Source organism: Miscanthus floridulus, chromosome 14 (genome assembly GCF_019320115.1).
Source record: "Miscanthus floridulus cultivar M001 chromosome 14, ASM1932011v1, whole genome shotgun sequence".
Lineage (NCBI taxonomy): Eukaryota > Viridiplantae > Streptophyta > Magnoliopsida > Poales > Poaceae > Miscanthus > Miscanthus floridulus.
The window spans coordinates 13,637,503-13,709,591 of record NC_089593.1 but is presented as its reverse complement, the minus strand read 5'-3'; the positions used below and the strand labels follow the sequence as shown (position 1 = coordinate 13,709,591).

The 72,089-nt window shown below is 43.9% G+C and overlaps 2 protein-coding genes across 2 annotated transcripts; one reads left to right on the top strand and one right to left on the bottom strand.

Moving 5' to 3' along the window:
* Positions 1 to 31,160: 31,160 nt before the first annotated feature.
* LOC136505132 (non-specific lipid-transfer protein 1-like) lies at positions 31,161 to 32,088 on the top strand. The gene is made up of 2 exons (XM_066500233.1): positions 31,161 to 31,621; positions 31,729 to 32,088. Exons 1-2 carry the CDS (start codon positions 31,257 to 31,259, stop codon positions 31,736 to 31,738), a joined length of 375 nt encoding a protein of 124 aa, XP_066356330.1. The 5' UTR covers positions 31,161 to 31,256; the 3' UTR covers positions 31,739 to 32,088.
* A 23,551-nt stretch (positions 32,089 to 55,639) lies between these two features.
* Positions 55,640 to 56,629, bottom strand: LOC136503072 (BURP domain-containing protein 13-like). The gene has a single exon (XM_066498268.1). It carries the CDS (start codon positions 56,627 to 56,629, stop codon positions 55,700 to 55,702), a length of 930 nt encoding a protein of 309 aa, XP_066354365.1. The 3' UTR covers positions 55,640 to 55,699.
* Between the last annotated feature and the right edge of the window lie 15,460 nt (positions 56,630 to 72,089).

Genomic DNA, 72,089 nt, shown 5'->3' with positions numbered 1-72,089 from the left:
TCAATGAAGCAAATATAGTTCTGCTCCCCAAACAGGAAGCACAAACAATGTCTGAGTATAGACCGATTAGCCTCATTAACAGTCTCGTCAACATCATCACGAAAATCCTTGCAAATAGACTAGCTCCATATATGAATGAGTTGGTTTCACATGCTCAGAATGCATTCATCAAGAAAAGGTGTATACACAACAATTTCCTTTATGTACAAAGAGTGATTCAACTTCTGCAAAAAAAGTAGCCAACTCTCTTTATACATCTCCAAAGCTTTCAACTCCATAGGATGGCCATACCTTCTGGAAGTTCTAACTGTGTTTGGTTTTAGCACAAAATGGTGTAATTGGATATCAACAATCCTGAGGTCCTCATCCAAAATTCTCATAAATGGAAGACCAAGTCAAAACATCAAAATATGCAAGATGACTGAGGCAAGACGATCGGCTTTCACCCCTACTTTTTGTCGTAGCAGTAAACCTGCTACAACGAATCATTGAACGAGCGACACAATACGGTATCCTACAACCGGTTCTACCGAAAGCAGCAAACTTGCGGTGCTCTCTCTACGCAGATGATGCGGCTTTGTTTGCAAACCCATCTTTAGAGGAGCTAAGCAGCTTACAAAAAAAATCCCACCTTTCTTTGGAAATTGTTCAGGGCTATGCAGAATTAACATGTCCAAGACCGATTTTTTTTCCAATATGGCTCCAACCTAACATGGTCCCTTCACTCATCCACAACTTCCCAGGGAAAATAGTGTAGGAAAACGAGTACGCTACGCGCCAGCACATCTACCACGTCCACGTAGGATAACATGTGAGTAGAGGATCATAGATCGTTACTACTAGATGCGCAGCGCAGCGAAAGAGGAGCACGTCGATGTAGTGGTAGTCATACACGTTCGTCATGCACCTTACGTTCATTGCCGATCAACATGGCAGCAGTGGCGGCAGTCCGATGGTGCCACCGACGCCCTATACAGAAAAGACAGGGTTTCACATAATGCACCGAACACTGGTCACATAGTGATCGGACGCTGGGGTCCTGCGTCCGGTCAGTAGCAGCAGTGAGAGCGCTGTCTCGGTCCTGTGACCAAACGCTAGCGCGAGAATTGACCGGACACTCAGGGCCTGAGTCTGGTCAGTATGACATATGATGACATATGCGACGCACAGGAGGGATGTTGAGTGACCGAACGTTGGGTGACTCCGGTCGGGCATGACCGAACTCGTCCGATCGTGATTTTTCGCTTCTGAATGCTTACTGGAAATGACCAGACGCTAGGATCCTGCGTTCGGTCACTTCAAAGCAGCGCGTTCGGTCACAACTTAAATGTGCTGATGACCACTGAGATCGAGCGATCAGCGTTTGAAGCAAGGGACACGTGGCACACATCGCGCGACCGGACGCTAGGGTCCTGTTTTTCAGTGGACTGAGGAGCCAACGGCTCTATTTCGTGGGGGCTTCTATTTAAGCCCCATGGCCGACTCAAGCTCACTCTCTTGGCCATTTGCATTGACATAGCAACCTTGTGAGCTTAGCTAAAGCCCTCCCACTCATCTCCATCATTGATCCATCATCATTGTAAGATTGGGATAGAATCCAAGTGCATTGCTTGAGTGATTGCATCTAGAGGCACTTGGTATTCGTATTTCGCTGCGGGATTCACTTGTTTCTCTTGGTGGTTGCCGCCACCTAGACGGCTTGGAGCAGCGAGGATCATTGAGTGGAGGTTGGTGATTATCTCTGGCTCCGATCGTGGTGATTGTGAGGGGTCTTGTGCCTTCCCCAGCGGAGCGCCGAAAGGTAACTCTAGTGGATTGCTCGTGTCATTGAGTTACCTTACTTGTGGATAGGTTCTTGTGGTGTCCAATTGTGTGGACGAGGTTCGTGCAACACCTCTTAGCCGCCAAACCACCAAGTGTTGGTCGACACAACGGGGACTAGCGTATCGGCAAGCACGTGAACCTCGGGAGAAAAATTGGTTCTCTTGCCCTTTGGTATTCTCTCGGTGATTGATTTAGTATTCATCTTGTGATTGGTTCACTCCTCTACACGGCGGTATAATCACCCCACTCACTCATTTATATTCTTGCAAACTAGTTGTAGCAAGCTATTTAGTGTAATTAGAATTGAGAGCTTGCTTTATTGTTTTAAGTTCATGTAGTGGAGCTGTTTAGTGTAGCAAGTGTGAGAGCTCTTAGTGAGTAGTGACATAGAAAATTGTGTGTCTAGAGATCATAGCAACTAGAATTGTTGGATAAGTGGCTTGCAACCCTTGTAGAGCTAGAGCAAGTTTGCATTTTGCTTTTTGTTATACTAATCAAATTGCTCTAGTTGATTTGTAGATTTTTTAAATAGGCTATTCACCCCTCTCTAGCCATATTAGGACCTTTCAAGTGGTATCGGAGCCGTGGTCACCGTTTAATTGAAGGCTTAACAACCTTAGTGTCAAATTATGGCTCAAGTTGTGTTCAACCATGTGGGGGACAAACCACCGTTCTTTGATGGCACATGATATGATTATTAGAAGAGAAGGATAAAGATGTATCTTGGTTCAATCAATGATCAAGTATGGGATGTGACCGAGAATGACTATGCTATCATTGATCCTGACAATCCCACCAATCTATACAAGACCAACAAGCAATGCAATACAGTGGCTCTCAACACCATATACAATGCCATTGATTCTAAGGTGTTTGAGCAAATCAAAAATTGTGAAAGAGCTAATGAGGTGTGGAGGAGATTGGAGGAATCATATGAGGGCACATCAGCGGTGAAGAGTGCCAAGTTATACATCCTCAAGGATAAGTTGACAAGCTTCAAGATGAAGGATGATGAGAGTATTCTAGAGATGTTCCATCGATTGCAAGTGATTATCAATGATTTGAAGGCATTGGGAGAGAAGATCAAGGATGATGATATCTCTCATCGGTTCTTGATGTGCCTACCTCCAAGATTTGAGATGTTGAGATTGCTTATCAAAAGAGGAGGATTGAAGGAGATTACCCTTAACCAAGTACTAGGTGATGTCATGACATAAGAGACATACCGTGTGGAAATAGATGGGGTTGACAAGGATCACAAGAAGGAAGACGAAGACAAGAAGAAGAAAAGTGTAGCATTCAAGGCTAGCTCATCATCCAAGAACAAGGGAAAGTCCAAGAAAGAATCAAGTGATGATGAGGATCTTAGTGACATTGATGATGAAGCCATGGCTCTATTTGTGCGCAAGATGGGCAAATTCATGAAGAAGAAGGGGTATGGTGCAAGAAAGAGAAAAGATCACACCAAAAGCAAAGAATATGTGAGAAGATGCTACAATCACAAGAGCCCCGATCATGTTGTAGCGGATTGTCCCTACAATAGTGACAATGATGAGGATAAGAAGAAGAAGCACAAGAAGGACAAGAAAGAAAAGAAGGAGAAGGAGAAGAAGATGACCTTCCAAAAGAAGAAGGGTGGAGGCTATGTGGTCACTTGGGATAGTGATGGCTCTTTGGATAGTGATGACTCTAGAGATGATGGTAAGAAATCTATCAAGAAAGCACTAGTAAGCCCTCCATCTTCGACACTCCATCTATATGCCTCATGGCAAAGACTACCAAGGTAAAATATGATGTGAGTAATAATGATGAATGTAAAAGTGATGCTTGTAGGAGCGATGATGATGAGGAGGAGGAGGAGTACACCAAGGAGGATCTCTTGGACATGTGTGAGCAAGTGCACACTTGCGTTGAGATGAAGAGAAAGGAGTGCAAAGAATTACGCAAGAAAGTCAAATTTCTTGAGCAATCCTTTGATGAGCTCAATGCCACTCATGAGAGGCTAATAGAAGCCCATGAGAAGCTTGGCAAAGCTCACTCTAAGCTTGAAAAAGCTCACTCCTCTCTCATTGAGCAAGTCAAGAAGGAGGAAGCCAAGAAGGAGCAATTGATTGTGTCTTGTGATGTAAGACTAACATGTAATATTATTGATGAATCTTTTTATAAGCCCATTGTAGTTGCTCTCACTAACACTTCTTGTAGCACTACTACTCCTACTTCACCTTTGAGTGATGGTCTCACTTGTGATGCCTCACTAATGGTGGAAAATGAGATCCTCAAGAGGAGGTGAATGAGCTCACTGGTGCCTTAGGCAATGCCTATGGTAGAGATGCCCGCTTGCTAAAGTGCTTGGGTAGCTAAAGATTTTCTCTCAACAAAGAGGAATTAGGCTATACCCCTAAGAAAGTGAAGGGTTGAGATGGCGACTAGAGGGGAGGTGAATAGTCTTTTCTAAAACTTAATCGCGTCGGCTAACCGATACAAATGCGGAATTAAAACTAACGGTCTAGCCAAGACTACACCCCACTATATATGTTCACTAGCACCTTGTAAAGATAACAATTATGCAACAAAGGTGCCGGGCTAGCTAGAGCTCTCCTAAACAATTCTAGGAGCAAGGTTACACAAACATATGCCACTAGTACTTAAGCAACAAGGGAGCTCCTACACATGCTAGTAAGCAAAAGCACAAAGATAACTAAGCTCACTAGCAATGCTCAATAACAAGGCAACCAATGCCTAATTAGAGAGCGCAAATACTTAGCTACACAAACTAAGCAATGTGACTAACAAGGTTACTAAAACCAAATTAGCCACGCAAGGGAGCTACTTCTATGCTACACAAGCAAGAAGGTAATTAGCAAGCTACACAAGCTATCTAATTACAAGAGCAACTACACAAGCTTAATATGTATAAAAGTAATGGCAAGCTTGTGTAATGGGGATGCAAACCAATGGGAAGAACAAGGTTGACACGATGATTTTTCTCCCGAGGTTCACGTGTTTGCCAACACGCTAGTCCCCGTTGTGTCGACCGCTCACTTGGTGGTTCGGCGGCTAATTAGCATCACCCGCTAAGCCCACACGTCGGGCACCGCAAGAACCCACCCCGATAGTGAGGGTAGCTCAATGACATGCTTTACTAAAGTTGCTCTTCATGACTCCCGCGGGGCGAGCACAAGTACCCCTCACAAGCACTTCTCTAGAGCGCCGCACAAGCTTCTTGCGGGCTTCCACAGAGACCACCACCAAGCCGTCTAGGAGGTGGCAACCTCCAAGAGTAACAAGCACCACCGGCTTGCAACTCGATCACCTAGTGCCACTCGATGCAACCTCTCAATGCAATCGCACTAGAATCGCTCACTCACACAATCGAATGATCGCTATCAAGTATGTGTGAGATGGAGGGCTCCTAAGCACTCTCAAGCATGGACACAAAGTCCCCCAAGGTGCTCAGCTGCAGCCATGGCCGAAGGCCACTTCTATTTATAGCCCCAAGGGCTAAACTAGCCATTACCCCTTCACTGGGCAACGGTCGGGCCGACCGGACGCTCCGGTCGTGTTAACCGGACGCTGGACCTCAGCGTCCGGTCGCTCGCAGACGACCACGTGTCCCAATTCTAACGGTCACTTGACTTGACCAGATGCAGCAGCTTCAACTGACCGGACGCTGAACCCCCAGCGTCCGGTCATTTCCAGTAAGCTCCCGAGCATGACCGGACGCGTCCAGTCAAACGCGATCGAACGCAGCCAGCGTCCGGTCACACTCCAGCTACTGCGTCATCGTACGTCAGCCTGACCGGACGCAGCCTTCCAGCGTTTGGTGCATTCAGATCCAGCGTCCGGTCACTTCTAACTTCTTCACCCTTGCACCAATGTGCTAACCACCAAGAATTTGCATCCGGCGCAATAGAAAATAGACATTCCATTTTCCCGAAAGCGCCGAATCCCGCCGAGCAAGCTCGGCGGGAGGGAGAGAGGGACCCAAACCCATCTCACCCCTGCAAACACCACCTCCTTTGTAAATGTGCCAACACCACCAAGTGTACACCACCATATGTATGTGTGTTAGCATTTTCATAATCATTTCCCAAAGGATGTTAGCCACTCAACTTGCCACGCCACTCGATCCTAGCGACAATGCAAAGTTAGATCACTCGAGTAGCACTAGATGATCGATATGCAAACAAGTTTGCCCCTCTTGATAGTAAGGCCATCTATCCTAAACCCGGTCATAAACTTCTCTACACACCTATGACCGGTGAAATGAAATGCCCTAGGTTATACCTTTGCCTTGCGCATTCCATTCCATCTCCTTCAACGTCGATGCAACACATGCACCAACATGATCAACAATGATATGATCCACTTCATATCATCACATGATCATATTGGTTCATCGATCTTGACTCTACTTGCTCTTCACCGTTGCCATCGTCCATCGGCGCCAAGTCTTGCTCAAGCTTCACCGCCACGCGGTCCATCACTCCAAAGCCTTTGACTTGCCCTTCATGCTTGCAACCGGTCCATCAAGCCAAGTCTTGTCTTGATCTTCTCCACCTTGATCACATGACTCAATGTCATGTCTCATGTGAATAAGCTCCTTCATCATCACATGTGTGAGCTTTGCAACATCTCCAAGCCATTTTCACCTTCATGGCATATGTTGCTCACACACATGTACCTGTGGACTAATCACCTGTGTATCTCACATAAACACAATTAGTCCACCTAAGTTGTCATTCAATTACCAAAACCAAACAAGGACCTTTCAGAAAGGCAAGACGGCCTTTGTCACTCCCAAAGTTAGCTTTGTGAAGGGCAATGGTCAATTTTGCAATAGATGCAAGCAAGTTTGACATATAGAGAAATATTACAAGATTAACAAGAACAAGTTATCTAATGTATCCTCTATTAAATTTGATTCTTGTTACATGCTTGTTAATGTGCCAATGGTGTGAAGGCTAAGTTCATTGGTACACCAATTGTGGGCCCAAAGAAGAAGGCCATTTGGGCACCAAAGACCTTGGTAACTAACCTATAAGGACCCAAGCAAGTTTGGGTACCTAAAAGAAATTGATCTTCTTTTGTAGGTCAATTATAAAGCCAGAGGAAGGCATTGGGTGCTTGATAGTGGGTGCACACAACATATGACCGGTGATCCAATAATGTTCAATTCAATCAATGAAAATAAGAGAAATGGGATTGATAGTATCACATTTGGTGATAATGGCAAAGGCAAGGTCAAAGGGCTTGGTAAGATTACAATATCCAATGACTTGAGCATTTCCAATATGCTACTAGTAGAGAGCTTGAACTTCAATCTATTGTCGGTAGCTCAATTGTGTGATCTTGGTTTCAAGTGCATATTTGGTGTGGATGATGTAGAGATCATAAGTGTAGATGGCTCTAACTTAATATTCAAAGGATTTAGATATGAGAATCTATACTTGGTTGATTTCAATGCTAGAGAAGCTCAATTGTCAACATGTTTGATCACTAAGTCTAGCATGGGTTGGTTATGGCATAGAAGGCTTGGTCATGTTGGAATAAAACAATTAAACAAGTTGATCAAGCATGACTTAGTTAGAGGCTTGAAAGATATCACATTTAAAAAGGATAAGCTATGTAGTGCATGTCAAGCTGGAAAGCAAGTTGGTAACACACAACCTAAGAAGAGCATGATGAGCATATCTAAGGCATTTGAGTTAATGCACATGGACTTGTTTGGACCAACCACATACACTAGCATTAGTGGAAACAAATATGGATTTGTGATTGTGGATGATTTCACTAGATACACATGGGTGTTCTTTCTTGTTGACAAGAGTAATGTGTTTGCAACATTTAAATCATTTGTCAAGGGCATTCATAATGAGTTTGAAACAACTATCAAGAAAGTGAGAAGTGACAATGGAAGTGAGTTCAAGAACACAAGAATTGATGAGTTGTGTGATGAATTTAGAATTAGACATCAATTCTCGGCCAAGTACACTCCACAATCAAATGACTTAGTTGAAATAAAGAATAGAACTTTGATTGATATAACAAGATCAATGTTGAGTGAGTACAATGTGAGTCATTCATTTTGGGCCAAAGCAATTAACATGGCTTGCTATTATAGCAACTGACTCTATTATCATCCCATGATGGAGAAGACACCTTATGAGCTATTGAATGGAAGAAAGCCCAACATAGCATACTTTTAGGTTTTTGGTTGTAAATGCTACATATTAAAGAAAGGCACTAGATTAAGCAAGTTTAAAAAGAAATGTGATGAATGCTTCTTGCTTGTTTACTCCACTACTAGCAAGGCATATAGAGTTTGGAATTTGGCTAGTGGTACTCTTGAGGAGGTTCATGATGTGGAATTTGATGAAACAAATGGTTCCCAAGAGGAAGATGCGAATCTAGATGATGTAAGAGGCACTCAATTGGTGAATGCAATGAAGAACATGGACATTGGTGATATAAGGCCTAGAGAGGTGATTGATGTTGAAGATGACAAGAATCAAGTGCTCTCAAACTCAAATGTGCAAGCTAGTGGTTCTCATGATCAAGTTCAAGCAAGTACTAGTCATGACAAAGTGCAAGATCAACAATAAGTGGCTAGTTCATCATCTCAACCAAGTGATCAATCAAATGCAAGCAATCAAGTGCAAGTGCTTCAACCAACCAATATTGCAAGAGATCATCATTGGATACTATAATTGGTGATATTTTAAGAGGTGTGCAAACTAGATCAAGATTGGCTTCTTTTTGTGACCATTTCTCATTTGTGTCATCCATTGAACCTAAGAAGATAGATGAAGCTTTGAAGGATGTTGATTGGGTCAATTGTATGCATGAAGAACTAAACAACTTTACAAGAAATCAAGTATGGAAGTTAGTTGAGAGGCCTAAGGATCATAATGTGATTGGAACCAAGTGGGTCATTCGGAACAAGCAAGATCAAGATGGGATAGTAATAAGGAACAAAGCAAGATTAGTGGATCAAGGATATAGTCAAGTTGAAGGTCTTAGACTTTAGAGAAACATATGCCCTGATTGCAAGATTGGAAGCAATTAGGATCTTGTTAGCCTATACTTGTGCCTACAACATCAAGTTGTACCAAATGGATGTGAAGAGTGCATTTCTCAATGGGTACATCAATGAACTTGTGTATGTTGAACAACCTCCCGATTTTGGAGATGAAAAGAAATCCAACCATGTTTATAAGTTGAGAAAGGCTTTGTATGGATTAAAACAAGCACCTAACATGGTGTGAGAGATTGAGGGATTTCCTACTCTCTAAGGGATTCAAGATGGGAAAGGTTGGCATCACTCTCTTCACCAAGAAGCTTGAAAATGACTTGTTTCTAATGCAAATCTATGTTGATGATATCATATTTGGGTCAACAAATCAAGATTTTTGTGAGGAGTTTGGCAAGATAATAGCAAGTGAGTTTGAGATGTCCATGATTAGAGAGCTTAGTTACTTCCTTGGTCTTCAAATCAAGCAAATAAAGAATGGCACATTTGTGAGTCAAGGCAAGTATATCAAGGACATGCTTAAGAAGTTTGGAATAGATGATGATAAAGCTATTAGTACACCAATGGAGACAAGTGGAAGCTTTGATAGTGATGCTAGTGTCAACATGGTGGATCAAAAGATATATCGGTCTATGATTGGAAGCCTACTCTATGTGACCGCATCAAGACCGGATGTGATGTTTAGTGTATGCATGTGTGCTAGATTTCAAGTCTCACCAAGAGAAAGTCATTTGAAAGCAACAAAGAGAATATTGAGGTACTTGAAGCATACACAAAATATTGGATTGTGATATCCCAAAGGAGCAAGATTTGAGTTGATCAAATATTCAGACTCTGATTATGCGGGATGCAAAGTTGAGAGAAAGAGCACATCGGGCATATGTCAACTATTGGGAAGATCACTTGTGTCTTGATCATCAAAGAAGCAAAATAGTGTGACACTTTCAACCGCCGAAGCAGAGCATATTTCGGCAGGTAGTTGTTGTGCTCAATTACTTTAGATGAAGGCTACTTTGAATGACTTTGGAATCAAGTTCAAGAAAGTGCCATTGCTATATGACAATAAGAGTGCGATAAAGCTCACCAACAACCCGATTCAACATTCAATAACAAAGAACATTGATGTCCGCCATCATTTCATAAGAGATCACCAACAAAAAGGGGACATTTGCATTGAGAGTGCGGGCACCGAAGATCAACTTGCCGATATCTTCACCAAGCCACTTGATGAAAAGAGGTTTTGAAAGCTAAGGAATGAATTGAACATACTTGACTTCTCAAATATGTGTTGATCCACCCCTCATTATATGACATGCCTCTCCTTCGAGTGAAGCAAGGTAAAGTTGATTGCCATGTCATTCATCTATTGCTAAGGACTTGTTTAGTGCATCTAGTCATTCCTATCATGTCCTAGGCTCATTCATGAAAATCAAATGAATTTGATGCTTGTATGGTACCACTATTGCTTGTATGTTTGAAATGATCTAGTGGTAGCATATGACATGTTTGTAGGCTTGCAAATCTAGTGTTTGATATAGAAAATAAGCTATAAGTGTTTAACTCAACATGGTACAAGATAACCCTTATTTGGAGGTGTGAAAAAGCTTGTCCTTGGATCAAACCGAGTTAAATATCTTTTGTAGGTGATCTAGATTGAACCAAATTAGGAAAATAATTCTCATTTCACATGGTTTCACCCCAAACCTATCTATAATTTGAGCTCACCTTTTGTGCTAATTGTTGACAAAGGGGGAGAGAAATTCACAAAGATAGTAAGATAGAAGGAGCAAACAAATGAAAATAAATGAAATAACATTGTAAGGGGATCAATTAGAGATCAATAAAAAATGCATACAAATAGGGGGAGCAAGCTTATAAACTTGTATGTTGTATTTAAATGTGCATTTCATATATTTGCTTGCATGGCATAAGTTTTAAATTTCAATATCCATGCTTATGTGGTGTATGCTAGTTATATGCTTGAATGGTGAAATAAAAAACTAGCATGCATAGACTAAAGTAACTAGACTTAAGTTCATGAAAACTAGACCCTTGCTTTTAATGTTGATCTTACGGGGTATTCTAGTATGTGTGTATGTCTAGTTACTAATGGTGCTAAGGATGGTATATTGATGCACTCCGATCGGTATCACAATTCAAAGGTCCATCTCTTATACCTTAGCATTATTTGGTAGACATTGCCTCTTATATTTCCTATCTAAGCATATGTGTAAGCTACAATCCAAACTCTTAGCACATATGCAGGGGGGACAATTGCTACCATTTGGGGTTCATGAAACTTGTCCATATCCTTTTACACTTAGTAAATATGCTTGGGCAAACAACGTGGATTCAATTAAATCTCAATTCATATCTTTATGTAAGGGTTGTCATCAATTACCAAAAAAGGGGAGACTGAAAGCTCTAGTTTGGTTTTGGTTAATTAATGAAACCCTAAGTGCTAACCTAGTTTATCAAAGTGATTATAAGATAGGTAGCACTATTCTAAGTGGTGAAGCAAATGAAGATCATGACATGATGATGGTGATTCCATGGTGATGATCAAGTGCTTGGACTTGAAAAGAAGAAAGAGAAAAATAAAAGGCTTAAAGCAAAGGTATAAATTGTAGGAGCCATTTTGTTTTAGTAATCGAAACACTTAGTGAGTGTGATCGCATTTAAGATCGATAGCCGTACTATTAAGAGGGGTAAAACTCGTATCGAAATGAGGTTATAAAAGTGTCACTAGATGCTCTAACTTATTGCATGTGCATTTAGGATCTAGTAGAGTGCTAACACCCTTGAAAATGTTAGTGCAAATATGCTAACACATGCGCACAAGGTGATACACTTGGTGGTTGGCACATTTGAGCAAGGGTTAGGAACTTCACCGGTGGAGTGTCCGCTCGTAGAGTGCGGACAGTCCGACGGTACCACCGACGCCCTATACATAAAAGATAGGGTTTTACATAATGCACCGAACACTGGTCACACAGTGATCAGACGCTGGGGTCCTGCGTCCGGTCAGTAGAAGTAGTGAGCGCGTTGTCTCGGTCCTATGACCGAACGTTGGCACGAGAATTGACCGGATGCTTAGGGTCTGAGTCCGGTCGGTATGACATATGATGACATATGTGGCGCACAGGAGGGACGTTGAGTGACCGGACGCCCGGTCATGATTTTTCGCTTCTGGATGCTTACTAGAAACGACCAGACGCTAAGGTCCTACGTCCAGTCACTTCGAAGCAGCGCGTCCGGTCACAACTTAAATGTGTTGATGACCGTTGAGATCGAGTGATCAGCGTTTGAAGCAGGGGACACGTGGCACACATCGCACAACCGGACGTTGGGGTCCAGCATCCGGTCGATCTGACCTGTGCGTCCGATCATCTTGTTTTTTAGTGGACTGAGGAGCCAATGGCTTTATTTCGTGGGAGCTTCTATTTAAGCCCTATGGCTGGCTCAAGCTCACTCTCTTAGCCATTTGCATTGACATAGCAACCTTGTGAGCTTAGCCAAAGCCCTCCCACTCATCCCCATCATTGATCCATCATCATTGTGAGATTGGGATAGAATCCAAATGCATTGCTTGAGTGATTGCATCTAGAGGTACTTGGTATTCATGTTTCGCTGCGGGATTCACTTGTTTCTCTTGGTGGTTGCTGCCACCTAGACGGCTTAGAGCAGCAAGGATCGTTGAGTGGAGGTTGGTGATTGTCTCCGGCTCCGATCGTGATGATTGTGAGGGGTCTTGTGCCTTCCCCAATGGAGCGCCGAAAGGTAACTCTAGTGGATTGCTCGTGTTATTGAGTTACCTCACTTGTGGATAGGTTCTTGCGGTGTCCAATTATGTAGACGAGGTTCGTGCAACACCTCTTAGCCGCCAAACCACCAAGTGTTGGTCGATACAACGGGGACTAGCGTGCCGGCAAGCACGTGAACTTCGGGAGAACAATTGTTTGTCTCTTGTCATTTGGTATTCTCCCGGTGATTGATTTAGTATTCATCTTGTGATTGATTCACTCCTCTACACGGCGGTATAATCACCCCACTCACTCATTTATATTCTTGCAAACTAGTTGTATTAAGCTCTTTAGTGTAATTAGAATTGAGAGCTTGCTTTGTTGTTTTAAGTTTATCTAGTGGAGCTCTTTAGTATAGCAAGTGTGAGAGCTCTTAGTGAGTAGTGACATAGAAAATTGTGTCTAGAGATCATAGCAACTAGAATTGTTGGGTAGGTGGCTTGCAACCCTTGTAGAGCTAGAGCAAATTTGTATTTCGCTTTTTGTTATACTAATCAAATTGCTCTAGTTGATTTGTAGATTTTTAAATAGGCTATTCACCCCCTCTAGCCAAATTAGGACCTTTCAGGCACCGGCGCCGGGAAGGGAGGAGGGGAGGGAGGGAGGGGTGGCTGTGGGAGAAGAAGAAGGGGGAGGGGAGGGGCGCGCGTCGGGGAATTAAATAGGATTTTGTGCTTTGCCGAGTGTTATAGATCTAGGCACTCGGCAAATTTTTTTTATTTTTTTTCTTCTCCTCCTTTCCTAGGAAAAAAGATTTTTTTTCTTTACCGATTGTCCTAGATCTGGACACTCAGGAAAGTTTTTTTTTTCTTCTCCTTCTTTTCCAGGAAAAAAAGATTTGCAAAAAAGAAAACACTCGGCAACCCCCTTTACCGAGTGTTTTTTTTGACACTCGGCAAACCTGTTTGTCGAGTGTTTTTTTTTATTTAGTATTTTTAGCGCAGCACTCGACAAAAAAAACTTAGTTCGCTGAGTGCCCAAAAAACTACACTCGACGAACATAAAAAATACTCGATAAATTTGATGTTTCCGGTAGTCACGCATGACGACGAGTTGTCTGCTGCTACGTACTACAGTACTACCGAATAAGAATCTCTCCGTCCGCGTACGTGTGTCGTCGTGTACGCTGTGATACGCTTTGCATCGTAAGCGTGTACGTCCACGTGTGTGTGTGTGAGAGAGAGGAGCCGTTCATGTCCTTCTGGCTGTTTGGTTTTTATTTCCACATGTACGCTTCCTCGCTCCTCCGATCCGTCTCCGTACGGTTTTGGAGAGGAGACCCGGTTTGTACTATGTTCACTGCTGCTACCTTATGATACACTGCACACGCATCTTTTTGTTTGCAAACTGTGTTATGCATGCATGTGCCATATGCATGTGACCCTGTGTTCCGTGACATGACTTTCTATGCTTCGTTCACTATATATGTGCAACATGTGTTTTACCAATTTTATTTAAGGACTTATTTGAATCCCTCCTCTAAACCTTTTAGAGCTAAAGTCTCCGAACAGGTGATTTAAAGTTAACTCTAAACTGGACTGCACACTCTATGCCTCTCCCAAACACTTTGGTCAGTATGCAACTGGACTGCAGACTCGAGGACTTGAAGATGGGACTGAGATTTAAGAAATAATAATAAAATGGTTTTAATTAACTCGCCACTTGAAAAAAAAAAATACTCACACGGTGGAACCGAAAACAAGTATGGCCTGATATATGACGACATGCACTAGATATAGTCTTTAAATATTTCAAAATTCATCTGAACAAATACAAAAAAAAACTAGCTAGAAAACAGCAGAGAGCTGTGTGACACTTGGTAGCAGAAGATCTATAGTTAATTTATACTAAACGCACCTATGATATATTTCCTCCATCCCAAAACTCATGTTTTGTTAGACATGGCTCTGACCTATACTTAAAATTTTGTGGTACAGAATTGATGTAACTACTAGATTTGTATTCAAAGGATTTCCCCAAAAAAAGAAGATTTGTATTCAAATGTACCTATGATTTATATACATATTAATGGGGCACCTATTTGGTCAACTCATTGCTAGGTGGGCTGGACTGATTCTATATCAGCCCACGACGGCTAGGTGGGCTAGCCACGAGTGGTGCAGCGTCATAAATAAAAATACAAACGCAGTAGCAAACTAGGGAGGAGTGTGGAGGCAAGCATATGCTCTAGCTCACTACAACAAATATGGCTTTTCTATGACGATTTCTCTGTGCAATACTTGTCCATCATAATTGTATAATTATCATAGCCGATTCGAAATTGTCCCCACAAGATACTAATTAACACTTACGTGCTGTTTGGTTGGTTCCAAAGTAACGGAAACGTAAATGAAATTAGTCCAAACATATATCCCGCCGGTAACGTCCGCAGCTTATTTTCATTATTTACGTTTGTGTTACATTTCTCAGCACCAAACATCTAGTTAATGTGGTAATGATCTGTGAGGAGCCGGAGGTAAAGAGCAAAAGGGAAACTCAGTAGGATATAAAACAGGGAAGCAACTTCACCGTAAGGTGGAAATAAAGTGCCTGATTTCTCCCTTACTTTACAGTAGTTACAGTTACAGGGGTATTCATAGATGAAAATGAAGTTTGAATTACAAAACTCCAATACTCCAAAACAAATAATACATTCATTATTCTAGGCATATGAATTTTCTTCGTCCAAATATGCTAAAATCATCCAAAAAAAGCCCTACAAGTTTGTGATACTTTCAAACTTGTAATTATTGAAAACCTCAACAAAATTTTCAAACCTTAGAGCATCTCCAAGAGTCTTTATTAAACACAATCTTTAAATTTGAAGAGCCATTTGAATAAAATCGCTCTCTACATCTTTTCTATATCTTGTGCACACTCTAAAGAGTCAATCATGTTCTCTATCTTTAGATAGCGAGAAATTCGAAATAGAGGATAACAATATTTAAAGATTGAATTAAAGAATCTATTAGAAGTTTTTTTTACTAAAATATCAATTTCTATCGATAAGGAAGAATAAAGAGTTGCTCTTGAACCAGTTAGGAATACTAGAGGTATGGATTTTACAGTGTATTGTATTTTTAACATGACGGGCCGTCATTGCTTGGCTGCTGTGAACGTGGCCCAAGTCAGCATTGCCGGTGACTGATCCGCCTAGGCCGTTCGTGGACCAAGCTGCTGGACCAAGCTGCTGTGAACGTAACACCTGAGCGGACCGGCTTGTCACGTAGTGACACAGGAGGCCTGCTGATCGTTTGAGGGATTTTTTTTTTGTTTGAAAACAATCGTTTGAGGGAATTGCTTCCCCAACTCGTCGTACTTATCTCTTGAATTTCCTTTCTTTTACTTAAACCAGGTTAATTCAAGAGAATGCGCGATTCACAATTGACATATGGGGCGGTGATCAGTGAGCCCAAGTTACCTGTGATTACTGATTAGAGCAAGTCTTCACACTTTTGAGTTGTGAGCTGTTCTTTTGCCGTGGCCACTTGGATGTTCACTTTTTTTTTGGAATAGCTAAAAATATGAACTTGTTTAAAAAAACTAAAAATATGAACTACATGTGTGGTAAAAAAATCTTTAAATTACAAAAAAATATACATGCATCTACTCTATAATCAACACTAATAGTCATTCAACATTCAATAATAAACAACTCAATAATTTTCAATGGTTTATTACATTGTTTATTAAGTAAATAACACAAGGGCGAGGCATACATTATAATTAGCTAGAGCCAAGAATGAATATTTGCCTAATAAGTCAGGATTAGTGGCACTAAAAAATCACAGCCAAGCCAGATAGCTATTCTTAACAAAGTTGAAGTGTCCTTAGCTTCAATAGCTCAACAATTCGTGATATTATAACATGTGTCCTCTGAAAAGCTAGAGCGCACTACCACAAAAACGGTTTTAGAAGACAACTGCTTTGTTTATACAGTCAGTCTTAAAAATATTGGTATCTCCAAAAATAACTAAACAATTTAGAGGCGGCCGACACATTTCAGGAGATAGTATCGCCTCTATAAATCTATTAACATATATATATATTTAGTGGTGGACCTATTAAAATATCTGGCTCTATTAATAAGGCCAAGGCTCAATAAGAAAACTCTAGTCCATGGCACGCAGCAATGCACAACCCTAAGTCCCCCCATCACTCTCTCAGCCGCAGAGCTGCTCCTCTATTTGCTCTTACAAAGCCACACCCTATCCTTCCTCTCCTCTCCTCTTCCTCAACTCCTTCCCTCTCTCTTCTATTCTCATATTTGGCAACGGGGTTGAGGCGCCTCACTAGAGGCGTCGGGCCCAAGCGAGATCCATGCTTTGGGGCACTGGATCCGGCGAGCCCGCCTTTCCGCATGGCGCAGGGGCAAGGTTCCCTATCCGGCGGTGGCACGAAGTCACAACACCTCCACCGCATCTAGCGGTGTCTGACGGCATATATATGTGGGCATGCAATGTCCTATATATCCACATGCGCCGTGTCGCGGGCTCGGCAGCGGACCTACAAGGTAGGCTTGGTGGCGTCCTTTTTTGTTTTTTTGGATTTACATAGACGGGTATCTGCCAGTCTCTGATTAACACATACCACTGCCACTTTAGAAACCTATTTGGACCCACCTCTTCCAATCTCTTATATGCTAGTGAGTAGTGACAATGCTATGCGGACTATTTAGAATCATGCAAGGAACTCGTGACTTAGTGTTGAATAAAATGACGGCCTACACATATGATCTCTCTCATTGGACTGCTATATATATAAATCCACCTACCCATGTAAATCTTTTAACTAGTAGTACTAATTAGCGTGGTAATTTGTAGGAGAGCCTTTTCTTATATTTTTCAATCACTAACACGAAGATTACTCTTGATGATGAGCTCTTTAATTTCGTCACATGCCTAAACTAATTTGAAGATTAATTAATAACGGGCCAACCAATTATACGGCGCCAGACACACTAGCGCATCGATCATATATGCACATGATGTGCAAGCTGGTTGGATGTGATGGAAGAGAAGTCGTGGCTGAGAAGCGTCCACGGGTCACCCATGATAATTTGGTAGCACGGGAATGATAGATGTCGCTCGTGATGGATCGATCGTGAATTCGTGATCGCGGCTAACCTGGCTATAGAGTGTGCCATCTATGCGTGTAAACAGACGTGCCAACAACAGAAAATTTAAAGCTGTCACTATTAAGGATAAATGAATTGATCGATCCATCGAAAAGAAGGTTAGTTGCGTGACCTCTGCTGTCTAGCTACCTAGGTTTCGATAGTGTGTAACTCATCTGGCTAGATTCTCTTGCTTGTTGTATTTTTTTCTAGAAATATTCTATATAATTTATACTTGCGGAACTATTCTACGTGATTTGTCTGTCGACAAATAAAATGACTTCTATATTGGATTTCTTAATCTTCAAACTTGACTATTTAATCTTTAAGTGTCCCATAAGAATAATATGTTGCGCGTATGTCATAGAGGACGGTGAGTTTGCATGTATGTATATATAGGGTATTGCTGTGGTACTCTCTTTCTACTACCTCCGTCCCAAAAAAAAAAGAAAGCCACATGACTAAATTTACGGTGAATGATATTCACATTTATAGCTTTAAATTAATTTATTATGAAAATATCATAAATATTGATGCTTTTTTATGTATAATTGGTCAAACCGAAGGTACTAAAACGTGACACTATGTTGAATTGTATTCTTTCTGGGACGGAGTAATATCTTAAAGAAATTACAGCCCTTGATTTTTTAAAAATAAAATAATCTAAATTTAAAAAACCTAGAATCTCAGCATCACTGATGCAATAAATATTTTTGTCCCCTCCTTCCTTGTTTGCACCAACATGATGATCTGGTAGAGACAAAAGAAATCCCGCTCCTTCCTTGTTTGGTCAACTTGAACGCACATGCACACGGATTTTTTTTTCTTTCTCTCTTTTTTTATTTCAGTTTTCATGAGTAAGCTTGAGTAGTAAAGCAAGAGCATAATAAAACTACAAAGCCAATTTCATTCCCACCGCCGAATCCACGATCAGAACTGTGAAGAACAAGAACTGCACCGCTTAAACAACTTTCATGCATGATAGGGTTCTATGCATCTTATTTCTACATATAAAAGTTTGTCAAGTACTCACCCGTCCTGTAATATCGTGTATTCTAGCATTTAAAATTTATCCTCAAATATAATACATTCTAGAGGACAAAACCCACTTTTGCATTAATTACTTTTTATTTATCAACCAATCACCATTAATCATATTGATGATAGCATCTTATTAGGAAATAAAACCAGTGTACATGCGTCTTTTATGTTCTCTGTTAATTTATCTTAAAATTCCTAAAATGCACCATATTAGAGCACAGTGGGAGTATATGATAGAGCAGTTAAATACATGTTTTTTTCCCAAAGTAGTCACACCTGATGGAAGTTTTTCTTTCACGTAAAAACATATAGTTGCAGGCAGGGGCAGATCCAACGGTGGGGCGGGCGGGGGGGGGGGGGGGGGGGGGGGGGGCTCAAGCCCCCTACGCATACCGAAACAGTGGAACCCCTGTGGAGCCCCCATGAATTTGTAGACAAAGTTCTATAGTGCAGGGGGGCTGAGACTTAAAATTGAGCAGCAGTGTTGTTCAGCCCCCCTGAAATATTTCCTAGATTCGCCGTTGGTTGCAGGTCACCGTTTAAAAACGTTGTGGATCACGTTCTGTTTTCGTAAAAATTGCTACATCTCTAGAATTTTGATACAAAATAAATAAGTTAGAAGAAAGACATTATCCGCATGTCGGGTTACACTAAATATGAATGCTATATATTATGCATGCATATTAGATCTAATAGGAAGATAGTTTCCCTATTTCTTCTTCTACCATCAAGGAAGTATTTACGCTAACGCTCTCTACCGAGCGTTCGTCTGGTCAGACGCACACCTTCGCTAGGCCTGCCAACTAGATCTGACTGGCCCAACTCCCCTCACGGCTTCTCCATTTCATTAAAAAATTTGGACGCTTCTCTTTCCTATTCACCAGCTGCAGCCGATTCCACCAGGACGGACCCTCCCCGCGCCGCGCGCCCCTGCGCCTCACACCACGCCAGACCTGCCTCGTGTCGCGCAACCCGCCCTCGCCTCATGCTATGCTCCCCCATGCTGCGTCAACGAGCTTTTTATTGGGCGGCAGCAAGTAAATGAGCACATGTTACAACCGTATGTTTTATGCGTTTCATATGTATGTTGTATATGTTTCATATGGATGTTGCAAAAGTAGATCTGGTGTTGCATATGTTGCAATGGCTATACACGTATGTTGCAAGTGTATATTTTAAATGTTTCAGTTGTTTCAAACGTATGTTGCAAGTGTTTTATCTGGATGTTGCATATGTTAAACTGGCTATACACGCAAGTTGCAATTGTATGTTTCAAATGTTTCAGGCTATTTCAAACGTACGTTGCAAGTGTTTTATCTGGATATTGCACATGTTGTAGTGACCATACACATATGTTGTAAGAGTATGTTGTAAATATTTCATCTGTTTTGGATGAATGTTGCAGCAAATGCTTTATGTTGCAAGTGTTCCATGAGTAGGCGCGGGAAGTGGGCACAACCGAGGAGGTCCCCTCGGGCGCAGCGGTCCCCGTGTGCACAAGAAGCGAAGCACATGCATGGTGGCCCCCATGTGCATGCGCAGCAGCAGGTGCATGCGTACCGCAATAGCAGGCAAGGCGGGGCCGGGACGGCATGCGCGGCAGCAGCAGCGTGCGGGCGGGTGGGCAGGAGCTGCATGTTTTGTTCTTTGATCTCCCTGTGATCACATGGTAAAACTCAAGCCCCACTAGCCTTTTTTGTCTGATTCAAGCAGCATGCGGGCGGGCCGCCGGCGCGTGCGTCCGGACGTCTGGACACTAGTCTCTCCCATAACATTTAGATCTATGGTCTATAGTTATTTGGGAGTACCCACTACTACAAAAGTTAACTATAGGGGCGGCTGCGCCAGCCGCCCTTCCCAGGGTGTTCCTACAGACAATGTCCTCTGTAGGGGCGGCTGGTGTTTTTAGTCGCCCCTACAGTGCCCTCTGTAAGGGCGGCTGGTAATATCAGCCACCCCTGTAGTGGACTTCTGTAAGGGCGGCTGTATCACTAGCCGCCCCTACTGTGTGTATTTATAAGGGCGGTTCAATCAAGAACCGCCCCTACAGTGGATTTTCCAGCAAAAATAAATAAATAATTCAAATTCAAATCTGACCACATATATATATATAAAATTCAAATTCGAATCTGACCACCACAAATATACATATATATACATCCACAAACACAAGACCATCATCACAAATCATAATTCACAAAAGTCCATCATTACAACATAGTCCATTATGAAGTCCATCATTATAACATAGTCCATTAAGATATCCACAAGTCCACATGCAAAACAAAGTCCAAACCGTTCCAAAGTCTGATCCAAATCATACCACAAGTCCACAGTGTCATCAATGGCCTAGGGCTAACCTATCAGTCTCCCGAAGGTGTTGGTACAGAGGATTACTATCTAAGTCGGAAAGAAGATGATGGTAAGTGCCTTTATGATACACAATCTGGTCTATTATAAAGTTGCAAAGGTCGCTGACCATCTCTAAAGAGCTCATCATCCTTGTATGGGTTCCTTCTCATGTCTTTATCTTTCTCCAACTACAAGAGAACAAGTTTAGGTTTACTATATCACAACATATGCGAACTTTTCATACTATGAGCGAAGAGGTTCAAACTTACCAGATTGGGGTTTCTGTTGTAGCCACCGATGGTACTCATCATAATACATGTGTAGTATCCACAATGTACACTCCCAGGCTTCTACTTGGGGCACTGTGTGTTTTGCATATGGAGATGTTAAGTAATGCTATTGACAGACACGTAATATATGGAGTACCAAAGTAAATGACACTTACCGCACATAGAGTTTTGACATACAACTTTTCCTTCCTATTTAGATGATGCCTCCCCTTATGTTCCTGGACATAGTGCCTGAATGCCCTGTTCCAATGGTTTTAGCAAATGCAACTTGTTAGTATCCCACATTGAACCTTACAAGTATGTATACAAACATAGTAGCTAAAATGAGGATTGTCAATATGTATACGTCTTGACAATCGTTATGAAGTCTTTGTATGTCTCGACTGGGAAATCCGCTGAATCAAAGACCCATGCCATGCTATGTGAGAGCCAGACGCCTATGCAAATCCAGTGATCGTTGCATGAATTTAGTCATAGAAGGAACACATAAGCTCTTTTGCATCGAACAAAGTATATTGAACAAAGCTAAGTATACAGTCGAACTTACTTGAAGTGGTATGGTATCCATATATTATTGTATTGTTGGAGATTTTTAAAACATAGGGCAATGTATGCTGCAACCTTGAGGGACTCTTCCAATATTTTCTTGTTCTTGATATCTTTTTCTTCTTTAGTGTCTTTCTAGCTCCTAGTTCTTTGCAATCTAGTTTCCACTCTTTAGAGTAATTAAAATTTGTTGATGCTATAGGTGAAGGGTCTATATACCTGTGTTTCAGAGCTGGTCTCTTTTTCACAAAGTCCGCTTGCATTCTACAAATCACGGTGCGGGTTAGTTACAACAAAATTAAAAGATTACATTCATATCATATCGAGAGGGCAAGGACTTACAGGCACCATATGCGAATCAGATTCATTTCCATTCATCCGAGGTGGAAGCATGCCTAGATATCCTTAAACTCAACGGCAATTTGCCCACCTGGGGCTCCAAATGTGCCGGCAGGGATCCATGCTTGTAAGATTTCTAGTTCTGTTATCTGAGCACGCAAGTACCAATCGTGGAACTTTCTCATTCCACATGGCAAGCGCTGTATGACTCGGTTTGGTAGGAAGTTCTTGCCTTTTTCATATTTATCCGGGCAATCATTGGACCATTTGAGGTTATCAACAGCTAGATACTTATTAAACCCTTTGTGCAGTTTGCTAGTGGTGCCCTCCTCAGTGGTGCCCTCCTCAGAAGCTGGTGCTCTGAATTCTTTTACTTGGTTCTTAGGCTTGAACTGGTCATGGGTCATCCACTTGTGCACCGATGAGACGTCATTAATGCCCACATACGATGGCCTTATCTTGATTGGGATTTTGTTTCGAGCTTCCCATTCGGGCACGTCCTTGTCAACTTGTGCATCACCTGCTCTAGGGGCCACTTATTCTTCACGTATCGGCTGTTCACGAGGCAATTGCTATTCATGAGACACTTGTTGTTCATGTATCGGCTACGCTTGTTGAGAAGAATGTTGCATCTCATCATGCCTTTGCTCGGTACGAGTAGGAGAAGGACGTGGCATGTCATCATGCCCATGCTCAATACGAGGTGGAGAAGGATGTGGCATGCCATCATGCCCTTGCTTGGTACGAGGTGGAGAAGTCTCTAGCGTGTGGTGGTCATGGTCATGGGCCAGTGAGTATACCTCCCCGTCCTCGATGGGTTGCTCCAGAGGATGAACTTCAGTCAGAGTTGGCAAAGACTCGGTTAATACAATGTCTCGTCTATGCCAGAGGATGAACTGGTTCATGATGTCTCCGAGTAACACGAGCCCCTCGGGAGTAGGGTGTTCTATCTTCCAAGTCATGAACTCGGGCTTCATGGTATGCACCTCGACCCGAGTATAGTCCTACGGGATGTCCCTATTATGCCACATGCCACCCGGAGGATGTGCCACGCCCGTTGCCACCTCAATGATCATGTTTTGCCTGCCCATTGGAACCATCAATTTGGAACTGGTTGGTGCCTGTATGCGATCGACGGGGGTTCTGGTTGCATTGGAACCTTGACTGCTGGGAACATCCGGAGGGCTGCCAACTACCGCTAGTTCTCTGGGCGGCCCCATTGGTGTCTGTGGCTCCATCGTAGACAATCCTTTCTCCACCAACATCTTTTCAACTAGAGCCTTCACTTGGCGCTCAAGATTAGACTCTCGGTCTCTGCCATGTTTCTTGTACATGTGCCTCTCCTCTACGAATCCGTGCTTCCAGGACATCCTCTTCCCTAGCCCCCTAGTGCGTCCTGTGTGCTCAGGGTTTCCCAAGGCAACGGTAAGCTCGTCCCTCTCTCTGGAAGGGTTGAATGCGCCCTTCTCCTTGTCTTCAGCAAGTTTCAGTATTTTTGATACTACCTCTTCGGTCTCTGGCTTAGCAAACTTGAGGCTACTACCAGATGAATCGACACTCCTCGCGTATATCCACTGTTTAAGGCGTGGCTTCAACTTCGGCACTTTCGTATTCCCGATAGCTTCGGCCTCTGCGTCCATCTTCCTAAAGACCTCTTGCTTGCCAGCGTAGCCACCGGTGCCTAGACGAGGGTAGTGTTGGTTCTTCTTCGCCTACTCACTGTTACGGGCACTGAGGGACAATGATGCCTCTAAAGTCTTCTCAGCCACGAGCTCCTCCCATTGACTAGGAGTTATGTTGCCAAACTCGTGGAAAGGAGTTAACTCCTGTTAGATAAAGTTCTTGTTCAGATCTGACCGCCAACGTCGGAAGCTCTGCCCCATTATCTTAAAAACATTTTGTTGTACCAACTCATGCGTTCCCTCTGGAAACCTGAAGTTCTGCTTTAGCTTCTCCCATAGGTCTACCTTTTGGCTCATAGGTACAAGATTCCAGCTACGGATAGCTGGGTTCAACTTATCTCTAACTACAAACCCGATGTGATTACAGAATTTTGCCCTATATGTATATGGCTCAAGGATCTGCCCGTCTGGTCCGACCTCCATTATCACATAGCATGCCTTGTCGTGATATTGGTTTAGCTTTCTAATCCCCTCTTGTTTCCTCTTTGGCTGGGCAGTCTCAGTCGTGGTTGTGTCCTAAGGTTGTGGAGCGGAGGCCTCATTGTGAGTACCTGTGGCTCCTTCCTCTAATCTCCTTTGCCCCGCTACCTATTGTCCGACAAGACGAGCCGGAGGCCGACGTCGTCTTTTCAGAGGTTGAGTAGGGACGACCTGTGTATCCAGCAGGTCAAAAGTGTTAGTAGAGGTAACATAAAGCCAAAGCATTAGCCAAATTTACAAGCTACTAAGGCTTTATCCGTACTTCGTCGTTCGGATCAAAATCCTTGTCCAACTCGTCCTCCGTTGGCCTCCATCTGGGTTCTTGTGGGAAAGGATCCTCGAGACTTACATATCCCCCTGATGAGGTGTCGTCATCATCATCCCCTTCTTTGCCTTGGGCATCCTCTCCGCCTTCTCTTCCCTGGGCTCCCCCCACTGGATCCTCATCATCGACAAGGTCCTCCTGAGTAAGCATCACTTCTAGACCCTTTTCTAACTCGTTATCGAACTGCTCCTGAGTAAGCTGGTCATCTAGTTCTTGCTCTCCATGAGATGGCTGCTCATCATTCATGGGGCATCGGGATGCACTCTTTGATGTTCGCGACATTTCGTGCCTTGTTCTAAGAGATGCAAGAAAAAAGTAGTAGAAGTAGTAGAAGTAGTAGTACTAGTGGTAGAAGTAGTAGTACTAGTAGTACAAGTAGTAGTACTAGTACTAGTAGTAGTAGTAGTAGTAGTACTTGTAGTAGTACTAGTAGTAGTAGTAGTACTTGTAGTAGTAGTAGTAGTACTTGTAGTAATAGTAGTCAAACAAAGAGAAAGCATGCCTAGCCCACTGCATAGCCACTTTTAAGTCATGAGCGTTGTAAAACTCAAATTTCTACCTTAATACAGTGATATGCAACGAGAGAAAAAAAGTCATGATAAGATCGGATCAGACACATACAGCTAGCATAATAACATTTAAAAAGAACTCCAAAGACACGAGGTGATGAAATGGTGTGGATAGGTGCATCAGCAGTCACTAATTGCAGATCAACCCCAAAGACAGAGGCGAGGTTTTACATGTGACAAGCCAACACCAAATTGAACTGGACTCGCTAGCTAGGGTAATCAGATTCCGCATGGGAGCACGCAAGGGCCCAACAAACTTTGCAATCGGTCGATACAAACTTTGCTATCAAATGGATACAACTTAGAACTATTTGAAGAATAAGACATCATCTTATGTTTTTTTCCTTGAATAAGTTCCATTGTAAGATATGAGCAATAGCTACATTCAGTAACAAATTCTACCAACAATTTTACTACAGCCCAGTAATTGAAAAATCAAATGGACATACCACAAAAAAGATTGTATTAAAATTCATAACAAAAACAGCTTAACAAACAAAATAAAGCAGGAAAACTGGTGCACAGCAAGATACACAAATGGTACAACCTAAAGAACTACCTTCAAAACTGAGAACACACAGTTTACAGGCAGCGGCTACATACCGGACTACGTCAAAAACAAGAGCTACTCTGTTAGGTTAAAACATATGTACCATGGCTTGAGCCTTGAATACTAACAGGCTGAAACCTAGGTTAAGTCGTTTCCATGTTTCAAATAGTTTTGGTGCTTGAAACTAATGAAATGTGTAAAAAAGATAATGATAAAATGGGTAATATTATTTTTTCAACCAGCCACAAAATGACTTAGGAGGTCTGAAAAGGTAGAAAGCATCCAGTTGAAAATAAAACTCTAGCTATGGATTCGACAAAATTGGAATTGCTAGGAATCTCATCTTTAGTCATGATTAGAGAAAATTTGGAGGTGTTAATGCATGCATAACTGTTGTGCGGTAACATGAGACCTTGAATCAGGATCCCTGCATAGAAGCCCCAGCTATTTCTTTTAGCGTGCAAAATGTAGTGTCCTGATTTCCTTTGCTAGCAACATGATTCAAGCATATCATGGCTCGCAGGTAGCAGCTGGGAACCACGGATCGAAGTCATTCGATGGAGATCCAGCTAGCAACGGTGGCTGTCCTTGCTTAGCTGCTGCAATCTGCTGGGGTTCTTGAAAAAGCCAATAAGCCATGCCCTGTACTGTACTACTAGTACTACTAATTTCACTAATATCTTAGAACAAGTTTAAATATGATCTACTATGGGACCAGATGTTAGAACAACTAACATCTCTTAGAACAAGTTTAAATATGATCTACTAATTTCACTAACATCTGCAACTAACATCTGGAACATATATCAAAGATACGATCAAGTTTAAATATGGGACCAAGTAAGGTTCCGTTCACCCAAATTATTTCATTGACAAAGGAAGTGACTATGTCAGTTGTTTCTTTCACCAAGCACTCTGAAATAGTACAACACTATCTAAAAAGTACTTCTGTATATCTCTTCTTAACTATAGTCTGTGACTCTGTACCTTTTGAAAAAAAAAAACTATAGTCTGTGTACAAGAATAGGACGCATATCAAAGATACCATCAAATTTAAATAGTCTGTTTACCCAAACTAGTTCATTGACAAAGAAATTAACTATGTCAGTTATTTCTGTCCATTTGCATTTTCCCTCAGTATTGAGTTACAGACAACAATATCAGTGGCAAAGCATGCATTTGATGTGTTCATTTGAAACACAAAGTCTAAACACGCAAAGACAGGATGCAAGAAACAAGCAGCATTGCTACGGACTAAGCCAACATAAGCTAATGTTGAGTGATCAATGATGAAGTGTAGTCTCTTTTGTGATCAGACTATATACATTCACTAATCTTTGGACACAAAAAAAATGGTGATGTCAATAGCATCACCTCACAATCTCTCAACAATTCCAGCATAGCATAGCACCATAAGCCTGTTTCGTTTCTGTGTTGGCACAGATGCTAACCATATGAACATTAACTAACCACCAAAGTGACTGACATTACCACATCAAACCAGATGAAAAGAATGGAACAAATAGTATTAGACCACTACTACGAAGCACTGCCAAGTAAGGAAGGATTGAAAAAATGAAGAAACCAATTTATCAAACAGAAGGACAAGCCTCTATGAAGACACATGTATATGATGTAGTAGTTGCTCACTTATGCAGAGAAAAGCTACCTCATCTGAATCGGGCTCACTGCTGCTGCTGCATTTCACACAATGTTTCGTCATAAGCGGCATCACAGCAAGCAAGCAAGTGTGGCTTCCCAGTTTCCCTGCCTATCTCTGTATCTTCTCATCACTGGGTGCCATGTGGCTTACTCAAGCAGTCAAGGATTTCTGTGCGTGTGCACACAATTCGGTGGAACATCTTCCTGACCTCGCGCTCGGGCGGGTCAGAATTGCTAAAACCAGCTAGCAATGGTTTTAGCAATGCTCTAGATGTTAGTTGCAGATGGAGATGGGCACTTCTCAAACAGCTCAGAATCTCTGATCTCCATATCCAACTCAATCATCTGTAACTAATTTCACTAATCTTTTTTTGTACTATGTATAATCATATGATCTACTATAGTTCCACCTTGCTAGCAACAAAAAAACATAGCTATGCACTGCAACTGAATGGAATCAACCCTAAATCAATGAGTGAGATCCACTTCCAGGGAAAACGAAGAGGTAGGAAAATGGGGATGGGGGCGAGGATACTCACGTGGAGAAGGCGTCGGCGGTGGGCCAGAAGGTCCTCCTCTGGGCGGCAGTGGCACGATGAAGATCCGACGAAGGGACGCCGAAGGGACCGATGAAGATCCTCTGGGCGGCAGCGGCACGATGAGGGTGGGGAGATCGCCGGCGCCCTCGGTCCCGCCGGATTGCCAGAGACGGTGTTGACGACGCTCCGGATCTGGGTGAGCGGAGAGGGAGAGGGAGAGGGAGGGGGCCGGCCACCGGAGACGCGTCGGGAGCCTGCCTGTGCCTGCAGTCTTCGCCTCCTCGGTGTGGCGGGAACCCTAGCCTCCTCGGTCCTCACCTCCTGTGCCTGCGGTCCTCCCCTTCCTTCCTCGATTCCTTCGTGCCGCGGGAACCCTAGCCGCCGAGGAAATTGGGCAGTCTGACGGCGTCCATAGGAGATTTCGCCCAACACTTAACGGGCAGCCACAGCGACAGTCACTGATATACCTCAGAGCACTGTAGGGGCGGCTGAGGTTATAAGCCGCCCCTACAGACTCCATTCCACTACCTTTCATGCAAACTCCATTCCAATTTCATGGTAGAGGATAATTAATTAATGGCCTATTTATCCATAACTAATTAAAAACACACATTATAGAAAGGAATCAAAATAAATATTAAATGATAATTAGTAGCCATGGTAGAGGATATTTTACACATTAGCAATAATTAAAATCTTACACATTCACCTACATGCAAACCCTAGTCACATAAAGAAAAAATTGAAAAAGAATAAAAAAACAAAATCCTAGATCTAGATATAGGGTTTCATGACACATGCATCAAACTTCACTAATACTACACTAAAATCAACAAAGATGTATAACAAAGGGTGAAATCTTACTTCCCTACCTAATTACCCTAGTATAGTGAAAATTAGAGTCCAATTTCACTCATAACTAGCTCAAGCTCCATGGAAGAAAGAGAAAACCAAAAATCAAATTATTCATTAACCAACGATTTAAACTTCAAATAAAGAGTTGGAGAAGCATTTCCTTACCTTTTAGAGCCTCTTCATCAAAGGATTTGAGATCAAAACCTTCTCCTTAGTAGAGCAATTTTTAGAAAGAGCCAAAGGCCTCTCAACCTTTTTTTTGGTAGAAGAGTATATCCTGAGGTGGAAGAAGAGGTAGCTGCTATTTATTCGTGCGCCGTCAGTAGGGGCGGCCGATGATTCAGCCGCCCCTACAGTAGAACAGTAGGGGCGGCTGGTGGCAGCCGCCCCTACAAATGGTCACTGCAAGGGCGGCTGATGATTGAGCCGCCCCTACAGATCAGCCCCAACTGTAGGGGCGGCTCAGGTTACCAGCCGCCCCTACAGTGCCATCTGTAGGGGCAGCTGGGCTGCTGGGGCCCGAGGACGTCCACTGTAGGAGCGCCCCCAACTCCAGCCGGCCCTATAGTAAAAATGCTCCCGTTACTACTGTGCGAATCTGGCGCAGTGACCATAGCAAAAATCCATAAAAAATATTTGCTTCGTAATGTATGCATGAAACGCTTGAAAACTACTTGTCATTTAGTATTGCTTCAACTTCAGTTTGCGTTGCGTACTGTAGTGGGACATCATCGATCGACGACTCATGATGGCAACTATTTTTTTTAGAAAAAGGTAGTGAAATAAATATCCGGAGGTGTACATCCGCTGAAAATAATTCAATGTTAAATAGTAGGAAAGGCAAGTGCTGCTGTAGTTATTAATTGGAACGTACTGTGTATATATCATCTGTATATATCCTTGAATCTTCACTCAGTGTTGAGGTGCCGCTTCTTCAGGGAATCGCAGAACAAGCCACGCATGTACACATCCTTACTTGTCCAAGCTAACCAACCAGTACTTCTTATCAATCAATGAATACAATTCCATATATCCCTCTAATAAGTCTAAAAAATCAGTATAAACTAATCGTCTGTCTTACTCATGCATGAGGAGAACATATACTCAAGATAAATCATTAGTAGATCGGCCAGCACTCAAACGCAGCCCTGGAGAAACTTGAGGCATCCGTCGATGAGATCACATATTTCAAAGCTTCGGATAAGGGGTGCTGTGTCAAAAGGACTCAGCGTGTGCCAGTGTTGGAGCCCGAGCGGGCACCCAGGTCGCTGGGCTCTGGGTTTGCCACTGAGATGAACACATTTAGATGTTTTTTGACAAGGTTTGTGTTGGGGCTTTTCTACCGGCATCAAAATCCCTGCCAAACGTGCTTACGAGAACGGCTCTGAAGACAAAGCAAATAAAATGAAGCACATGCCAATTTGCTCAGAAACCAAAGCCATCAAAACGTAACTTTATTTTTTTGGCTTTACAGTTTTTGGAGAAGTCCAAACCCTACCAAAGAGAACTTACAGTAGTTTATTAACTTAGAACATATTTAAGAGGCGGAACTTATATATATACTTAACACTTACTGTTAAGATGTGTTATCAGCGGATACCCATTGATGGTACTTCACTTACTGTCAAGGTGCCGCTTCGTCAGGTAACTGCAGAACACGCCACACGTACAGCTAGCAAGTAATCAAGTTGGCAACAGCAAGAAAGCTCAGTTGCCGTCGTGAACACTCCGGAGACAGTTTTTTTTGCCTTGAAGAGAGGGGAAATCGATCTCAAGAAAGAGATTCTCTTGCTACCTAGCTATCTGTGTTTGCATGCAGAAACGCCAACTTTTGTTAGTTAACAAATTTTGTGTGATATAAACATTTTCCACAGAGTTGGACTTGCAATTGGACTGCTGGACGGAGACCAATCGAGATCAGCTGGTAAACCTATTCTAATGAAGTGAAAATCACAGCACTTAACAGCAGTACAGGTCCACAGCTAGTCCAACTGCCAACGACCTGGCAGCGATGTTCTTGAATTCATCATTAAATGCATACATTCATGCGAGATGGAGCTAGCAGTACTGTGTTTGTCATCGTCTCCATCGAGCTTATCGAACACCTCATAGCCATAGGTCCCTCGCTCGCTCTATTTAAACCCTCCAAACCTGCTCATTCCGCAGCACGCACAGTCACCCCACCACTCACTACACTCACACTCACACACGTCTCGTCGACTCTCGGTCAGGGCGGCGACGACGACGACGATGGCTGTGCTGATGACGAACAGCAGCAGGAAGACGGTGGTGGCACTGGCTGTGGTGTTGGCGGCGGCGCTGCTGGCGTCGTCCGTGTCGGCGGCGATCACGTGCGGGCAGGTGGGGTCGTCGCTGGCGCCGTGCATCCCGTACGCGACGGGGAAGGCCACAGCGCTCCCCGCGTCGTGCTGCACCGGCGTGCGCAGCCTCAACAGCGCGGCGCGGACCAGCTCCGACCGCCAGGCGGCGTGCCGCTGCCTCAAGAGCCTCGCCAACAGCGTCAAGAGCGTCAACATGGGCACCGTCGCCACCATCCCCGGCAAGTGCGGCGTCTCCGTGGGCTTCCCCATTAGCATGTCCACTGACTGCAACAAGTACGTAGTAATCTTGCCATCATCGTCCTCCATCTCTGCTTTCATCAATAATCTTGTTTGCACAGATTCATATATGTTTTTTTTCTCAATTCTTTTGGCGCATGCAGGGTCGGCTAAATGATGAAATCTACGACGTAAGTACCACTGCACGTGATGAAGCTAGCAAGCCAGGAAAATAAAATAAAGTTGTGGTAACAGGAGGAGCAGCATGCAGTATCTATATATACAGTATTATTATACAGTATTATGTATGTAACCGTGTGCACTGTCTACACGTGCGCATATACATGGCTCTGTATGTGTGGCTTGCCTAGCTAGCTTCTCATCATGTGCTCATGTATGCGGGTCTTGTGTTTGTGAACAGCTACTACACTGTTGACTGTTCAGTGGCTTCGATCGACCTACTTGTTCGGATAGTTAATGGTTTTGCTATATATACAGTGGTCCTTGTTATTAATCAATTTAAATGCTGGTGCACCTTAAAATATACTACTACCCTGCCTGGCAATCTACTTCACATTAATAGGAGTGATTAATGGTTTAATGTAATTACATAGAGAAAACATGAAAAATTGTTTTTAAAAAACTACTGTAGAAAACGGAAATCAAGTGCCGGGATCTACACAAGACATACAATTTTCATACATGAATATAAGGGCACATCAATTGGCCAGCTCCAAGATAGTGTCAGATGCCACGTGGGGACATATGCCACCCTTTGAGCTAGCGGGGAGAGAAGAGCTTAACTCTCTGAGAGACATAACTCCTCTAACTCTCTTGACAAGAGAGAAAAATATGAGACGACATTCAGGACGAGATGACATTCACTACGCTAGATTTGCACATCACTGCCGGCCTCATCACTACCGGATTTGTGAGAACCGGCAGTGATGTACCTTCACTGTCGGTTATGAGCTTGAAAATGAAAAAAATGATTAGTGCTGGGCTAAAACCGGCAGTGAAGGACCATATCACTGTCGGGTTTTTGCTTGAACCGGCAGTGTTTTGGCGGGCACTCATCACTGCCGGTTTAAGCCAAAAGCCGACAGTGATTGGGCACTATCACTGTCGGTTCTAGCCAAGAACCGATTGTGATAATCCTACAACACAAAAAGGCTGCAGCCGTCCTCTCCTTCCTCCTTTCTTCCATTCCGAGGACAGAGGCGCGCGTTTGGACCCTTCCCTCCATTGTTGCGGCTGTTCTTCACCATGAAGCTAGTGCTTGGATTTTGAAGAATGGCTTGATCTTTTTGCTTTAAGGTTAGTAACAAACATCCACTCCTTTGATTTTTGTGCTTAATTAGATTCGTTTTGATGGCTACATTGCTTGATTCTCATTCTAGTTCTTTCTTCATTCTAGAGAGCACTTTTCCAATTGGACATTTGTGCAAGGCTCAAATTGTGGTGAATCCATCATCCAAAAGGTTGGTGTCTATGAACACATTTAAATTTCTAGCTAATTATTCCATGGTGGTCAAGATCATTATTGTTAGTATGTGATGCTATAATTAGTTCTTAGAAGTAGAGTAGAATAGTTATTCTTCAATATTGTGCAGTAATTATTTTTTACTACGATTTTCAATTTACAGGGCCGGGGCTACCAATTTCAATTTTTCAATAATTAGTGTACAATAATGTTTTCCAAAAATGGTACTTTCGAGCTACAATTGTTGTTCATGAAGCTCGATTTCTTATTAATTCTTTGTAATTACTGTCTTAGTATTTTTTGTGTAGAGATGGATCGAGAGTGGATGCATCTGTCCCGAACGGACAAGCGGTACATGCATGGTGTTAGCCAGTTTATCATCGATGCCAAAGCCCATGCTGGGAATAGGAACCCTGTCTTCTGTCCATGCAAAGATTGCAAGAATCATAGGAACTTTCGTCAAATTAAGTCTATATGATCGCACTTGATTAACAGGGGGTTCATGCCAAACTATACGATATGGACTATGCATGGCGAGGTTGGTGTAAATGTTATGTAGGGAAACGATGATGATGTGGACATGCCTGACGTAGCCATCCATGATACTGACGTGGAATCCAGTGTCAACACGGAACCTATGGCCACAGTTAATAATATGTTTAGGAACACGCTAGCTGATGACACCGAGGATAACGATGGCATTTCTCAGCTGCTACGTAATGTAGAGACCGGATGTCTTAGTGAAAGACAGTTGAGAAAGCTAGAGAAAATGAGACAAGATGGCAAAACACCATTGTATAGGAATTGTCCAATGAGCAAACTGGAAGCTGACATCATGCTATTAGAGTTTAAATCGACAAACGGATTGAGCGATAAAGGCTTTGATCAGTTGTTAGGTATAATAAGGAAAATGCTCCCAGAAAAAAAAATGAGTTGCCAGAAAAGACATACTTGGCCAAGCAAATGATCTGCCCCATCGGCCTCGAGGTTGAAAAAATCCACGTGTGTTCCAATGATTGCATATTGTACTGTGGAGAAAAATACAAAGACTTGGACAAGTGCCCCAAGTGTGAAGCTCCACAGTACAAGGAAGGGCCGTCAGATGAGGGTACCAAGACCAGAGGAGGTCTCGTAAAGGTCGTTTGGTATTTCCCTATAGCTCCTCGAGTGCATAGGCTGTTTGCATGTGCAAAGTCAGCTAAGCTATTGCGCTGGCATGGCGAAGAGCGTAAGAAAGATACAATGTTGAGGCACCACGCCGATGGGCATGATTAGAGGACTGTCAATACTATGTTCTATAAGGACATCGGTGGAGAGGTAAGGCACCTTTGGTTTGCTTTGAGCATAGATGGGATAAATCCTTTTGACCAGGTTAGAAGCAATCATAGCACCTGGTTAGTGACGCTCTGTATATACAACCTTCCACCTTGGGTCTGTATGAAGCGGTCATACATCTAGATGCCACTACTGATCCAAGGGCCAAGACAACCTTGGAATGACATCGATGTGTTTCTGGAACCTGTAATCGATGAACTAGTGGAGATGTTTGAAAAGGGTGTGCCAGATGTTTGGACGAGTACAAAAAGGAACATGTCACGATCAAGGGAGTACTTATCGCTACAATCACCGACCTACCAGATCGAGGTTCGTTGTCCAAAGAGAAGACAAAAGGCTATACTGGATGTGTCGAGTGCTTGGATGACACCGATGTGGTAAATCTGCCAAATAACTCAAAGATAGTTTATATGGGACACCGTAGGTTCCTACCTAAGGATCACCTTTACTATGGGAACAGAAAAAGATTTCAACGGTACTATTGAGAAACGCTTAGCTCCAAAATATCGAGACGGGCCTGCGATACTTCGAGAACTCAATAAACTGGAGGTTGTCCTTGGGAAGGGGGACAATGCAGTAGCAGCGCCTGATGGGAGCGTTTGGAAGAAAAAATCGGTTTTCTAGAAATTACCTTACTGGCCATTTCTGAGTGTATGCCACTGTCTTGATCCCATGCACATCACTAAAAACGTGTGCGCTAACACTCTTAACACCTTGATGGACACCGGGGGGACATCGAAGGATTCACTAGCCACACGCCTGGACATGCAACACTTAGGAATCAGGAAGGAGATGCATCCCATGGAGCTAGAGAATGGCCAGTTCAAACTTTCGGTTGCATCATGGATATTGAAGAAGGAAGAAAAACGTGTGCTCATTTCTTTCTTCAATGAACTCAAAGTCCCGACGGGCTACTGTGCGAACCCGAAGAGGCTAGTGAACATGAGAGAACTCAAGTTCAACTATGGCCCTATGAAGGCCCATGACTGTCATGTCATTATGTCTCAGCTGCTCCCTATTGCCCTGCATGGTATCCTCCCCCCAAAGGTCCGCGCCCTAATCATAAAGCTTTGCTTGTTCTTCAACGCGATCTCAAAAATGGTCATTGATGTGTCCACGCTAGAGCAGCTACAACGGGACATAGCCGAAACTCTCGTTAGGCTTGAGATGCATTTCCCGCCGACTTACTTTGATATCTCATTGCATCTGTTCATTCATCTTGTTGACCAAATTAGAGACCTTGGCCCAATGTACCTGCATCAGATGTTTCCTTTCAAAAGATTGATGAAAGTTTTTAGGAGGTATGTTAGGAACCGATTCAGGCCAGAAGAGGGTATGGTTGAAGGATGGTCAATGGAGGAGGCCATTGAGTTTTGCACATATTATCTGGACATCAAAAGGGTCGGAGTTCCAGAATCTCATCACGAGAGAAGACTACGTGGCAAAGGAACGATCAGGGAGAAATCTATTACAGTAGACAGCCCTATTTCTTTTAGACAGACACAGTTTGCTGTTCTCTAGGAAGCCAAGGGTGTGATGCCATACATTGATGAGCACAGGCAATCGCTGCAAACTCTGTATCCGAGCAGGTCACAGGCTTGGCTAGATAAAAAATATAAGAAGGAATTTATCAGCTGGTTGCGACGTCGCTTGCTTGGAATAAAGTTGGGTAATCTACTAGATGCCTTAGCTAAGGGACCTTCGAGTACATATCTTAAGTACCAAGGGTATGAGATCAATGGATTCACATTTTAGACAAAAAAGCAAGATGGAAAGAGCACATACCAAAATTGTGGTGTTCGTTTTGATGCTCACGACGAAAACGGCAACGTGCATGCGACGTACTATGGTTTCATAGAGGAGATATGGGAGCTAGCCTACGGTCCGTTGAAGGCAGCTCTTTTTTGTTGCCAGTGGATCCGGCTCAAGTAAATCAACATTGATAGCGAAAGGTTCACTATCGTTGATCTCACTAAGACCGCATACAGAAACGACCCCTTCGTCCTTGCAAAAGATGTTATGCAAGTCTTCTATGCAAGGGACAATAAGACAAAAGGAAGGCTAAAAGTAGTACTAGAAGGGAAAAGGAAGATTATCGGTGTTGATGGAGTGACGGACGAAGAAGACTACAGGGGCTATCAGGAAATGCCTCCATTCGGGGCGAACGTACCCCTACCTATCCTTCAAGAGGGTGACGAACCTGCTTATGTACGAATTGATCACAATGAGGCCCTCATTATTGATACACCTAAAGATAGTTAGATTATTGTTAACTATGTAATCATTATGCAGACGTTGTATCAGTAATTCACACTGAATATTTAATTTATATTTTGTGCGCATCTCTATAATTTAATTATTGACTATGTAATCAAATATTAAGATGATGTTTATAAACACTATTATTTGATAATTATAGACCATTAATTAATTATCATAGAATTAAATAATCAAGACACAAATTTTTGTGTTATTTTAGAATATAAACTAACTGCATTATTTCTAATAATAAATAAAGAAAGAAAAGCAAACTAAGTGAACTCCCTATCCTAGCTCAGCGGTTAAGGCCGCACACTCTGTACTCTGAGACCTACGCTTGAATCCCAGGCGAGCCAAACTTTTTTGATTTTGCATTTATTATTTAGTAGTGCATTATGATAGGATAAAAGAAAAAGGACAACTAATTCTAACGTAATCCCTATTCTAGAGTAGTGGTTAAGGCCCCAAACTAAGAACCCCAAGACCTAGGATCGAATCCTAGGCTCAGAATTTTTTATATATTTTTATAAAAAGTCTATGAGACTGTGATTTTTTATATATTTTTTTACTAAAAGGCTGCAATGGCGGCAGTGCCCTTCACTGTCGGTTTTGGTTTTAAAACCGACAGTGATAGCGCTACAATGGCAGGCTCCAAACCAATAGTCATTTTTTATATTTTTTTTTACTAAAAGGCTGCGATGGCGGCAGAGCCCTTCACTATCGGTTTTGGTTTTAAAACCGACAATGATAGCTTCTATCACAGTCGGTTGCTCAAACCGACACAGAAGGCCCAATTCACTGTCGGTTTTTAAACTAAAACTGATAATCATGTGTAGAAGCTCCTCACATGCCAACAGTACTCCCATGACCACAATAGTTGGAACATTGCTCCCACCTACCCCGACAACTTTAGTTCAGAAATAAAAATATACCACGACTGCTAGCCCCTATAAAATGGCCCTCGGCCAGGAGCTAGCCTCTCTATGCATGTTGGTTTTAGCCAGGCCTTATCAGCCATGATACAATATTTTTCTCTCACAACAAACCACATATATCGTTATGCATCGTAGTCCACCAAAACGGTGCACACATGAGGCCACCTTTACTATCGGTTCTATTTAAAAACGGGCAGTGATGTCCATGCCCCCCTATATAAAACAAACTACCGGCCACAGACATCGATCCCACCAACCCACAAACTCTCTCAGTCTCATTTCTTACGTTTCACTTTCACTTCTCAAGACATCCACTCTCTCTCTACGTGATTTGATCAGGGCTCCTGCATTTTTCAATGGTATTGATATGTTGTCTTCTCTAATATTCTATCTATATTTATTTGATCTATATTTATATTCATGTTTCTTTGTATTCTATATTTATATATATTCTTATTTCTTGCATTCGATCTATATTTAATTATGTTGCCATATTTTACTTGGAAGAATTTTTTTGTGCATATATTTTATGTTCATTTTTTTGCATTTTATCGATCAGGTTGTATGAACAACGGACCTCCCCCACCACAAGAACTAGGTTTCCACCCTAGCGATGAGCCATTCGCTCCTAATGTGGCCATTCCATGGTTCTCTGTTCTAGCTATTGTATGAAATATTTTTCAACATCTTTTATTTTTTGATGCTAACAAATAAGTGTAATTAGTTTAATATCATTATTGTATGCATATATGTCGCAGACTATATCCCCAATAGATTGGTTGCGAACAATATTTAGTTGGTTCTTTATCTCAGACATCGTCGAGAACACAACATCTAATGCAAGTGGTTGACTATAGACATGTGAACTCAGTTTTTCCATCCCTTTGAGGGGTGCAAATCATCGGAACCTTATCCACGAGACGGGAAGACAGAGCCCGGACGTGATAAGCGCCCAATTCAGGGCCATGCGCTTATGTTTAGAGGCACTTCGACGTGTTTGTTATGATGTGCCTGATTTCTCGCACTTTAAGGCACTTGCTTTGAATGCTGGTGATATCCCCGTCCAGCAAGCAAGCGAATGGTTTGTGAGCTACAACCGTGCGGATATGGTAAAATGGTCACTTATACCTAAGTCATGGTTATTTATTGTTTCTTATTATAATAACATTCTCTAATTTTTTTTTCTCTTTCTCCGCATGCAGATTGCGCTCTAGGACCTTACCTATACTGCATGTGGCTTGTGGGCCGTTCTAGACCAAGCTACGGAGCAACTCGGGTATGATTGGGACTTCTGCAATGGAAACCTCGACCAGCTCACTATAGAAGGACGCCAGTACTGCATAAGGATTACTAACAGGGGCAGTGGTCATTTAGTAGGTTACATCTATGGCCGACCATTCTTTCGATATTGTGAGGCACGAGAGAGTGCACTCATACAGGCATTGGACTTCATCGATACAAGCGGATACATAATCCGTGACATTAATTATCATATATGGCTACAGAGGCATGTTAGTGTGCGTGGTCCGATCGATCCCGGCAGTGTTTCCGATAGTAATTAATGCTTATTTAGCTAGGTTTTCAAGGTTGTAGTTTAGTTGGGTTCTAATTTTAATCTGTACAGCATTGTGTGTTTAATTATTGTCAGGCATGTAATTCATGTAACATTTGTTGGGCAACTAGAAATATACATTCCGGTGTCGTATTGGTCTCAAAATTATTCTCAGACTTGCATGTGCCACGTGCGAAGGAAACATCAAGTTTGGGATTTTTCGAAGATGGTTTGCTACTTTATGAGGTTTAATTGTATTTCCGCGCGACACCTATTAATTATAGGTTGAACTTAGTCAACCCACGAAAAGATCTGAGATGGTGCCAAACCTTTACACAGGCTCTAATGTGCCCTAGGGATAAGAATTTTGTGGAGGTGGATGAAAAAAAATCTATCGGGTCCAAGATGAAATTCACCCTCTTTTGTCTTATTTGGCACAGAGAAAAAAAAATATATAAAAAATAATAAAAAACCTCATATCCTGTGTGGGGTCTTAATTTGGGTGTACATGCTTGTCAAAAAAATTCAATCCATTTCGACATAGGCGGAGTATACATGCTTCACAGAGGTACATTTGCCTTTTCATCGAACCATGACTATACACATAGGTTATCAAGATTTCTGTGGTTCATAGGCATTCCGGTATCGTATTGGTCTTAAAATTATTTTCAGGCTTACATGTGCCATGTGTGAAGGAAACACCAAGTTCCAGATTTTTCGGAGATGGTTTGCTACTTTTTGAGGTTTAATTGAATTTCCACGCGACGATACTTATTAATTATAGGTTGAACTGAGTGTATCCACAAAAAAATCTGGAATGGTGTCAAACTTTTACATAGGCTCTAATGTGCCCTAGGGATAAGAATTTTGTGGAGGTGGATGAAAAAAATCTATTGGGTCCAAGATGAAATTCATCCTCTTTTGTCTCTTTCAGCGCACAGAAAAATATAATAAATAAAAAAATGATTAGAAAAACCTAAGATCCTATGTAGGATCTTAATTTGGGTGTACAAGCTTGCCAAAAAAATTTCAAACCATTTCGACATAGGAATACATATGCTTCTATTTATTTAGTATATAAAAGAATTTTTTTAATATATATAAACATCACTATCGGTATTAAAAAACCGACAGTGATGAGAAGAAACTGATAGTGATGCTGGTTATCATTGTCGGTTTATTTTGAAAACCGACAGTGATGCTAGTATAAGATGTGTGCCAAGGTTTATTTATTTTTTACTTTTGACCTTTAGACCGCTTAATAAATTATAAAATTAAACCAAAAAAATTGTGCCGCCCGGGATTCAAACACGGGTATCGGGGGCTAAGTTGCAGGGTCTTAACCGTTGAGCTAGTAGGAGGTATTCGAAAGAAGTGGAAAAGATAACGTACTTATGCTGTAACCGCTACACGACAATCAATGTCGGTTTAAAGAATGGCCCGGCAGTGATATTTCTACATCACTGTCGGTTTATACTTACAACCGGCAGTGATGTACCCCCATCACTGTCGGTTTATAATTAGAACCGACAGTGATGAGGTCTGGTATAAAAGCTCGGTGCGGGTTGAAATTATCCAAATTTCAACCCCGCGCCAACCGTTCCTAGCCCCACGCTCCTCTTCTTTGATGTCGACACCCGTGCACCGCCCCACGCCGGAGCACCCATCCACTACCCCCCCCCCCGCGCCACCATTTCCAGCCCCACGCTCCTCTTCTTCGACGCCGACGCCCGTGCACCGCCCCACGCCGGAGCACTCCCCACGCCGTCCACCGCCCCACGCCGAAGCACCGCCGAGGCCTTCAGGTGCGTGCGGACAGCTGCTTTCCCACCCCCATGATGAGTGCATGGCTCACTACCCACTAAGTGTTTGATGAAATGCCCCACGGTTGTTGTCTTCCCAATAGCAGTCGATTCCTATTCGATTGAGTTACATGTTGTTACTCCTTGGTTTAGCTATCCTTGTATGTACATGCTGTTACATAAACCAGTTAGTTTTTCCCTAAAGAGATTATGCTACCTACTGATTTGTTGAGGACCTAGTAATCATGGCCCTAAACTGTTTAAGAACCATTGGTGTTATTTGCATGTTGTCGCAACAAGTTATTCCCTCGAATCACAGCTAAGTGACCTTTTACGCTGTGTGCAGTCTAAGTATTTAAACATTGATCATCAACACCTCTTGACATAGTTAGATTGAATATGTGACAATGATATGAGCATATATCTGTCTTGAATAGTAGTTGCATAATGTTATGATATCTCTATACTTTGTAATTATTGCAAGCAATGGAAACTAGCAGTCAAAGGTACACGTTAATGACTATGGACGTCTTATTTGTGATAGTAGGGAGTGTTCTGTTTATGTAAGAGTTAGATAAGAATTTTTGCTCTTACTTAAGCAATGATGGATTCTTGTCAAATGTGTACATGTATAATCGCTATAGGTAGAGTGTCAATTGATTTTGATGGAATGTATAGCATGCTTAAAAAAGGCATCTATAGATGTTTGTTCCAGAAAAAAAAAAGTTAAAAATAACTTTTAAAATTGGCTTAGCAGCAGCAGCAAGTATGATTACTAAACCACATTGATCTTCGAATAATAAACAGTCCAATTATTGAGGTCATTTTTTATCATGTCAAGGATAAAGAAGATTAAATAGATTTAGTTTGGCCATATAACTTGAATAATAACTCTTGTTCAGTGAGTTACCATTACCACTTATCACATGCCTAATTTACTTAAATGTATAGGCAACCATGGCATGGTATGTAGTGCATGTTGGTCACATGCTTGTGATTTATCGAACCTGGGAAGATTGCTATGCTCAAGTCAATCGCTACCCTGGTAATTTGCACAAAAAATACAACACAGAAGCTAAAGCTTTGAGGGCCTACTATAGTCATCCGGCCTACCTTGCAAACCATGGGCAACCGGCCTACTATGGTCCAATGAATGCAAAGCATGGCCATCCACTGGCACTAGAGATCAAAGAGAAGCCACCCGCCGGAGATGTGAAGATTAGGAGAATTGCTCCTTGATCTTGGAAAGATGTCATGCTTTTATTTATGGCTATGGTCATCGCTTTTCTTATTTGGAAATTGATGTAGGCATAGTTTCGTAGAACAATAGGTGGACTTTGTTGTATGTGGTCAATCAAACAATGAATTTGTTCTAGGTGAACATATGCTATTATTTGACTTTATTGTATGTGGACTTATTATTAGACTTTGCATTAAACATATTATATATATATATATATATATATATGAACATATGTTATTAGTAGTTGTCCGCAGCCAAAACTAACCACGATTGTGTCATAGCTATGACTCATCGTCGCCTGTTACCCCGTCATCGAATAACTGATCGGTAACAAGAAGCGGCTGATATCACTAGGACGGGAGAGCCGCATGATACGACAAACGGTGATGGTGTCAATCAGGTCGGTGAGAACGAGCTGCCATGGACCCCGTCCGGCCTGCTCGATTTGGGTCAAAATGACCAAGATGGCCAGGTAACTTTGGTATCATGTGACTATGTAGCCACACACGCTAATCAATTGAGAGGGTCATAGCTTACTTGGTGTCTCTAGCAGGAGCCTCCGTCGGCCGAGGAGCCAGAGGGTTCGGGTAGCAGGAAGGCCAGATCCAAGCGAGGCATGTCAAAGATTCCTATTGGTAGGAATGCACACTGGCACATTACTGAGTTCGATGAATTCGGGGATCCACTCTCACTGCCTATAGCTTTGAACAAATACAAGACTATCATCGGGTTACTTGTTAGGGACTTCATCCCGATTAAGTACAAGAAGTGGATTGGGAAAGATGATGACCGATGGAGGGTTCCCGAAAGCGAGAAGGATTACATAAGGGATGTTAAGATCCTAGAGTATTTCACTTTCCCAGCCGAGTATGATAGGGAGTTAGTCAAGAAAAAGCAAAAGAAATCATAGGGACATGCTTCAAGAATTTCAAGGGGACATTGTACAAGAATTTTGTCCTCCAAAATAAAGAGCTAGATTTCGATGGTGGACAGTTTAGCAAACAGAAGGACTTCTGGCAGGATTTCAAGGAATACAGGTTATCTGAGGAGTACTTAGAACTGAGCAGGAAGAATAAGGAGAATTCGTAGAAAGCGACGAATCCTCATCATCTCGGCTCTCGTGGCTACGCCAAAAAGATGCCAGAATTTGAAGGAGAACTTCAAAAGATGGATCACCTTGCTGAGGAAGGCGTTAAGGTTGAGACCACTGATTGGGAGCCCAGATTGGTATTATACTATATGGAGAGAAATGTACGGCACATCGAGGATGGGAGCTTTAGCTCCTCAAATCAACCCATGAGCGAACTCATCCAGAGGATCTCCTAGGTAATTGAGGAGGTAAGGCAAGGGACTCGCACTTCTAATAGGGAGAAAGACATGCTCACCCAAGCACTCGGAACCAAGGAGCACCCTAGTCACACTAGAGGAACTAGTGTTGTTCCTTGTAAACTAGCATTCCCCCAAGAATCTAACACTTACCGGAGCTGCTCGAGGGGTAGAGCGGAACAGGAGGCAGAGTATTTGAGAAGACTAGAAGAGATGGAAGACATAATGGAAGCATGGATTGAGGTGACCATTGAAGCGCGAGTCAAGCAAATTTTGTTGTCCAAGGGGTCAGTAGTACCACAAAACCCTACTCCTACTACCTTTAGCCCATAGTTTAGGGGTCACAGCAGCAGCGGATCGACCCCGCTCAACGAAGAAGACGCGAATGTGCCTCATCCGGTGGACAACATCACTGAACTCGTCAATGTCAGGTTGTACATCCGCCAGAAATGGACAAAGGACAAGGTGGCGCTCAGCCAGGCCTGGCCTACGCGAGACGGGACAATTAATGGCCACCCAATTCCACTGGGGTACGCTTGCGTCACCATTGATAGAATACATGATAAGAAGTATAAAAAGATACCCATTGAGTACCCCGTAGTGGAAGACAGGCCAAAACTTGGTCAAAACAAGAGCTCTCAAGTGGCCTGGCGCAAGCGCTTCATTAAGCTTGACAATCAATTGTCCTTTGATGATGAGGACGACTGTGAGTGTTCGCCCACCCACAATGATCACTCACCATCTACCAATAGAGATCACTCCCCTCCTCATCTGGAGCCATCACTCTTGAGAAGACAAAGGTCTCCATCTATTCCTCTTTGTCTGACTCTATCTTCATCAGCCCCAAGAAAAGAGACTCCTCCTCCTCCTCCATCTTCATCAGCACTAGGAAAACAGAATTCTCGTCGTCCTCCTCCTCCACCTCAGCCCAAAACAAGATCAAGGACATCCTCGCAGTCGTAGAAAAGGTCCTTGGATTCGGTCGCTAATTCTCCCAGAGTGGACCAACAGAAAAGAAAAAGGTCGTTCAGTCGCAGCGCTATCACCTTGATGAAAGAAAAATTTATAGCACATATCTCGAAGGAAGATTGTGTTAGTTTCTTCAATCTCTGTGCCTCACTGCCTTCGTTTTTTTGAAGTCCGAATTCGAAAGGCAAACATAGAATAAATACGCTACAACAAGAGACAAAGAAATACATAATAAAGATTTAAGGAATATAAGACAACCCAGGATTAACCATGGAAGAGGCCATGACCATCTATTATGATGTACAAGGGACGACAACACCGACAATGAAGTATGAAAGGGGCAATCTTTTGGTTCCCGATCATGAGTATAAAAATCTGACAACATATATGCGCCAGTTAGATGAATATTACATGGCTCAAGCAACAGAGATGGACAACTTTGGTTTTGAGTTATTATCCGTTCACCACATGTTTTCCATTATCCTGAAGAAGAGAAGTTCGATGTCGAGTGGGAGTGCTTGTTCCAGCTATACCAGAAACGCTATCTCGATGTTCAAATGCTGACGCTATGGACTATATAAGTACCCTACACGCACGATTTTACAATTAACTACTCTCTCGAGACACAAATTGTTAACTTTTGAGCACTTCCCATGATTTTATGTAGGTGTATAGCAAAATTTTGCATTCTAAAAAGCAAATGGGATTACATAGGCTTCTTGGACCCCATGCGAGTCAATGAGAGGACATATCTAGGCCTCTATGGATGTGATGTGGAAGACCTGAAACAGAGATTGATTGCTATTTTCGATGAATTCACGATGAAGAAGAAAACCCACATACTTCTAGTCTACAACTGCGAGTATGTGTTCTCGGCTTTTAATTTTATGCTTCTTTTTTCATTAAGATTATTCGATAATTAGGATTCTGTGATTACATCAATCATTTCGTCTTCATTTGTGTTAATTTTGCCAAAAATCTGCTCGAGGTGTGGGACTCGAAGAAAAAACCATTTCATCATCTGGATGCACTGGTGGTAGTGCTGAATTAGTAAGCGATTCTAATAACATATTATTTTCTAATCATACATACCGCTTTCTAATGTTTCTCCTTTTAATATTGCTCAGTGTCCGAAGAAGACATATCGGTGGGATGCCGGTCCCATTCAAGGTTGTCGAAATGGAGGGAAAGTACCTATCATAGCCAGCGGGAAACAATAAATGCGGGTATTATGTAATGTGGGCAATGCTTCGCTACATCGGCGAGAAATCAGAAGAAGCCGATAAGTTGGTGTGTATAATCCCCATTTCATTTATGTCTGTTAATAATTCAACAAAATGATTTACTGTTCCTCTTTGAATATCATCTTTTTTGAACGACAGCGCAAGAAATATAACCACGAAAGGTTGTTAAACATGGAGATCATCGCACTGCAATCGGAGCTGACAAAATTCATCTTAGCTGAGGTATTGGAAAAAGATGGAGTATTTTCCATTGCACAATCCGTGAAGTACAAGGACCAGTATGGCCCAGAGCGGCTCGCCAGATTATTGTAAGAAGTTCGAGAAGCATGTGTGAAGTCCAAGAACATTTTTTTATTTTGAGAGATCGAGACATGGATAAGAACATTTGAATTGTAATCATAACATTTGTAATGTTTAATATTGATGTACCTGTCGTCTACGTAGCGTATATAAAGCGAAACCTGATTCCACAAAAAATATAAATTAAAATCTAAAACAATAAATTGCGAACGTGACATTACTACCGGTTATCAGAAAACCGACAGTGTTGTCGTAAACATCACTGTCGGTTAGAAATAAAACCGACAGTGATGGCACTGCCGGCTCGAGCCACAAACCGGTAGTGTTGGCTTAGCCATCACTGTCGGTTCTTATCATAAACCGGCAGTGATTCTTACTACAACACTGCCAGTTGAAACACAAACCGACAATGTTGTTGGAACTGAGCTCTACCGGGTGGTCTTATAAACCTGGAGTGTTGGTTGAAATGAACACTGCCGGTTGTGTAAAAAACTGGCAGTAAAGTTGAAGAACACTGCCAGTTTGTAGTAACCGATAGTGATTGCTTACCCTCATCACTGCCGGTATGGTTGTGCCGGTTCAAAATTCGGCAGTGATGGGGTATTTTGAACCGGCAGTAATGGGGTATTCTGACGTAGTGATTTAAGGGTACCCTCAGCAATAGAGTCAACCGCTCGCTCATATAACCTAAAAAATAAAAAATATATAATAAGCTAACATGCTAGTATAGAAAGACGTGTGAGCATAGATATATGAATCATAGAAAAGTAAGTGAGCTTGCCTCTTTAGAGCCAGTATAATAATAGATTGTAAGCAGGCTAAATATTGATGTGGAGGAGAAAGAAGAGGAGAGAGAGGAGAGGCGTGCCGTAAGCTCGTAACCGGCTTAGACACAAGAATCGAGAAACTCTGTCAGAGAGATAAGTGAGCCATGTATTAATGCTGAAGAGCTAAGGGGGTGTTTGGATTCAGCTACTAAAATTTAGGAGGTGTGTCGGGAGGATGTTGCATATGGTGTTCGGATACTAATAAAAAAAATAAATTACATAATCCGTCAAGACTCCATAAGATGAAATTTTTAAGCCTAATTAATCCATCATTAGCAGGGATTACTGTAGCAAAATATTGTCAAATCATGGACTAATTAGGCTCAAAAGATTGGTCTCGTAAATTAGTCACAAACTATATAATTAGTTTCGTAATTAGTCTATATTTAATACTCCATGCATATATCCAAACATCCAATGAGACCAGGACTCAAATTTAGGAAAAACAACCAAACACCCCTAACTACTATACAAGTGGATCTAGAGGTACGCTATAAGAATCAAGTTAGCCAGCGGTCGGCTGTTTAACCTTGCTCCTACGAAGAGCTGATTCATCGTTCTCTCTCCTTACTCAATAAAATATTCTACAAGCTAACTTTTTTATTAACACTGTGTTGGAGCTGCTCTGCGAGATGCCTTAACAGTAGTGATCCTGGCCCACAACCCCTTCTGATTAACGAATGCACTCTTTTCATCATAAAAATAAGTAACCAAATTACATAACTTTTTTATTCATGTTAATACGAGTGATGAACTGTTTAATGTAATTATACAGTATTATATATGTAACCGTGGGCACTGTGTACGTGCGCACAGATACATATATACATGGCTATATGTATGTGTGGCTTGCAGTGCTACCTCTAGCTAGCTTCTCATGTGTTCATGTATGCGAGTGTTGTGTGTGAACAGCTACTACACTCTGTTCAGTGGCTTTGATGTTCGATCGACCTACTTGTTCGGATAGTTAATGGTTTTAATTTGCTATGTAGTGGTGCTTGTTATTAATCAATATCCTCCTTAAATGCTGGTGCATGCATCTTAAAATAGCATTTAGGAATTTTAAAACATACTAAGAGAGAACATAAAAGACGTATGCACCCTCATTTTATTTCCTAATCAGATGCTATCATTAACATGATTAATGATGATTGGTCGATAAATGAAAAATATTTAATGTAAAACTGGTTTTTGTCCTCTAGAATGCATTATATTTGAGGGAAATTTTTGAAAGAATGCACTATATTACAGGAAGGAGGGAGTATTTACTGCTTCACGTAACTTTCTCATCTCTACTATAATGGATCAATCAAAACTATACTAGGTTTTTCTAGAAAAACGTCCTCCGTCGAAAACCTCCAACCATTGTGTATCCAGAAAAATACATATAGGAATTCGTCTCTTTAAAATTAAGGGCTAACAACACACCAAAGCTCATCAAACGACCGATGTTTGATGTGTGATGCGAGGCTTCTCACCCACCGCTGCCAGGCTTCTCACCGTCCACGTGCACTCCGCGTCCTCCAGGGCAGCCCCCTATGGCCACAGCCCACAGCCACGGTTCGATCCTCCTCTTCCTTAGTATTTTTTTTCCACAAAAAAAACAAACATCGTCCGCGCATGGGACGCCTATCCTTTCCCATGTCGACCTCCCTTCTCATCATCGCCCTCATCTCTCTTCCAGATCGGCGACTATGCGGGAGGATCACCACCACGCGGGCGAGTGCGAGAGCTCCACTCCGCCGCCGTCGCTCCCTCGCTGTAGATCTACCCCCTTACCTCGATTTGTTCCTATGGCCGCTGTCGCGAGCCCGCAATTCGCATCCCTAGCCGTGCCCACGCTGCCGTAGGACCTGCCACGTCTACCTCCGCCGCCGGCCCACAGAGGGCGCCGCGGCCGTGCGGCCGCAATGCAACCGGCCAAGGCAGTGGCCGCAGAGGCAGCGGCAGTGGAGATGGGTAACCGCATCGGAAGTGTGGGGTTGCCGAGGCCCGATGCGATGGGGAGGATCAGGAGGTTCGGCAGCGAGTACGTCCCCGAGTCGCTGACCACGCTCGCTACCGAGTTCTAGGTAACGCTAATTTATCGGTGCTCGAGGATATATTCGTTGTTTTTTCTCTCTCACTGCCGATTTGGCACGGTCGTTCATTTGTTTTTTACTGGTGCATGATTCAGAGCAACTAACGTCATGTAGTCTGCAGAGATGCAGAGACATAATGCCATTTGTTAACTAGCGGCCAATACTTAGTAGTATATTGCTGCTTTCTTGAACCTAGGGTTCTTGAACATTCTCACCATTCATACTGTGGACTTCAGTTAGGGGCTCAGACGTAGCTGGGCTTTGAGGTTGGACACTTTATAGTTTGCATATAGTAGACTAATAGTACATTACATTGCTTGCAGCTGCGTCCACTTGAATTAGACTAATGTATGTATAATTTTTATGCACAAAGAAACTGCATGATCTGATATTTATGAGATCGCACAGGACTGTCTTGCTTTTAAGAACTGATACTTTGTTTCGGTAAGGTTGTGAAGACATACGACCATTGTTCAGTGCCATAATAATATAATTTGATAGATTAAAAAGGATAATTCCTTAACCTTGTGATACATTGATCACTGTTTTGGTTTTGATCGCCTTAGTTATGTGTTCGTTAAGGTCGGTGATCTGTCCAAATCATATAAGCTGTCTGCTGGCATCAACAAAAATATTACTATGTAGGTACTGCATGCCAATAAGGTTCTATATGGGCTGTCAACTACTCAGCTCTCTTATTAATTTTGTTAATTTTATTTATTTCTACTTTTTCCAATCTGCCTTTGCTTCTGATCCTGATGAAGACACTGGTTTCCATTTTCATTCTCGCTCCTATATAAGATAGAGGTAAATTCAGAAAACCTGCTGCACTTAGCATGGAACTTCTCTGTTTTCACCAGAAAATCTAATGCATCTAGAAAATCTTTTGGCTCAAGGTCAGTTTCCAGAGGTCAGTTTCTATGTTGGCATACAAATTGATATGCTGCCAATCATAGCAGGGGCTGCTCAAGGTAAGACAGTTACATATATTTTTGTTGTTGTAACGTGCTGAGATTTGAGATACTAGGGCATGCTCAAGAAATTGATTTTTTATATTTTTACACAGGTCACTGTTTTAAGGACAGGAATATCTGCTATTATGCTTGTTGTGCTCATCTGCAAGCTGAATAGTAGAGTAGTACTTTTTCCAAAAATGTAACTGATGGTCTAGGGCAGGAGATGCGGGCTTTGCAGAGAGGTTGCAACGTGATGTCAAAAGAAAATGACAAGCTTGAGGTAGCATCTATCGTCGGTTTTCCTTTTCAAATGTATGTGACTAGGTTGCAGATCTGAATTTTCTGAGCTGATTGTTATTTGAGTATTCATAGAAACTGATTTTTTATAAATGAAGAACAGTCACAGGCCACAACATGTGCTATGTTCCTCTAGACTAGATTATTGTTTTGATTTAATAGTTCTTTTAGAAGCATATTCTATCTAGAAATGTCAGGAAACTACGAAAAAGGAGCTGAAGATCGCAGCAACTGCTACCTTATATAGGTAAAGGGCAACCAAGATATTTGATTTAGAAACAGAATACGGGAAAGTTCAACTGAAATTGGAGCAAATAATTTCTATACAGGTAGAAGGGAAGAAGAACGGCTGTGGCCAGGAGAGGAAAGCAAAGCCACAGTACAATGATGTGAGTGTGGGCTTCATACATTGTTCTCCGTCTTTTGTAGTTTGTTATATGTGTTGCTGCAGTTTTTGTTCATCAGGGTTTTATCATAGCTGCCCTAATAAATTACTACATGTTGTCTGCATTTCTTGATTCCACTAATAGTAAGCATCTGATGCTGCTGGACTTTATATATGTTAAGTTCTTATTAGTTCTAACAACAAGAATAAAACACTATGCATAAGAAGGCTAAGACAACAGTGGATGCCATGCTTACAAGATCTCGCGAAGGTCGTCTCGTGGAAGACTGTACTCTCTCAGGAAGAAGAAAGGTGCGAAAAAGAGCAGGCCAATCTTGTGCAACATGGGGCGGCACTGGGGCACCAGATATCTAACAGTTACAGTCTCAGTGCATTTTCTTTCCTTAAATGTTCAAATGCGCTTATATTTGGAAGTTCCTCATTCTCTAAAATTTGCCCCTGTTTTGATATGCATCATAATTTTTTTAGCTTTTTGATTCAATGTCATTTCGGAAGATTGTATGATTGCATTTATATCACTGGTAGAGAACCGAGCTTTACTCCCGGTGGGGAACCCCCTCTAGTCCCGGTTCCCCACCCGGGAGCAAGCATCCGGGACTAAGGGGGGGGGGTCCTTTAGTCCCGAGTCAGGAACCGGGACTAGTATGGATTTTCTATAATTTTCTAACTATTTTCTAAGTTTTTATTTATATATACTACGTTTAGGTACGGTGATTGACAGACTATTGCGACGATATCGGGACAAGTGAATAAATAACCATCCGTACTAGTTGACCTTGCTTACGTGATCAGCTCGGCGAGCATTTCTCCACCGGACGGCACCGTACTTGGTCAAGGAAGAGCTCCGATTCTACGAGGAAGGGAACACGGTCTTCCACGACCGTTGTCGCTCTCCCTCGTAGAATCAAAGCTCCTCCTTGACGTCCGTTACCGCTCGGCAGAGAACATCCTCGCCGACCTGAACACGGTCCGCAAGTTCAACTAGTAAGGATTTGCTATTATTTTCTAACTTTATATTTATATATACTTTAACCTTCTTTCATGTAAATATGCAAGCTTGAAGTGATTTTGAGCTCAAATTGCTTACAAATGAAAAAAACCACAATAAAGAACCATAAATATATATAGTGAACAAAATGGCATAAGAAAATGGTAAAAAATGAGAGTATGAGATTGGTAACCTTTACAACTGAAGAATCGACGGAGGAATCGAAGAAATCGACGGAGGAATCGAAGAATGGATGGAGGAACAATGGAGGGAGGGAGGAAGCAAGAACACTACTGCAGTGAGCTTCAAAATGTGCTGAGCTCGGGCTCGGGGAGGAAGGAGGAGGCGGCCGATTTATAAAGGGAGAATATTTAGTCCCGGTTGATGGATCCAACCGGAACTAAAGGTAACTTTCCAACCCCGGGCGCAGCCACGGCCCGGGAATAGACCTTTACTTCCGGTTGGAGCCACCAACCGGGAGTAAAAGTATACCTTTAGTCCCGGTTGGTGGCTCCAACCGGGACTAAAGGTCCCTGCCACCTCTGTCTGGCGCAGTAGCCGTTGGGCAGGGACCTTTAGTCCCGGTTGGATCCACCAACCGGGACTAAAGGTATCTCTAGTCCCGGGCGCAAAAAATCCCGGGACTAGAGCCCATTTTGGCCGAGGATCAAAGGTCTGTTCTCTACTAGTGTATGTAGCAGTTTAATCCTGTGCAGTGATTAGTATCTTAGGTGGCTATTATAGTGACTATCAATCAAGAATTTGTAGTCTCCTTCGATTTCACATATTTATGTGTAAATAATTGGCTCACTAAAATGATGGTAGAATAAATGGTTTAATTGTACTTTACATTAGCTTTTTTTAATTTTTTGAGAAAATTTGTGATATGCCAACCTCTTGGAATAATTTAGGGAAGGTAAATCTAACATGAGACCAAGGATGTGCGCGATCTAGAGGAGCTGCAAGTTGTTGAAGCATTTAGACAAGTACTACTCTTGGATTGATATGCTTTAGTGGCGAAGGGAGTATGGCACTGATGCGACTGTGGAGGTTAGTGGCAGAGGGAGTATGGCACTGATATCGACAAAGCAAAGCAAATGTTTTTTCTTGCTTGGAATATATATTGGGTTAATTTATTGCATCTCCAAAGGTTTGTCCACTAGTAGAGAAACGGCCTTTCATCCCATGGCCAAAAAGTATTTAGTCCCGGTTTAAAAATTGTAACCGTGGCTAAAGGGAGGACTGGACCTTTAGTCTCGGTTTGTAATACAAACTGGGACTAATTCTACCCTTTAGTCCCGGTTGTAACAGTTACCGAGGTGTGTCAGAGGCACGTCAGTGCGAGAATCTTTAGTCCCGGTTTGAGACATGAACCCGGACTAAAAGTGTGACTTTTAGTCACGATTTGAGCCACGAACCAGGACTAAAGGTACATTTAGTCCTGTTTATGTCTCAAACCCGGACTAAAGGTATCTCCAAACTGAATTTAAAAGGAAAGCGTATCTTATCTAAGTTAGATGTGTGGTGGTAGGTGAGATGGTAACGCGTACAAGAGCTAAGGTGGGAGGTCGTAGGTTCGAGTCTCCATAGCTGCAACTTTTTTTTACCCAATAAACACCTCTACTCCCGGTTGGAGGAACCAGGACTAAAAATCAAGACCTTTAGTCCTGATTACATAGTCCCGGTTCCAAAACCGGGATTAAAGGGGGTTGAGAACCGGGACTATAGCTAGGTTCTCTACTAGTGGTCGTCAATGCTTGTAAAAAATGCGTAGTGAGTCGCCGGAATTCATTGGTGGCACTTGTACCTATCCTGAATATGGAGTCTGCCTTAAGGCTAAAAACGGATCATGGCGTTAGTTTTATAATTTTTTAGTTTTATACTTTACTTTAAATTTATGGTTTATTTTTTTCTAAATGCCAAGACTAATTATGCCTTGTTATGCTTTCCGGATTATATACATGGTCATATACAATTGCGTGTACGGGAAATTTTTTAGCTATTTTTATGTGCATCTCTGAAATGAAACCGTGGTATTAGCACGGGCACTATACTAGTTCACGTTAAGAGGAGTGATTAACCATTCAATGTAATTACATAGAAAAAACTAGAAAATTGTATTAAATGAGTTACCGTAGAAAATGGAAATCAATCCAGTACAAGGATCTACACAATACATAAATTTTCCCACGATGGCCCTGTTCGTTTCTCTTATAATCCGTCCTTTTCAACTTGTTTTTTCAGCCGGAACAGTATTTTTCTCTCACAACAAATCAGCCAGAACAGTGTTTCAACTTATTTTTTTATTTTTTTCAGCGAATCGAAAGAGGCCAATATATAAGGGCACATCAATTGGCCAGCTCCAAAATAGCATTAGATGCCACCTGGAGGAGAGATATGTCACTTTTGAGCTAGCCGGTAGAGAAGAGCTACTCTTTGCGCGTCTCAATACACGAGAGACATAACTCCTCTGTCTCTTCTTGAAAGAAGAGAAAATATACGAATAAATAAACCTCAAATATAAAACATATATGATGATATGATATTTAAGGATCGATACCTCGCTCTCTCGCTATTACAGGTGCCCTGACAGTATACACCGTGATGCTGACCCACAATGACCGAAAAATTATCGTCCTTCTCTGATTAATGAATGCATTCTTTTTCTGAGAAAAAAATAAATAACCAAATGTTGAGTACTAGAGGCCAAGAAGACAACCGAGTGTGCCACAAATATATAGATATTCTCTGTTTCAATATAACCGGGCTTAAAAGTTATACCGTAAATCTAGTTGAACACGTATAGTCTTATAGTTCAACTTAGATTTATCCTAAATTAATATTTTCTAACTTTGATTCAGTTTTTATAAAATAATATCTACAAGTTCAAACAAATGCTCAGTCAACACATATTTCATAAAGAATAATTTAACGGAACTAATTTGATGTTCTAGATGTTGGTGTATTCGAAGTTAAAGAGCTGACATTTGACTTAGGAGAAAATTAAAGTGAAATACAATTTGAAATAGAGGGAGTACCAAACAATTGTGGAAACTATTAGTATTTTCCTCCTTTTCCTTTTTGCCTTTGTTCACAAGGAAGAAAAAAGGAATTTTGAAGTGAGAGAAAGACAAAAGTCAAATACACTTTTTGTGAGAGTTTGGTCTTTGTATTAAATTCAAAACTCCTACGTAATTTCCTTCCACACAATAGGGAGTACTTGTACCACAAGCACGATCTATGAAGAAGATTAACCCCATACCCAACCTCCTTAACCAATCAGACAGGGCTACACACATGGTGTGCCCATGCGCCCTCGTTGGAAATGGACACTATCACACGGAGGATCCCCAAGTCGACTAATAATTGGATGGCGCTCCAACTGAAGAGCTGCGCTTGGCCGGGGAGCTCACCTATATATACCTCCATTTACGAATGGGGGTGCTCCATTGGACGGGATATATACCAGGCTTGAGGGTTGATCTATCGCTGTTTTCTTTAAGGACCGGTAGGAAGTATATAAAGCATGTATTAGTGCACCTGTAGTGCTAAATCAAACAGTGAAAATCAAAGAAAGCAAGAGTTTGACAGCTCCAATGCATACATCGATCTGTGAGGCCTGCTTGTCATAGAAATCTCTCTCTCTCTCGTCTCATAGCGAGGCAGAAGAGTTCGCATTCATCCTTTCCTCTCTCTCTCTCTCTCTCTCTCTCTCTCTCCATGTCGTACCGGATTTGTTATTTTACGTCCCTCAGTTCGACTCAGCTGCGGAGTTTGATTTCTGGTCTGACAGTGACCGTTCGTATGCTGTAGTGTTTATGGTTCGTTTGGACCTGCCCACAGTTTGATTTTGAACAATACTGGAGCTGCTCTTAATAGAGAAGACTGTTGCAGGTTGGTTTGGAGTTAGGAGCGAGTAGAGACTGAAGTTCAATATCAAGGATCGGGTTTATCTAAACATGCATGTTCAACACATTACACATTATTCAACACATTACCTCTAGCTTACATATATGAGCGATACACCACCGTTTCTTACTTATTTCGGTGGCCATTAATTATTGTTAAAACATAGAGTGCTTGGATTAGAAAATTCGTAAACAGTAGATGGCATGTCGATCATGCACTGTGCTTAGGCGTTGGCCGCCTTCTCACTGAAAAACAGATCCGCGTACGGCATGAAGTGGCACACCGGCGCGCCGCCGGGCCGGAGGTTCAGCGTCTCGAACGCCGGGTGAGCTGGGCTCCAGCTGGCGGTGTCGAGGTGGCAGACGGCCACCATGTCCACCACCGCCGAGCCGCCGCTCATCCCATGCTGGAGTCCCCGGAGCGTGAGCACGTACGCCTCGGTGGACGCCTCCTTCTCCATGTGGCACCGGTAGACGGCGTATGGGAACGGGTCATCGTGGCAAGTCACATGGCGTCCGCCGCCGAGGGGGGCCACCGCGACGACCTCGTACTCCTGCCTCGGCAGGCCGTCGCGCGGTGTCAGCGCGGACGCGGCCACCGACAGCCTCGTCGTCGCACTCGTACCCAGCATGCGCGCGGCGGTGCGCACGGCGCCCTCCAGGGACGTGGCGCAGGCCTTACGCTCCCCGGCGAGCGGCGGCGCCTGGCACGCTCGCACGGTTCCGCGAACCATGAGCTCCTCTGCAGAGCCCGGCGCGACGGCGAACGTGGACAGCACGTCGGTGACATTCGCCAAGGGGGCCTCCTCGGCGTCGGCCCGCGGGAGGATGGCCGGCAGGTCGACGGGCGGGAAGTGCGCCGTCATGACGCTGCCGAGGGCCACGTTCTCCTGGCGGAAGAAGACGCCCGTCGCTGCTACGGCCGTGCTCGGGCTGCAGGTGATCCGGTAGCTGTAGCCGAGGCACCAGTCGGGCTGGTACACTTGTGGGGAGGACGACGGCTGCTTGAGCGGCGAGTGGTCGGTGCCTTTCTGGACGAGTTCCGCGATGGTCGGCGGCATTGGCATGCCCGGGAGGTTCTCCTCCCAGAACCTCGCGGCCGGAGTGGTAACTGCGGTGGTGGCGCAGGCTGGGGTGGCGATGGCGGCCACCATGATATATAAGAAGAAGCGCTGGCGGGTGCATAATGCGTGATGCGTCGTCGACCTCGGCGGCTCGACGTGGTGACCAGAGCAGAGCGTGGGAGGAGAAGCGAGCTCGAGCTCGTGCAGGGAATGAAAAGGAAGCTTAGGGCGCTAGACGGCTGCTACCTCGCATGCTCTAAGAAGTGAAATTTTTGTATTTTGGTCCCTTTTGAAAACATTTTTTACAAAAAGATCTATGCCAAAACGTTTGCTAAAAATAGACCATTTTTAGGCGTCTTAGGACATGACGCCGAGGTATGAGGGTCGACGTCGACTGACACGACGTCGAGGTCTTGCCACGTCACGGACGACCCCGGTCGATGGCGACACGGTGGCGTATGGGGCCCACTACATCAGCGTCGTGTCAGCCAACGCCACAGGCCCAACCTCGGCGCGGTGGGACTACACGCCGAGCTATTGGCGCGCGGTCCAGGCGGCCCAACAACGCTTCGTGACCCAATAGCTCGGCGTGCGATCAGATGACGCCGAGACGCTAACCTCGGCGCGGCCCGACTCAACGCCGAGGTTCAGAGAAGCATGCATGTAGCTCGATCGGTTTCATTCCACTAGTGATGGAAACATAGGTCATGGCGCCGACCACTAAATTTATTTTTGCATATGTCTGTCCCACAAATTTCAGCATGTCCATCTCATGGTAAATTTAAAGACTTAGTCAAATTCTAAGTTGTCCATCTTATGGTAAATTTTATATATCCATCTCACGGTAAAACTAGGGTGTTAGGTTAAATTTAGAGGTCGACGCCATGACCTATGACGCCGAGACGTTACCTCGGCTTGCCGCAATCCCGCAACAGGCTAGGCAGCGGGCATGCACTACCTCCGGTCTCTGCCGCTCTGAATTGTCTCTCGGCACCCGCAGACGAACATGCCATGTCTCAATCACTAGTGGAATGAAACCGATCGAGCTGCATGCATGCTTCTCTGGTCTCATGAATCGTGATGCGTGGGGTGGGGTTCTGATCGAACCTCGGTGTTGAGTCGGGCCGCGCCGAGGTTAGCGTCTCGGCGTCATCTGATCACACGCCGAGCTATTGGGCCACGAAGCGTTGTTGGGCCGCTAGGCCACGCGCCGGATGGTGGCAATAGCTCGGCGTGACTCCCCACAGCGCCGAATTTAGGCCTGTGGCGTTGACTGACATGACGCCGACGTAGTGGGCCCCATGCGCCACCGTGTCGCCGTCGACCAGGGTCGTCCGTGACGTGGCAAGACCTCGGCGTCGTGTCAGTCGACGCCGACCCTCATACCTAGGCGTCATGTCCTAAGACGCCTAAAAATGATCTATTTTCAGCAAACGTTTTGGCGTAAGTCTTTTTATAAAAAATGTTTTCAAAAGGAACCAAAATAAAAAATTTCACCTCTGAGAAGATGATGGCTCCCGCAGGTCCACAATATATAGGCTTCGACTTCGAGCCTCCGACGAGCTAGCTACTGCATGAGCTCCTCCCAAACAAAGCGCACATGTTTGCCCTGCAGCTAGTTGCACTGCATCTGCGTGGGTGTGGTCAATCCTGCCGACTGCCGTCCTGTGGTCAGCTCGCTTTGACCGTGTACCGTCCGTGGAAATTTCTCCGGTCATGCATCGAAGAAGTAATAATATAATATATGGTATATGTACATCAGTCGTCCGAAAACAGGCTTTGTCTAATGCGATGGATTCCCACCGTAGGATGAACATCCCGATGGTCATTATGTTATATCTACCTTAGGCCAATAACCGTTCTTCTTCCCAGAAGTGGGAAGCGCCTTGCTGTCGTGCGAGCGCGCGACTCCTCGCCACCGCCACCCGCCGTCCCGCCGTGGCGAGACCCTACCACGCCCGCGGCGGCCTCCTTCTTCATCTATCCCCCTCCCGCCACTGCTATGACCATCGTTGCCCATCCCGACCTAGCCTGACCGCCTTCTCTGTCAGCAGAACCATAACCGTCGCCCTCCCACCGTCTCCACCATCTGAGCGGCTTGCCTCCCTCGAGCATGTTCTAAGCCCGCTGAAGTTGGAAAAGAAGAGACGGAGAGTCAGAGATAGAGAGGGTGCTGAATCCTAGCCTTCGCCGTCTTCTTCTTAGTCAATGCGGGCTACTGGGGCGTGGGCGTGGGCACGGGTGAGCACATGAATTGTGAATTTTATTTTGGAAGCATATACTAATCTAATCTAATATTACGATCGAGAGCTACTACTTTGTACGCAGGCGATGTTTTCAACAAGCATGTGCATGCAGATGGAGTGCAGGCAAGTTGAGGGGCCAGTCTGATGGCTGGCGACGACAGTACTGATGATTAGTGAAGGCGACGAGCCGAGGAGCACCAGCACCACTACAATGCAAGTTGATGAATAGTACTCCCTATTTTCCTAAATAAATTAATTTCTAAAATCCATGTCAGTTAAATTTTTTTAAGTTTGACTAACTTTATATAAAAGAGTAACAACATCTATGATATAAAATAAGCACATTATTAAAATATATTCTATGGTACATCTAATGATTCTAGTTTGATATCATAAATTTTGATATTTTTTTTTAGAAATTCGGTCAAAGTTTAAAAATTTTGACTTAAGACAACTATACAAATCTATTTATTTAGAGACACAGTGAACAGTGAGTAAGTAATACAGGGCTCCACACGCATGCACGGATGAGAGCTGAGGAAGAAGGAGCGAGCGAAAATTCTCTGCACGTCGGTTGGTTGGTGGACACTGCCGATCAACTTGCATTGGCGGCGCCGCAGCTCGATCTATGGACCAAAAAATACTACAGTTCTCACTTATTTATTCTGGGCATGCAACTGGAGTACGTACGTACAGGCAGCCCTCCTGGAATCTTGTGTGTGAACGCGTGTGCGTACGCGCCGACATGCACGCACGCTGATGCCTGGGCCTGACGCTGATCGATCATCAACTTTGCATTGTGCACTGACAGTGTGTGTGTTCGTTTTATCGACTCGATGAGCAGCAGAATGCTCGATCGGAAGGAACCTCCGCCGCAGCCGGGCTTAATTTAGTTTGTGCGCACAGTGCCACAGTCGTCCACAAATGGCGTCGCACCTTTTGCGCCGCCGGCCGGCTTGCCGGAGAAATCCAGATGTAAAGTTTTGGGTATCAACGGATGTCATAGTGTCGCATGAGGTGTTTGGATACTATTGTGGTGTCATATCAGGTGTTACATGAGGGTGTTTGGATACTAATAAAAAAACAAATTGCAGAATCCATCAGTAATCCGCGAGACGAATTTATTAAGCCTAATTAATTCATCATTAGCATATGTGTTATTGTAGCACCACATTGTCAAATCATGGACTAATTAGGCTTAAAAGATTCATCTCGCAAATTAGTCGCAAATTATACAACTAGTTATTTTTAGTCTATATTTAATACTTCATGCATGTGTCAAACATTCAATGAGATATGAAGTAAACTTTAGAGGAAGAAACTAAACAATGCCATAGTCTCCTCTTCCCTATATCGTCACCAAGGCTCGTTTGGAGTGCCTCCGAGGGCTCCTGCTGTTCTCTACTGCATAAAAAAAAAGAACAGAGGCGATGAAGTTTTCAAAAATTAGCTTTGGCCTCCGTTTGGCACAATTTTATTTGACTGGTGGAGTAGTTTTTTTCTTTGGTTTCACAGTAGTTCTACCGGTGAAGCAAAAGCTGTTTTAGGGGCCGTTTGTTTGGGCTCCTGCATGCTCGGCTCCGGCTTCTTCGTCCTTGTTACTTCCTGTGCAATCCTGTAGCGACCACGAAAAAGGCTCCGGCTCCTGCGCAGCCCAGAGGAGAGCCAGAAGAGCTGCCGAAGGGATGCTTCTCCCGACTCCGCTACAGTAGTGGAGCCGGAGCATCTAGAAGCCACGCCAAACACAGCCTTAGTAAAACGTTGGCCTAAACAGCTTCTCCTAACAGGAGTGAAATTAAAGATATATGGCGCGCCGAATCGGCGGCCTCCCAGAGTGTCCACGTACGTTCTATTTAGTTGGTGTGTTAGATAGAAATTCCACGGCTCAGATGAAGCGCGTCACAACCAGCCTTCCTCCGTGCGTTCGGCAATGGATAGATGAAGCTACTGAACGCATTCAATGAAGAAGGGCTTCCCTGGTGATCGTACGCAGCATGCAAATGGACGGTGGCGCGTAGCAGGGGACGGTGGATTCTCGCTATGCATGGCCGGTGCCTAATTAGCACGGTGGTCGGCACGCATGCGTACATACTGCTGGGGCCTCGCTTGCTTTGCAGAGCTGGGCTCCACCATGGTCCTCTCACGTAAAATGGTGCTCCTTCCTCTTTCTCTCTCTCGTTTAAATGGCAGGCAGCAGCAGCTCCGCTCCTCCCCTCCTCTCTCTCCTCTCGGCGCTCTCGCTCTCTCCCTCGCTCCTCGTCACGACCGCCGAGGCTCCCTGCACCCTGTGCGCGGCGCAACGGCGTCCCCCGGCATGGCGCCATGGTGCGCCGTCCAACGCTGGTGGCCGCGGCCGTGTCCGAGCCCCTGCTCTCCCCCGGCGCTGCCTTGTCCCGCCGGTCCGTGTGTGCTCGACGAAACCCTAGCTGCCTCTTCCTCACCGTCGCGGCGGCGGCGACGAAACTCGGCCCCTGGATCTGGCGGTACCTCACCCTCTTCTTCTCGTACCCCAATGCGAGCCGCCCCGAGAGCGGCAGCGGGCGACCTCTTCTTCTCCTCCCCCGACGCTGGCGGCTCCGGAGCGGCGACAGGCGAGCTGGCCACGTCAGGCCCCTGCATGGGTGGCGCAGCGCCGTGGGTGGCCCCTGGAGCAACGGCCCCCAGCACGGTTGCCCCCTGCGCCATACTTGGGTAGGCATGCACCACCCACGTGGCAGGGCCATCGTCGCCCTAGTTGATCGCGGCTAAGGTTTGTTGATCGTGGTTGCCTCACCCTCACGTACAGGAGACGATGCCGGCCGGAAGATGCCATTGACGGGGAGAGGAGCAGTCATCGGCCGAGGTTCACAACCGAAACGGCGGCCAGCCTTTGTTTTTTGGTGTGGCACCAGCACGGCGAGTGCCACCTCGCTTAATCAGTCCTCACTGAAGATGTGGGCAGAGCTCCCTCCCTATTGACGGCGACCACGCTAGGGTGAGAAGTGAAGGTTCAGCTCGCCGCTGACGACGGCGGGCGGTGCTGGCTGCTGATGCTTGTCATTGTTCCTGCCGCGCGATCTACGCCCCTCGACTCACCGCATCCTCCCCGCGCCGACAGGTAGGACCAGGCCTCTCTCTCTTGTCCTGGGTCCCTCCATCGACCTCGTCCTCACCGAGGCATCCAGCCATGCCAGCAGGCCGCTACCAGCTGTGCTTGCTACTAGTCGGCCCAAACACTCGGGTGGTTGCCACGCTGGATGTGATTTTCCTGTGCTTGTTGCTCTGTGCTGCTACTGCTTGCACTTTAGGTGTTCGATGAAATGCCAGTTCTACTTGATAAATTCATTGCAGTTTCTTTCAATATATGTTCTTGGTTTCCATGGTTACTACCTTTCAGTGTGGTTGCACACCTTCACTCAGGCATTTCAAAGACTAGCATCACTCGGTCACTTGAAAGAGAATTAGCATCTGCGTTAAAGAGGTTCTTTCAGCCAGAAGTGCTTGGAGATAGATGCTAATGATTTTTTTTATTTGTGTGAGCTCATCTGCCTAGCTTTGCATTCTTAGTTGGTCCAATCTCATCTTCATTGACAGAAAATAGGGTTTTACAGTTTAATCGCAACTCATGTGCAATGCTCTTTTCAGGATATCGCACAGGGACAGATATCACACAGGGATGGATATTGCTTAGGAGCCAAAATGTGTAGTTCAGTTTAGATAGATTTACTGATGCTCCTTCTGTTATCTGAGGTACTGGGTAATATAAAGAGTAATGATTTTATCTTGCTCTGTTATGAACTGTAGATGTATAAGTACAGATAAAGGTGCAGAGCTATTGCAAATGAGAATGAATGGTTCTTCGTATCTTTGTTTCTATTCAAGTAAAGCTATTTGCTACATCTTCTCACTTTTATGCAGTCTACTATACCTTTTAATTTAGTAGTGTATCAGACAACATTGCTCCCATGTATAATGAAAGCTAAAACAAAATATTATGAATAATTGATGGAGGTTTATACCCAGGACGATAAATGTAATTTATCTTAGTGCACATATCAGCATTGACCAGTTAAAATGTAATTTTCTTTTATTTAGTGCACTGTATGGAATATGATGCCATTTATGAAGGGCTTCATACAATGAATTGCTATCTTAGATAGGGAGTGCACTGTATTAACTACGCAATTCTCATATTGGTGTTTACATGGTGAATGGAGAGAAAAGTTTGCTTCATCATGTCACATTAGCATTATCACTCTTATTTTAGCCTGCTCAATTCCATAGAGATTATTTTTGGATGCTTAGTACTGAAACATGTGTGAAAACATGGTCGTATGAACCATAAAACTTATGTGCTTTGAAGAGCCTATGGGTAACAGGCTCATAGTGGTGTGAGTGGTAACATAACTGATAGTGTTGTGAGCAGATACATGAATTTGTCCTTTGTGTATCATCTGTCAAACCGTGTATATGCACAGGTTAGACTACACCATTCTTTCATATTTTACAATTTGTTTAATGAATTTCAGCTTACCCCATAAAGTTGTCATGATTCCAGAAAACATGTATGTTGTACTTCCACTAATCCGATTTGCACTTTTGAATGCAAGAGTTCTAGAAATCATGTAATTTGTAGCCCAAAGTGAGCGGTGCTGATGACTGTAGTAAACCGCAGCTGAGCATAGAGCTTTGACTGATCCTCGAGTTTCATCCAATGCCTTTTTAAATGGAATGGTTCTATACATATGATGAATACCCATGATCCCTTCTACTGGTATACTGGATTGAGTTACAGTGATATTTTTTTGAAAAGTTTAGCTGACACCTATGATGGTTCTGGTTCATGCATGCTTATACATTCTTGAAACCTTGTCCACTTCCCATCAGTTTGTATGGTTTTGTCCATCTATTAGGTACAACAAAGATATTTTATTTTGTGTTGGCCTTGCGTGTACTTTTCTTCGATGAAAGGAATCCTAATACGTCACCCTTAGAAAATATCCTGTAACAATGGGATCAAAAGTGCAGTTCTAGAAGTGTTGCTTTGCAACTGGAGAGAAAACCATATAGTGGCTAAGGTAGCTAGCCAGAACTTTTTGGTCTGACTGATTACTGGTGTTCTGGCATTATGCTATACCAAGGCGGGGAAGGCCATACAGTGCATTGTTCCCCATCAGTGATTTTTTTTAGAATTCCCCATCAGTGATTTGAGTATGATATTTGAGAACATTCCTCCTTGTATGTGTCCATCCAGCCTGTTAAAGGAAAGGTTCATATTGGCAAGGTAAGTGAGATTGGTTAAGGATTTTGGGATGGCAACGAAAAGTGCATTGGAGGATAGATCCAACTCCTCAATATTAAGTATATTGCTGAATGAACCTAGTATTCATCCATGGAATAAATCTCTGGATAGATTAGGTATATCATCATGCAGAGTTCACCGAAGGAAATTGGTTTGCAATTGAAGTTGGTTGCCTCCCCGTGAACGCATTGTTTGGTATGTCAATGGTTGTAAGGCTTCTGCATTTGGACAATGAAGCAGATGGGAAATCTAGATTCCCAGAGAGATGCTTCCCATCAACAAAGATATATGGTGTGCCGAATCAGCGGCCTCCCAGAGTGTCCACATACGTTCTATTTAGTTGGTGCGTTAGATAGAAATTCCATAGCTCAGATGAAGCGCGTCACAACCAGCCTTCCTCTCAGCAGCGGTTGGCAGAGCCTTGCCAACGGTTGCCAAACGAGCTGAACGCAAGTGGGTCCTGGTATTGACAACGTCCGCGGGTGTCGATGCGTGCGTAGCGCGGTCAAACCAGACATTGGGATTAGGACATGGCGTCAATTTAAGCGTTTCAATCACTCCAGACTACTCGAATACTAACTTTTCCTTGTTGCACTTCTCTCTCTTCAGAAATCGTATTAACTCAGTTACTTTGAAAAAGCACTACCTCGTCAACCCATTGTGGATTTCTCGTTAGAACACAGGGATATTTTCCAAAGGAGAATATTTTGTTGCGAGAGCTATACGGTGGTGTAACTTGGCAAAGGTGCTTGGATAACCACCTCTATACCAGCGCGTGCCGAGCAGCGTCGCCATGTGGTACATGTTCCACAGGGGCCCTCGGTTTTGCCACGGCACCATAAGTATTTAACCAGGAAACTTTACCAACTTACACGCAATGAAAGCAGTGGGGTCACTGACCATGGAACCAACAATGGATTGTAAGGGAAGATTCAGACAACAAGGGTTCCTTTCACAGCAAGGGGCCAGGAATTCAAATCCCACAACGGATTTAATTTTTAAGGAAATTCAAGGGTTCTGTTGGGACATCCAGAATTAGCTAATATAGTGTTCTCCGTCATCCAATCATAGCTGGTCTGCTTGCATCTGAATGGTTGCTTTTCTTATAACCCGTTTGAATTTTGCCTCGAGAACCCTAAGTAAGTCTAACGAGGTCTAAGGGTGAATCGACATAACAAACACAACGGATAAAGCAAAGTGCATATCCCAAACGCCCTTATACGGGTACAACATACAGGCACTCACTCTCCCATTCTTGACACATCGTTTGCCTCCTATGACCCGACGATTCTTACCATCTACAGATGAAATACAACGGAAAGATTACAACACTAGAGGATGGCGATGAAAAGCACTACTAACTACGAGTACATGTCCCCTAGGACAACTCATCTACTTTGTCGAACCAAACGGCTTCATTCCCGGCCTCGGTTCATTCTTCTTCTGCACTGGCTAAGGATCTACCTCCTCTCATGGTGGTGGCTAAGTGAGGGGAAGCAAGGACTCTACTTCTGATACCTCCAAGAGTGGAGGTGCTGGTGGTACTGCAACACCGGTTCTCCTTTTTTTGGCGGGTGGACAGGGATTCCCTCCAAGACCAAGGGTTCCTGCCTTTCTGTGTCAAGCGTCCTACGCTTGGCCCTTGTGACCAGATAAGCATCCTCTAGCTGCTGGGTGTGCCGATCTTTAGCCTCCTTTAGGGCTTCTGCCATGGCAGTCTCATGACTTTTTGCGGTTGCCACATTGGCGTGTGCCTTAGCGAGTTGCACTTCGAGCATCCTGGAGAAGATCTCAGCTTCCTCAGCTCGGTGGAGGCACTTCCTCAGCTCTGAGGCCTGCCGGTCATATTGCTCATCCAGAGCAATCAAATACGTGGCTAGATGTACCATAGTTTGGCTGTCTTCTTGCGCGTCCTGCCCTTGCAAAGCCTCCATATGAGCCCTCTATACCCGTCGATTCTTTTCCAAAAGTGGAAAGAACTTCATGGGGGTATGAGCAATTGGGTCTTCATAGATCTGACAAAGATGCCACAAGGCTTTGCGGGCCACAACTTGGTAGGTGTTGACGAAGCAAAACTCGGTTGCGGTCACATTCTAGGCTTTAGTGATATCGAGGAACTCCTCACTCTTCCCAATGTAGACGGTGACCTCACATCGCTCAGTGCCATGTTTCTCATACTCACGACCCTCGTACTCGGGGCGATCCTTGTCTCTGAGTTTTTGTAAGGTGGCATATAGGATTTTGGGAAAACCCTCAGTGTTCAGGCAATAGCTGCTAACCCAGGCTCCTGCCATCCTTGGTGGATGATGGTTACAAGGAAGGATCGAGCGAGAAGCTTGCTCGGGAGAAAGGCTATGTGAGCTAAGACTTACCGACCAGTGGTACCAAGTGGCTAGGCTAGGCCTTTTGTAATGGTGGACCGGTCATTTGTCCTGGTGTAGGCCACCATTTAGTCTGGCGTGGAGACCAATAGAAGGAAAGCGACAGGATTTTTATGCGCATGAGACGAGCAGTGTTCGACGCCATTCCCTAAGCTATCCAGAAATTCACTCAGTAAATTTGAAAGCACTGGACATCTTCATCTACGTAGGGTGGGTCGAAAACAGGTGGACACATTTAATGCCTCCCCTCCATGCTACCATCAGACAAAAACAAGTTGGGCAGGTGGGCACATTTAATGCCTCTCCTCCTTACCATGCAGGATCATTTGTACTTACACATGCATCTAAGACATGGCTTGGGTTGTGTGCACATTGCTCCTAAGGTGGTCGGTGGTTGGGGTTGGTCGCCATTACTACGGCCACCATACTTGCATCTGCACCCATGCATGTAGAGGTGTCCGTTCCTTATGCCTTTGTGCTTCGCGTCACCTGTGGTTCACGCCTGCTGTGACTCGCGTCCCTCCGTACTCTTTTCTGGGCTCTTGTCGTAACCTTGTCTTGTAGTTGTATTAGTCGTTAATGGCCTCGGACATCGCTCGCCTCGAATGCGCAAAAAATTCGATCGATTCATTTATAGTGATCTCGTGCTGGAGCCTTGGTGGACCATGCCACTACCACTGACCGCTCTGCCTTTATAAGCAAGGTCTGGCTTAGCTGTTGGTACCACCACTCGATGCACTTTAGCTTACCTAGCTTTTCCTTTTCAGCTAGCTTTTCACTCAGTCCTTTCTTGCAACCACCGCCAGCGATGGTAGGAGCCTAGGTTAGTAGTTACTGCCTAAACATTGAGGGTTTTGCTAAGATCCTGTATGCCACCCTGCAAAAGCTCGGAGTTAAAGATCGTCCCTAGTATGAAGGCCATGAGTATGAAAAGCATGGCACTAAGCGGTGTGAAGTTACCATCTACATTGGGAAGAGTGAAGAGTTCCCCGACGTCACTGAAGCCTGGAATATGACCGCAACTGGGTTTCGCTTCATTGACACCTACCAGGTTGTGGCCCGCAAAGCCTTGTGGTACCTTTGCCAGATCTATGAAGAACCCATTGCCTGTACCCCCATGAGGTTCTTTCCACCTTTCGAAAAGAATTGACGGACATGGAGGGCTCGCATGGAGGCTTTACAAGGGCAGGATGCGCAAGAAGATAGTCCTACCGCGGTGCACTTGACAACATACCTGCTTGCTATGGATGAGCAATAGACCGGCAAGCCTCAGAGTTGAGGAAGAGCCTTCAGTGAGCCAAGGAAGCCGAGATCTTCTCCAGGATGCTCCAGGTGCAGCTTGCTGAAGCGCATGCCAGTGCGGCAGCCGTTGAGAGTAAGGAGACTACCATGTCGGAAGCTCTGACGGAGGCTATAGATCGACATGCCCATCAGTTGGGAGAGGCCTACCTTATCACCAGGGCCAAGCAAAGGACGCTGGCTGCTAAATGGCAGGGTCCCTTGATCGTGGAGGGGATCCCTATCCACTCGCCAGAAAGAAGGAGAACCGGTGTTGCAGTACCGCCAGCACCTCCACCCTCGGAAGTGTCAAAAGTAGAACCCTTGATTCCTCTCACTCAACCATTGCCAAGAGAGGAGGCAGATCCATAGCTAGGGTGGTAGAAGAATCCACTGAGCCCGGGAATGAAGATGCATGGTCCAAAGTAGATTAGTTGCCTTTGGATGATGTACCCGTAGTTAGTAGTGTCTTTCGTCGCTGTCCACCGATATTGTAATCTTTTCATTGTATTTTGTCCATAGTTGTTGAGGTAGTTCGATCACTGGAAAGGTGAACAGTGTGTCGAGAATGGGAGAGTAAGTGCCTGTATGTTGTACCAGCATAAGGATGCTCGGAATATGCAGTTTATTTAGTTCATTGTGTTATTGCGCCCATCAACCTTAAGTCTCGTTAGACGTGCTTAGGTTTTTTGAGGGTGATGTTAAGTGAGTCACAAGAGAAATTACCATTCGGATGCGAGCAAACTAGCCGTGATTGGATAACATAGGATACTGTATCGACTAATTGTGGATGTCCTAGTAGAACACTTGAATCTCTTTAAATCAGATCCGTTGTTGGATTTAAAGTCCTTGTCCCTTATTGTGAAAGGAACCCTTGTTGTTTGAATCTTTCCTTGCAATACTCCTCTGATTTTGTGGACTATGACCCCACCGTCTTCATTACGTGTAGGTTGGTAGTAGTTGCCTGGTTAATAGCTTATGGTGCCACAACGAAACCGAGGGCCCCTGTGGAACAGCTGCCACATGGTGACGCTGCTCAGCACGCGTTGGTATCGAGGTTGTTAACCAAGTACATTTACCAAGTTACACCACCATACCACTTTTGATACAAATATTTGGGTGTTTGAATGGGAAATCCACATCAGGTTGATGAAATAGTGTTCTCTCAAAGTAAATAGGAGGAGGTGGTTTCGGAGGAAGCATGTATGTTGCGATCTCGCTTCATCCAAAGGTTGGAGCATATTGTGGACAAGGAAGGGAAGGATAGAAGAACACCTAGAAAAAGTTAGCCTTGTGTAGTAGGGAGTGCTTAGAAAAGCCTGAGTGGATGTCAAGTCCCAAGCATGTGCCCAGCTCGACCACGCTACGCACGTCGAGTCGCTGTCACCGCGTGCCCCGCGGACGCTGTCGGTGTCGGGCCCATTAGCACCCTATCCTCACATGGCCGTGACATTATGACGCACTCGCCATCCACATGCACTGTGCGCTTCTCCTTTTCCCAGCCTCTGGTCTGCTCTTGATCCTCACCCTCATCCCCATACCGGACCCCCTCCCTTCTTTCTTCTTTTGGGGACACGACCACCCGCACGCCTCCCTCATCGAGCGAACCCTCTCTCCTCTCCTTTATTCCCCCCGTCCGCTCGCTTGAGCAGGGAGCGCGCCATGGCCGGCTGTATCCCCACAGCGTGAACTGGCAGTGTATCCCATCCATGCTGTCTCCACTTCCGATGCGCTGCACCCCATCTCCATTTGGCACTATAAGATGCCCTTGGTCCTTGCTCTTTTTCTTCATCCCCATCCCTCTCGAATCTGAAGCAGAGCTACGAGATCCAGTTGTCATTGTGGAACTAGGTTCGTCTAACAGAGGCGTAATTTAGTGTTCGACGTTGTGTAATCTTTTGTGTAATTGCAGATTTACAAAATGTGTTGTAGTTTCACCTAAGGGGAGTGGATCCAAATTCACTCTTTTGTAAACCCTTGGGTTTGGAGACGTACTTGTGTTGTAGTTTTCACTCTTACCACTTATAATGTAATCCTAGCCAATGTTGTGCTTTGAATCTAGGTGTGTTAGTTGCTTGAGCCCAACTGTATCAAATACTTCTTTCCACTAACATGTCATTGATTTACTGGCCTAGAATAGGCACCATGTAATGACAACCAACCTCTATGTTCGTTTACAACATTGTAATGAAAAAAACTAGGTTACCTTTCCTTCCCATATTTTCCCATTTAATGTACCAAATAGACCAACCTTTCATAGCAATGCGATGAGGAAACATATTACACATATGAGTCATATTTCCCAAGATTTTTCATATACCAAGCACATCACCCGCAGCGAAGCGCGGCCAGGCGTGGCCAGAAGTTTTAGTTTGGGGGGGGGAATTAAACAGTGTTAGATTTATAAAAAGTGTTAAAAGAATCCGCAATGGGCCAACGTCCGACGTATGGGTCAAGTGGTCAAGGCATCACCTCAATTCTCCTCTCCCTCCATGCTACCATCAGATAAAAATAGGTCGGGCAAGTGGACACATTTAGTGCCTCCCGTCCATGCTATCATCAGATAAAAATAAGTTGGGCAGGTGAACACATTTAATGCCTCTCCTCCTTACCATTAGATAAAAATGATTCATCAACCATGCAGGAACATTTGTACTTACACATGCATCCATGCATCTAAGACACGGCTTGGTTTGTGTGCATGTTGCTCTCAAGGTGGTCGGTGGTTGGGGTTGGTCGCCAACAGGGAGAGAACGATGTGCCAAAAAGCTAAGACCAGTTTCCCTATATGTTGGCAACAATGAAAGGATGTATAGGATGTGCATTCATGCATATCCTGTTTGTGCATTATAGTGCCGCATTGCTGGCAGATACGCCATCCATAGGTGTCACGCATGTCGTATTGTGCATGACCTACTCGTTCCTGTTCCAGAGTAAGGTCTGCACTGTGGCTTTGTCCTCCGCATTCGCCCGTGGTTCATGCCTATAGTGACCCATGTCTCCTCATACCCCTTTTTGTGCTCTTGTCAGACCCTTGCCCTGCAGTCGTACTACTCAGTAATGGCACCGCACATCGCTCACCTCAAACGCGCGGAATTTGGTCAATTCATTTATAGTGATCCCGCACAGGAACCCTAGTGAACCGCGTTAGGACCACAGACCGCTCTGCCTTTATAAGCAGACCCTGGCTTAGCCATTGGTACCACCACTTGGTGCACTTTAGCTTGCTTAGCTTTTCCTTTGAGCACCACTAGCCTTTTGTAATGCTGGAGCGGTCATTGGTCCTAGCGCAATCCACTATTTAGTCTAGCATGGATACCAATAAAAGGAAAGCGTCAGGATTTTTACGCGCACAAAATGAGCAGTGTCCGAAGCCATTCCCTAAGGTATCTAGAAATTCACTAAGTAAGTTTGAAAGCACTGGACATCTTCACCTACGCAGGGTGGGTTGATAGCAGGTGGACACATTTGATGCCTCCCCTTCATGTTACCATCAGATAAAAACAAGTCGGGCAGGTGGACACATTTAATGCCTCTCCTCCTTACCATCAGATAAAAACGATTCACCGACCATGCAGGACCATTTGTACTTACACATGCATCCATGCATCTAAGACATGGCTTGGGTTGTGTGCACGTTGCTCCCGAGATGGTCGGTGGTTGGGGTTGGTCGTCATTACTACAACTGCCATAATTGCATCTACATCCATGTTTGTAGAGGCGCTCATTCCTTGTGGCTTTGTGCTTTTGCGTCGCCTGTGGTTACACCTACCATGACCCAAGTCTCCCCGCGCTCTTTTTTGGGCTCTTGTCGTAACCTTGGCTTGTAGTCGTATTAGTCATTAATGGCCTCAGACATCGCTCACCTCGAACACATAGGACGTGCATTAATGCATATCCTGTTTGTGCATTATTGTGCCATATTGCTGGCAGATACGCCATCCATAGGTGTCACGCGTGTCGTAGTGTGCATGACCTACTCGTTCTTATTACAGAGTTAGGTCTGCACTGTGCCTTTGTGCTCTACGTTCACCCATGAGTCACGTCAGTAGTGACCCACATCTCCTCGTACCCCTTTTCTATGCTCTTGTCGGACCCTTGCCCTGCAGTCATACTACTCAGCAATGGCACCGCACGTCACTCACCTCGAACGCGCAGAATTTGGTCGATTCATTCGTAGTGATCCCACGTAGGAACCCTAGTGAACCACGCCAGGACCACAGACCGCTCCGCCTTTATAAGCAGAGCCTGGCTTAGCCATTGGTACCACCACTCGACGCACTTTAGCTCGCTTAGGTTTTCCCTTTGAGCAAGCTTTTTGCTCAGCCCTTCTTTGTAGCCACCGCCAGAAATGGCAGGAGCCT

Coding starts and splice junctions, on each gene's coding strand:
- LOC136505132 (XM_066500233.1), top strand. CDS start 31,257: ATGGCTGTGCTGATGACGAACAGCAGCAGGAAGACGGTGGTGGCACTG.
- LOC136503072 (XM_066498268.1), bottom strand. CDS start 56,629: ATGGTGGCCGCCATCGCCACCCCAGCCTGCGCCACCACCGCAGTTACC.